The sequence below is a fragment of the Pongo pygmaeus genome, chromosome 4, assembly GCF_028885625.2.
Source record: "Pongo pygmaeus isolate AG05252 chromosome 4, NHGRI_mPonPyg2-v2.0_pri, whole genome shotgun sequence".
Taxonomy (NCBI): domain Eukaryota; kingdom Metazoa; phylum Chordata; class Mammalia; order Primates; family Hominidae; genus Pongo; species Pongo pygmaeus.
The window spans coordinates 152,767,844-152,837,098 of NC_072377.2; the positions used below are offsets into that span (position 1 = coordinate 152,767,844).

General features: G+C 35.2%; 2 protein-coding genes across 2 annotated transcripts; both read left to right on the forward strand.

Moving 5' to 3' along the window:
* The first annotated feature begins 8,578 nt into the window (after positions 1-8,578).
* On the forward strand, positions 8,579-15,970 carry SPINK14 (serine peptidase inhibitor Kazal type 14 (putative)). The gene is made up of 5 exons (XM_054489617.1): positions 8,579-8,600; positions 9,700-9,838; positions 10,979-11,022; positions 14,586-14,722; positions 15,708-15,970. Exons 2-5 carry the CDS (start codon positions 9,772-9,774, stop codon positions 15,751-15,753), a joined length of 294 nt encoding a protein of 97 aa, XP_054345592.1. The 5' UTR covers positions 8,579-8,600; positions 9,700-9,771; the 3' UTR covers positions 15,754-15,970.
* Positions 15,971-42,280: 26,310 nt separating this feature from the next.
* On the forward strand, positions 42,281-53,936 carry LOC129037270 (serine protease inhibitor Kazal-type 6). Its single transcript, XM_063664598.1, has 4 exons — positions 42,281-42,632; positions 45,523-45,545; positions 52,709-52,824; positions 53,704-53,936. Exons 1-4 carry the CDS (start codon positions 42,575-42,577, stop codon positions 53,747-53,749), a joined length of 243 nt encoding a protein of 80 aa, XP_063520668.1. The 5' UTR covers positions 42,281-42,574; the 3' UTR covers positions 53,750-53,936.
* The last annotated feature ends 15,319 nt before the right edge of the window (positions 53,937-69,255 follow it).

The window sequence follows — 69,255 nt, forward strand, 5'->3', positions numbered from 1 at the left end:
TGAAAGAATTTTATGGCAAAACTCGTATACCCACCTCCAAAATTTTGCCATTAATATTTTGCTGTATGTGTTTTACCATATAAATAATTTAATTTTGAAATTTAAAAACAAATCTACCATTTCTCTATCAAACTTATGGTCAATGTAATTTAAAAGTGCTTCAGAAAAGCCAAAGGAGCTATTTAAAAACATGTTCAACTGTTTGTCTTTATGAATCTAAGTGTTCTAAACATGCAGCTGTATTAATTTTCCAGGGCTGTCATAATAAAGTACTACAGACTACATGGCTTAAGCAACAGAAATTTGCTCACAGCTCTGGAAGCTAGAAGTCTGAGATGAAGGTGTCAGCAGGGTTGTCTTAGCTCTGGCTTATAGATGGTGATATTCTTTGTGAGCCTTCTCATGGTTTCTCTTCTTTGCTTGTCTTTATCCCAATTTTTTCTTCTTCTAAGAACACCAGTCATACTGAATCAGGGCCCACCCCAATGACCTAATTTAACCTATTTAACCCTAATTACTTTTTTAAATACCCTATCTCCAAATACTGCCACATTCTGATATATTGGGTATTAGGATCATAACACATGAATTTAAGGGGTATATAATTCCATTCAAAACAAAATTGAGATGTAAAGTGAAACCTGAAGCTGATATTAGACAAAAATGTCAATCATAACTTGTAATTATGTTTTTCCTATTTAATCAAATAAGCCTTGATAGTCATGCTGTTTGATTTTATTGCAAGCGTATGGTATAAGTGAAATAATTCCTAATTGCAGAATACTCTTTTGTGAGCTTTATTAAGAAAGTAGGGATCTTGGCCGGGCACAGTGGCTCATGCCTGTAATCCCAGCACTTTAGGAGGCCAAGGCTGGTGGATCACCTGAGGTCAGGAGTTCCAGACGAGCCTGACCAATGGGGAGGAACCCCGTCTCTACTAAAATTACAAAATTAGCTGGATGTAGTGGTGCATGCCTGTAATCGTAGCTACTCAGAAGGCTGAGGCAGGAGAATTGCTTGAACCCAGGAGGCGGAGGTTGCAGTGAGCCAAGATCACGCCATTGCACTCCAGCCTGGGTAACAAGAGCGAAACTCCATCTCAAAAAAAAAAAAAGAAAGTAGGGATCTTAAAGTTAATAACAAATACTTTCTAAGTCAAAAATAATAAAACAAGCGAAATAAAGATGGGAATTATATGTTGATAAAATAATAAGAAAGATGTGATACCAATAAACGAAGACAATGGTTCTACGTTTTTAGAAAAATCTTTTGAAAAAAAATACTGGGAGCAATTTGTTAAGAGAAAATCAGAGCTTATGTAAATATACTAACTTTTTCCATTTAAAGGTAAATAATTATATACTTATTATGAATTATAAATGTTTTAAATGTATTAAGCTCAATCTATAAATTATAGATTATATATAAATATATAAAACCTCTTAACATTTAGGGACAATCAGGCACTCATGCAGACATATTGAAATATATGGAGATAAGTTTTCTTACCAAAAATAAAAACTCCAAAATCAGATATGATAGAAGATTTTAATATATGTAATTAAATAATTTATTGGGAAGAAGTATATAGCTAGATGGAAAGAAAATAAAACAAAAGTATGGGAGGTAGGTGTTGCCATTTTTATTCTAGCACTGCGGAAGGTCAAGAGCATTCTCTTTCAGGGTGCTGCAACCTTTTATACACTTCAATGATTCATACACCTCTTGTGGATGTATATGCATCAGCTATTACTTTGCAAGGTTGGAATTCTAAACTAGTCGATAGTCCTATTAAGATATGTTAAGAGTAGCCAGGCTCACACCTTTAATTCTAGCACTTTGGGAGGCCGAGGCAGGTGAGTCACCTGAGGTCAGGAGTATGAGAGTCTGGCCAACATGGCGAAACCGCGTCTCTACTAACAATAAAAAAAAAAATAGTTGGGTGTGGTGGCATACACCTGTAGTCCCAGCTACTCAGGAGACTGAGGCAGAAGAATCACTTGAACCCAAGAGGCAGAGGTTGCATTGAGCCAAGATTGTGCCACTGCACTACAGCCTGAGTTACAGAGTGAGACTCCATCTCAAAAAAAAAAAAAAAAAAAAAAAAAGATATGTTAGGAGATTGGTACCCAAGGAAGTAATGAAAAGAAAGGCTGAAATTCAGTTTGAGTTATTGGTATTTTCCACCACTGTTGTCAGATCTTGTACCAGGTTCTATGAATACAGTGATGTCCAGGACAATTTCTGCCTTTGTGGATAGTCTTCTTAGAGGTGAGTAACATAGAGACACAGAAACAGACAGGGAGACTGCCAGAAGATAAGGACATTCAGAAATAGATTTAAGAGAGTAGTGCTGTCAATAGCAGGAGATGGAAATAAAACAAGAAAATAAGGGAATAGAATATCGCCCTTATTCTTCATTTTAGAACCTTGGGAAATGAAAGATTTTTATTTCCGAATTTAAGTCCTCATTAAAATGGTCTTTCAAAAACATTAAAAATGAAACTGATAGAATATTCACTGTAGCGATATTTAGCTCCTTTCTTATTCTGGCAGGCCTGAAAGGGCTCCTTCTGAAAGTTGAAAGAATATAAACTTATTTTCTCCTTAGAAGAGGTGGACAGTTTGCAGATAGTGATTTACTGTCTTCTTCCTTGAAGGTTAAATCTAGGGTAAAAATAAATGTGTTTTCTCCTAGGAAGAGGTGTATAGATTACAGATGGCACATTTTTGTTTCCTTGCTTGTGTTTGAGGCTTTTGAACTTTCTTGATTGTGGTATCAGCCTGTTCTTGCACTGCCATAAATAACTACCTGAAACTGGGCAATACATAAAGAAAAGAAGTTTAATTGGATCACAGTTTCGCAGGCTGTACAGGAAGCATGGCTCTGGAGGCTTCAGGAAACTTAGAATCATGGCAGAAGGTGGGAAAAGAAAGCAGGAGAAGTAAGCACATCTTACGTGGCTGGAAAAGGAGGAAGAGATTGTGGGAGGTGCCACACACTTTTAAACAACCAGATCTCATGAGAACTCACTCACTATCGTAAGAACAGCAGGGAGGAAATCTGCCCCTATGACCCAATCACCTCTCACCAGGTCTCTCGTCCGACATTGAGGATTATAATTCAACACAAGACTTGGGCAAATCCAAATCATATCATTTCACCCCTAGCCCCTCCCAAATTTTATATCCTTCTCACATTGCAAAATACAATCATCCCTTCTCAACAGTCCCCCAATTCTTAACTCATTTCAGCATTAACTCAAAAGTCCACAGTCTAAAGTCTTATCTGAGACAAAGCAAGTTCCTTTCACCTATGAAACTGCAAAATAAATAACAAGTTAGTTACTTTCAAGATACAATGGGGATACAGGAATGGGGTAAATACACCCATTCCAAAAGGGAGAAATCAGCCAAAATAAAGGGGCTGCAGGCCCCATGCAAGTCTCAAACCCATCAGTGCAGTCATCAAATCTTAAAGCTCCAGAATAATCTTGTTTGACTCCATGTCTCACATCCAGTCCACACCAATGCAAGGGATGGGCTCATAAGGCATTGGGGATCTCTGCCCCTGTGGCTTTGCAGGGTACAGCACCCTTGGCTGCTTTCACAGGCCGGTGTTGAGTGCCTGCAGCTTTTGCAGGATCACAGTGCAAGCTGTTGGTGGATTTACAATTCTAGGGTCTGGAGGATGGTATCCCTTTTCTCACAGCTCCACTAGGCAGTGCTCCAGTGGAAACTCTGTGTAGGTGACCCAATCCCACATTTCCCCTTTACTGCCCTAGTAGGGGTTCTTCATATGGGCTCTGCTCCTGCAGCAGACTTCTGCCTGGTCAAAGCCATTCAACAAGTCTCTAGGGAGTTTCAAACTCTCCCTCAACTTCCTGTCTTCTTTTGAGCCCTCCAAAATTGTTCCAACCTCTTCCCATTACCCAGTCCCAAAGCTGCTTCCACAGCTTTAGATGGCCAAAGCTCTGCCCCTTAGACATCCTATAAGATATTGTGGGCAGAATTTGTTGTCTCAAAGTGAAGTGGAGAGAAGCAAGTAACTCTTTGGAAGGGATCATAAATGGGAAGAAAGAAAAATCAGTTCAGACCCAGATGAGTTTTCCATCAAGGCCTACTTTGAGGATTTCTTATTTTCCTTCTCGTTTCTGAAGAAACTTATCTCTAGGTTACAGCTTTTTAACTTTCCCCCTTCTTGATACTTCTCTTTAAATAATTTTATCATATTATTATTATTTTATGAGATATAATTAGATATTATTTATTATATTATGTTTATACTTGTAAGTTTAGTATATATGTATGCATTTCCCTTTCCTTACCTTTTTGGTAAAGAAAATATGTACCCTTGCACATCCAGGGGCAGGAGTTTTAGGGAGAATGAAGGGTTAGGGTGGCTTTCTCTGCTCCACCTCTTGGTTAATCCCAGTGGACAGGGAGTAGCAGCCCATGGTGGTGGTTGGGACCAAGGAGCTGGCCAGCTGGAACCAGCAGGTCACTGGGTAGTTGACGGAGGATCTTGGAATGACACAAAGGGGTACCTAAACAGATAATTTAGGACAGAAAGTAAGGTTAAGAAACAGCATTTTTATTTTATGCTAGAAGAATTGCATATCTGAAAAGTAGAGGAGCTGACACTTGGATTATACAAAGCTAAATATTGGCCCTCTGATACAGTTTGGCTCTCTGTCCCCACCCAAATCTCATCTTGTAGCACCCATAATTCCCACGTGTTGTGGGAGGGACCCAGTGGGAGATGATTGAATCATGGGGGTGAGTCTTTCCCATGTTGTTCTCGTGATAGTGAATGGGTCTCATGAGATCTGATGGTTTTAAAAATGAGAGTTTCTCTGCACAAGCTCTCTTTTTGCCTGCCACCAACCACATAAGATGTGACTTGTTCCTCCTTGCCTTCCACCATGATTGTGAGGCTTCTCCAGCCACGTGGAACTGTGAGTTCTCCATTAAATCCCTTTTCTTTGTAAATTGCCCCAGTCTTGAGTATATCTTTATCAGTAGCGTGAAAATGAACCAACACACCCTCTAAAGGAGTTAGAGGAAAAGTAAAAATAAAACAAAACAAATGTTTTTGTTTTTTGTTTTGTTATTCATGTTATGCAAAGAGAAAACATAAGCAGATCTGTTATTTGGTATGTGAGGTGGTTCTTCTGAAGCAAACATTGTACACGACAAAGTTAAACAGGCAAGAATGATTTTATTTAAGGTTATTGCAGTCAGGAAGAGAGGCCAGAACTCAGCCTGAACTCAAGTCACTGAAACAAAGGAAACGGGAGGGTTTTTAAGGGCTGGGGTGAGCTAATGCCAAGTACTGGAGGATATTAGGGGGAAGCCATAGGACATCCGTGTTTGCTGGTTGGCTTAATCCAAAGTAAAAAAAAGCTTATATCTTTATGATAGGAGGTGTTTGTGCAAATTGGAGCAAGGTGCTTACCACCCTCAAAGGTAGCTCTGTACCATTCCACAGAAACTAGTAGACACAGGCACTATTTGTCTTAATGATTACATTTCAAAGGGATATCCCCCAGGCCACTGAGAAAGACAGTCCTGGGTTGTTAAACTGGCAAGAGGCTTCTAAAAGGATTTACAAGTCAAATGGATATATAAAGAAATTAGAGTTCTACATTCTAAAGTAAATGCTCCACAAAAAAAGGAGGTTAGTGGCTTAGAGTTAAGAAGCTTATCTACAGATCAGTTGAGCCGAGGGGAAGGTTAAAGCCATAAAACCATCTTGGTCAGTCCAAATAACTGGTTATACAAACCCATGGTCAAGACCAGTGCAAAAGAATGTACAAGTCTGGTTAATGCTGTCCTAGGGCTTCCCTAAAATCCTTGAGAAGGGGAAGGCTTAATCCTACAGCCTGGGTGGGACCAATTATTTGCGTGGTATCCAGTGCTTTTTCTGTGAGGGATAAAGCATTGTTGCCACTTGTCAGTACTGTGGTGGAAGTATAATTGGTCATCAGAATGAGGTGGACTATGAAAGTTCTAACCATTGGGCAGTGGAGCTGAGACTTTCTGCAGGAGGACAGTAGTAGAGCCTTAGATCAATCCTGTGACACTAGAAGATTTTGCATCCATGAAAGGTGATAAGAATCTGCTTTGGACAATAGGAGGAGGCATTGGGTTTTGAAGATGTGGGTTTGAGGTGAAATTGGAACACATAAATTGAATTACTTCACAGCTAGGGAGGCTGGAATTCAGTGAGAAAGCCTTAAGCTGTAGCTTTTGGAATTAGACTGGGTGTAATAGATGATGACAAAATCATAGACTAAGGATTCTCTGAGGGAGATATGATCCTTTAATCTTACTTATTGTCTTCTCCCAATATTAGTTCAACTGAAATTTGGGGGAGTTTGGAAGAAGTAAAGATGTTCTAGCCTTAATTATTTCCTGTAGCACTTGGTTTTCCTCTGTATGCTTCAGGATTAAGCGATGTTTATAGACCTCCCTCTGTTATCTTGTTTTTGCATCTATTAAATAGAGCCATGTGGCCATAATATGCAATTCTCTTTATCTTAGAATATTTTGCTTCAGTTTTACATAGTTAAAATATTGGATTTGTGGCATTTTATTGTTTGATTCCTCAATGCTGATATAAATGAGAAACACAGAGGTCATGATTAATACTTAAATGTCACAAGATTCAGAAAACACAAATATTGGAAATTTCCTCCTCAAGTCTGCTTTCCTTGAGTAATTATTTGTTTAATGACTTTTCCTGTAGTGTTTCTAAGCTCCATTAGGGTAAGGATGATGCCAATAGTTTTTACAGCTGTACTTTCAGGGCCCCTCACAATTCTTGACAAATCAGAATCCCGGACTGTAGAAAGCCTATGGGAACTCATCTTATGAGTGATGCTCTGCTAATAAAATTTGCAGCAAAGCAAAGTAAAAAAAATGTAAATTATTTATTCTCAGATGGGAAGTAATTTCACACTTATTATTTTTGAATGCCATAAAATGAGTCCGTGGCTCTGAATTTACAACACTCACATCCATATAGTGGCTGAGAAGAAGCCAAATTAAAATAGCATTTGTTGGTGGCTTATCTGGCTCAGTTTTCAAAGCTGCTTAAGTGTTTGTTCAATTAAACCTCCAAAGAGCACTTGATAGAATGTGTGATTACCGAATAGCACAAATTGGAAAATTCTGTGGTCCAGATAGAAGAAATTACTTTCCAAGTTGACAAAACATTATAAATTGATGTTCTGATTCTGCGTTCAGAATCCTTTCTAAACAACAGGATGCGTCTACCTTTCCAAACCGGGGAACAAATGATTTACTCAGGAAGATAGCAGGTTGTTTTCAAAATATTTCATGTAAGTATGGAGCCCAAAATTACAAGTATGGAGCCCAAAAATTGGATGAAAACCACCACCTCTCTCGTATTCTAGGTGACCTAAGTTCTTTCTGGAAGTTTTCAATGGGTTTATTTACAGGCATTTATTAAAATAAAATATTAAAAGACAAGTTAACTGAGGTAAGTAAAAATCTGCCTATGCTAGCACTATTAATAACAATAAAAATTGGCATCACCCTAATTGAGCAACAATTAAAGAATATTAGTATAATTAAAATCCACATATGTGATGGAATATGACATCAGGCATCTAAATTCATGTTCAATATAACTATATTTAGAGATCAAGAAAATGTAATAGTGCATTTCTAAGTGAAAAAACAATATATATTATAAAAGTTGAATATTGTAGTAAAACATATGTACATGTGTGATTATGTATATATATTTAAACTGGAAGAATATAATTTTATATATATTTAATAGATACCTCTGAGCTGTGAGATTTTACACCTTTTTATTTCATTTGTATATTTTTTGTTTTATGTATTTCTATTTCATTTTGTATGGTTCTTTTTTTTATATTTCTATTTGGCCATTTCTATTTGTATGTTTCTACTTGCTCCGCCTCCCTCCCTTTTTTGTATATTTCTATTTTATAAATTTTGTAAGTGAGCATATATTTTCTTTGTATAAGAAAAATAGCTTTTTACAGAAGGAATGGTAGGGGCCAGAAGTTCAGATAATAGGAGGACCTTAAGCTCTAATAATATATCTTCCCTGTTAAAATGGCAAAGGCTCTGGGTTACTACAGGCACAAGGCTGGATCTACTGCAAATGGTATCCAAGGATCTCATCTGTCACTGCAACTTCCTGTACCAGCCTTCTCTTTATTAGATGTTTCCACACATTTTTTCATTCTGGTCCTAATACTGGTCCTGGTCTTGATACTAATTATTGTTGTGGAACATGTTATATTCTTTCTGGTTGCTCTTTCCTACTGTGGGATGTTTTCTCACACTATTGCCTCTCTTGAATTGCCTGCTAACGGCTACCCTTTCCAGTGATCTGTTCTTACCCGCCTCAGGTCTTCCCCTGCTGAGGTTTGATGCGATCTGAACGATGGATCTCCAGGGCCTGCTCAGTCCAGCACACAATGCCTCAGTGACTTTTCTCTCCTACGCAGCAGTTACTTCGTTTCCTCCTGGGGCCCTAATACATGCTTCTTAAAAGGAGCACATTATATTCCTCTTCCTTTTCTCTTCTTTCTGAGGTGGGTCAGCTGTGACATGAGGGATGGAGAGAGTGGGCCTCTGTGTTTTGCTTTAGTTTTCTGGCTGCAGCTGAACTTGTACTGTTCCTGTTCCATTTCTGGAGGAAGCCAGGGAAAATATCAGGATGAGATGGGGGTGTGTTTAGCAAAACATGGTGTCCCAGATTGTGCCAGGAGTAGGCATGGTAGGCAACCTTGCATAGTGTACAAAGAACTTCCAATCATCCTGACAGCAGAATACTCTGGCTACATTTTAATGTCTTAAGTAACTCCTGCCACATCAGAGCATATCAGCAGAGTTTATATAAATTATCCATTGACATGTGTTGCAGACAGAGATAAAAGCCTAGAGAACATATGGAAGACCAGGCTACTTTTGTAGAATTAGGAATGGAGGAACAGTTAAATGTGGTCCTTGGTCAGGCCCTGGAAACTGCAGTTTCCGTTCTCTGGGGTCAGAAATGTTGCTACAAGGAAAGTCCATCCCGAGGGAGGACTTGCTCACTGACTTTTCCCTTTCTGTGTCTGGATTAAAATAGCTGTGGGACCCCAGTGAGATGGCAGATAATGATTTTTCTTCCTATGAATGTCCTCAAAGAGGACTCTACATCAGAAGATTCAACAACAGAAGATCCTTGGTATAGACAAGTGTGCCTGAATCAGAAATCTTTGTCTTCATCCAAAGAGGTATTCTTTGCTTGATGAGCAAGTACAGATCCACTCCATTTATTGAGAAGTTCATGTTGTCTAGGGACCTCAATAGCCCCATCTTTTTTTGGCATCCCCTCAAAAAATAAATTTAGGTGAAGCTTCAGGTAAGGAGTTGCTTTTTCGTGACATGTAAAATGTTTTCCCACTAAAATAATGCACTTATGCCCATAGAGTAACCTATGATTTACTTCTGAGTATTCAAAGATCTGTTACTGAGCTCTATACTTTTAATCAAGATAGTTATTCAAGATTTAAATTTTTAAACATTTGTTTCTGAAGAAGAATGGAATAGGCTCTCCAAATACATAGTACTGAGGATACAATGGGCAGAGTAGAGATAGCTCTTCATTGTAAAAGTCATCTTAAATCCTGATTGTCTCTACTTTAGTGATTGTATTAGAGGGCAACAACCTGAGACAGTATCTCAGAGCATCATTCCAAGGACACACCAGGAAGAAAAATGGCCAAATCTTTCCTAGTATTCTCACTTTTGTCCTTTATCTTGATACATTTGGTGTTATCTTCTGGTGAGTAATTTAGCTGGTCTTGGCCAGCAGTTGAAATTGATTTGTGGGCTTTTACATCATAATCTGAGAGAGAATGCTTTGAAATTGTTCTTTAACTGGCATGAATATATATATATATGTGTGTGTGTGTGTGTATATATATAAAAATTATCCATTGACATGTGTTGCAGAGTGTATATGTGTATATATATATATATATTTATATATATACTCAGAGTATATGACAAAATGAAGGTCTCTGCCCATTGAGTCAGTATTTTAGACTCTCTCTCTCTCTATATATATATACACACATATACATATACATATATATACACACACACACATATATATACTCTGAGTATACTCAGAGTATATATATGTATACACATACTCAGAGTGTGTATATATATATATATACATACACACACATATATATATATATAGAGAGAGAGAGTCTAAAAGACTGATTCAATGGGCAGAGACCTTTGTTTTGCCATCTTTTGCATGCAGATTATGAGATTTAACTCATGAGGGCAAGGAGGCTTGGGTGACTCACTGAGGTAACATGTAAAAGTGACTAGCAATGTAAGATGCATACATGAGATCACATCTGGAAAATTTAGAGTGTTTGATTTGCTGTGTATTTGACTGGACCATTATCTTTTGTGCCCTCTTATAGAGAAGAAATCATGTAGGGAGTCATAAAGAGGCCTAGCCTCAAGGGCTGCAGAGCTTGCTTTTTCACATATCTACCAAGAATTCCTGAGTATTACCCAGGTGTCTTTCATGCCTAAAAAAATATGAGAATTGGGCCAAAAGATCACTTTAAAGTTACAGCATTGCTTGTTTCTTTCATACATAGATTACCAGCTCTAAATCCTCTCAAGTCCAAGCTAATTAGAAAAATTATTTAGTACACTGGACTGCCAGCCTTTATGAAACAGTGATGCATCTATATAGTCCCCTGCTGATGTCAATTAGGAGTAAAATATTTATTTCACATTTAAAAAAATGAATGAATACATGTATAAATGAAATAATGTTTTCCATTGCTGAAAACTTCCTTGATAATAAATTAGAACTCTTTTATTCTGCCAACAGATTAAGCTATGATTTAACAGGAATTAAATTCTGTAACTATTTTCATGTATTCTCTAGTTTCAGGCCCTAGACACTGGTGGCCACCACATGGAATTATTAAGGTAATGTTCCATTAAATTTCCCCCCAGGACTGACATTATAATATGAGGTCTTTTTTTTTTGGAATTGTTACTGTGGAAACTTAATGCCTCAAGGTCACCCGTAATAGTCTTCAAGGCCTATTTGTATGAGGGTGGTGGATACACTGCTGAAACAGTACCCCAGAGTAGAGATCCAAACTTGGAACCAAGACAACATTCAGTCATACATACACCAGAGAAGCCTCTTTAGTGCCTGAGAAATATTGAAGAGTATTGACAATTGCCAGGAGCATGACAGATTCTTAAGAGCCTATGGACTTGGGCATAACATGGTCCTGGCTCTCAAGGAGCTCACAGTCTGATGGAAAGAATGACTTAAAAGAATGCTCCTAAATGTCTTGAGATGTACAGAGAATGCCTAAGCAAGTTGTGAATGCAGAAGGCAACTTCTGGATATGGATGGAAAAAAATGTAAAGAACAGTAGATATCTGAACAGAGCCTCAAACTATGTTTGCAACTTGGATGAGGGCAAAATGGAGACATCTTTTTCATTTTCGTCTACCTTAATGAGCACTGCATATAATGTGATGTCAATTGATATTAGATAAGTGAGAGAAAAGATGAATGAGGGATTAAGCGTTTCATTTTGATTCACATTTGCATCACTGTATTCCTTCCCTTTAGAAGTATTAGCACCTTAAGCTTTTGTCTAATTCATAAATTTTAAATTTCATTTCTTCTTTGTAAAAAAGTCTGTCATGAGTTGACTGTTGAGAAAGATATTTTGAGGGCAGCTCTACCTTCAAGAGACCCAGGGACCAGAATGTGAAGCTTGTCAGAGGCTACTGCCCCAGAAAAAGGATCTGCAGAATTTTTCCAGGATTTATACCCTGGTCTCATAAAGCTCAGTTCTGGAATTTTCTTCTCCAGAAATTTACCAGCAGGATGAGTCTGCCTCATGCCCATAAATCCATAAACAATAATAAATGCACTCACTTTTACTTATTTTCTTTAAAAAATATTTATTAATCACCTATGCTGTGCCCTAAGATACACTATTGAGGAAAGCAGTTATATTCCTTTTCCTCATGAACCTTGAAGATAACCAAAAAAGGAAGCAACTAACTATGATTTATGGTAAATTTTATAAATACAAGAAATAAAATGGTATGATAGAGAATATCTGTTGAGCGTAGAGATAACTACTATAAACAATGGGTTCAGGCAAGATTTCTCTGTCATGGGGATATCTAAGGTGAGACTTGAAAGATAAAAAGTAGCCACCCAGGTGAAGAGGGGGGAGAAAGACCTTACCTACTTGGGTCACTAATTGAAGCCCTGTGTGACTGGAGCACAGACAGGTAAGAAAAGTGGCAGATGCTACAGTAAGAGCAGCAGGTGGGATTCTCACCTTAAGAATGCATAACTTCCTCCAAAGAGAGAGAGAAAAAAGCAGCTATATTTATAGACAACAATATAAACTATTCTTACTCTTGTCTTTGAAAACTGTATATTCTTTCAGATTCAACTATTTTATATCTCATTTATTCATTTGGCAAATGTTTATATAGCAATGACTAATGCCAATATATGTGCTGGGCACATAATGACTAGCCTAATCAGACTCAAATCTTTCCCTTCTGGGCTTATAGTCCTTTGAGGGTGTGGGATTAGTTAAATAATTAAATAAATGCATTGTTACAAACTGATTAAAAGTATAAAAATAAATAACAGAGAGTTGTGACTGTCTTTTAATAAATAGTTCTCAGAAAGTGGGTTATAACCTGAGCTCTAAAGATAGAATGAGTTTAGGTTGAGAAAAAATATATTTGGTGGGGTGGTTATGACACGTCAGAAGACCTTGAGGTGAGGGAAAGATAAAGAATTTATGAAAAAGGAAAGCAAACTAATGAACTTACTAAAAGGGCAGAAAGCAAGGTAGCATCAGGTAAGGGCGGAAGATTTGGGAGGTTCCAGGTCACATAGGGACTTTTAGCCCATATTAAGAAGTACTTTTTTATAATGTGCAATGAGGTTCAATGAAAGGACCTTAATGAAGGAAATAAAATGATTCAATGGAAGTTTAAAATATGAAACTTCAGGAAATAAGGAATAAAGGAAATGGAGGGATTAGTTGGGTAACGATGGTGGCCTGGCCATGATGGTGGTGTTGAATAAAAAAAGAGGGAGGAGGAATTTCTAAGTTAAAACATGACCCCCTTCTTTCCAAATTCCTAGCCAAAACTTTCTCCTACTTTGTGCATGAGGTATTTTATCTGTACCAATCTTATGACACTTATGGAGCCCCTGAGAACACTAGCCTCAAGCTTCATAATCCCAGAGTCACTACTTCAATTCATCACCAGCACCAGCATTGCCCAGAGAGGAACTTCCCCCTGAAAACAAACATCTCTGAGTCCGGGTCCCTGAGGAGACATGTCCCTTCCTTTGTTTTCGATTTTTTTCTACAGTGTCAGGGCATTAGTCTTAGTGATCTCACCCACTCCTGGGCTCAAGCAATCCTCGCACCCCAGCCTCCCAAAGTGTTGGAATGACAGGCATGAGCCACCACGCCTAGACTATGCTTAGATTTTCCTAATAAAGTTCAAAGGTGACCTACCTGTCTAAGTGGGGTTCTAACTGGATAAATCTTTTCAACTCAATTTCAGGTGAAATGTCCATATGAGAAAGTAAACTTGAGTTGGTACAACGGAACAGTCAACCCCTTCCCTGGCTTATATCAACCCATCTGTGGCACCAATTTTAAAACCTATGATAATCCCTGCATCCTGTGTGTTGATCTTCCTATTACAACTTTGAAATAGGAAATGGCTTGAGGATTTAGAGAGTGAAAAAAAAAAAATAAATATTTTAAATTAAGGCATGTGGATTCTTCCATTATTGATCTTCAGTTTTCTTTGCTGAGCTGTCATAGAAAATCCCTAAGAATCTTTCCAGATCTAATAATTTGGGGCATAAAGAAGATTGCGAGAGAAGCCCCAGATATATCATCTATTTATCCGCTCTTCTTCTTTTTTTTTTTTTTTTTTTAACCATAGCATAGTTGGCCATTGTTCTCCTTAACTGAGAAGGTCCTGACAACCAGGGCATCATATTGTCACCAAATGGGATATATATAGGTTCTAGTTCCATGGCTTTGTGGAGATGGGAAAGTGAGAGCTTTTGTGAGAGCAGAATATTGTCCTGACTATGCTTAGATTTTTTTTTAGGTGGGGTCTTACTGTTTTGCCTAGGCTGGAGTGGAATGGCACCATCATTGCTCACTGCAGTCAAGTGATCCTCCTGCCCCATCCTTCTGAGGAGCTGGGACTGCAGGCATGCACCACCATGCCTGGCTAATTAAAAAAAAAAATTGGAGAGACAGGGTATCGCTCTGTTGCCTAGGCTGATCTTGAACTCCTGGGCTCAAGCAATCCTCCCACCTCAGCCTCCCAAAGTGTTGGAATGACAGGCATGAGCCACCACGCCTAGACTATGCTTAGATTTTCCTAATGAAGGTCAAAGGTGACCTACCTGTCTAAGTGGTATTCTAACTGGATAAATCTTTTCAACTCAATTTCAGGTGAAGTGTCCATATGAGAAAGTAAACTTGAGTTGGTACAATGGAACAGTCAACCCCTGCCCTGGCTTATATCAACCCATCTGCAGCACCAATTTTATAACCTATGATAATCCCTGCATCCTGTGTGTTGAGAGCTTGTGAGTACTATTTGGGGAAAAGAGGGGAACTGTAAATATGGTTGTCCATAGCAATTACCATCTACACTTCCTATCAAGTACATCAACCTTGAAGCCAGGAATTTTCTCCAGTTCACACAGATTATAATCAGCACCCACTCAGAAAAGCACATAGTAATTGAAAGTCCACTGGACTAGAAAGTAGACTCATTGTACCAAATGACATTCCTCAGGTCCATTCTGGTATCTGAGCCCTTACATTCCCATATGCCAATTGATTGACTTCCACTCGAGAAGCTCTCAAATATCCCTTCAGGCTCTGAATTATTTTTTTATTTTAAGAAAAATTGTAGTTTTGCTTTCCCTTAAATATCTTCACCCCCTTATGTGTTTGAAAGTCTGAACTACAATGATGATGTATTTGCAAAGTTTGGATCTTTTAGCTGAGACTGTGTTTAGATTTTTGGATTTATGTGACATAAATCAGTGATTAGATACTGAAATCTTATAACGCAATGCTTTCAGCTTTGATTCCTATATGAGTGTGTGCATTTCACAGAGAGAAAAATTTTCCCCATGGCATCAGATTGGCGGTCTTAGCCCAATCATTTTTTAAATTTTGTGCAAGGAGCAATGACAGGAATGTGCAAAGCTCAGGTCATCCCCACTAATGAGTAATTCAGCCAAAGTGTGAGAGTATTAACAGAATAGTTGAGGATTGATATGCCTCACACATCACAAACTCGGACCTGATTACACAGCTTAATTTCAAAAAGACTGTAGCTTGTCTCATAGTATCTCCAGTGGCATCTTAGAATCACGGAATGATAACTAGGTAAGAAATCCAATAATTTTGTCTTTTGTCATTAGTCAATTCTCTTTATACTCTGGATCTTAGTTTTTCCAAATATAAAACCAGGTTTTAGATAAGATAATTTTAAAAGTTTTTTTTTTAGTTCTGTCATTGTATTACTAAATGAAATGTTTATTCTGATACTTCCTTTAGGAAATCTCATGGAAGAATCAGGTTTTACCATGATGGAAAATGTTAGCTGAGTGGACTTGAACGTGGAAGATATCTTCCTTTTTTTTTCCTCCATGTCTCCAATTTCCCTCTTGCACTTTTTACATCTCCTTGCATTTGTTCTTGATGACAAAGAGCTATCATTACTGAGCTTGTAGCAGACTGTTTAAAGTTCCTTCCATGGACCTCTCCCCTCACTGATTGATTGCCTTCCAGAGTCTCCCTAATAAATAAACTTTTATGAAGTCTGATTTGACTTGGGTCTCAGATCTGTGTCTAAAAATCTCAGAAGTAGAAGAAATTCAGAATTTGAGTCATGGATCAAGGGCAACTATTGGGATTAACCAGCTCTCTAATGCTAAAATCACTGAATTAATCTCCAGATTGTCTTCTGAAGAACATGACAGAAATTTCTTCCATATTCCTTTGGCATTAAAAAAAAAAGTAATGGAACTATATGACATTGTACTCTGCTTGTAGGATTCCTGTTGCCAAACTTCTGCAAACTCATCATTAAACATCCTCCCTTTTGGACTCAGCCTCCAGACAGAGGTATTTACACATGTGCAGCTTTGATCAACAGGGCCCCACATTCTCACCAGATCTATTTTGCCTAGAAAAACACCTACACTGTTGGTATCCATAAATGTCCCATTGGTCATTAGCCTTTTTCTTAAATTCTCTGGACACATTTTAACCTCTAAAACATATAGGGACACCTTTTTCTCTGTTATACTTCATATGTATTTTTTACTTATATATGTACAGCAGACTAATAATATGCACTAATATGCTCTCTTCCCTTCAGAACTTTGCTCCCTAGTGGATTGGGAAAGAGCATCTATTCTGCCTCTCATTACCTTGCAAGGCTGTGGTCAGAGTGTGTACATGTTCTGTTAGATCTTTGATCTTACCTCCCATGCTGATCACATGGTGAATACATGTCTCCAGTGAGAAGGAAACAATCACTCTTCATGTATCAGCTTTAGAATTAATATCTCTGGGAAAAACTAGATATTCTCTAGCTTTATAGCATGCCAATTTCCATTGCTCCAAGTCCTGGGCTATGCAAGAACACCAAGAACTTCGGGGATCCTGGGAGGATTGTTTTCTAACATTATTGCTGTATCTTTGTTGACCAATCTTTTCTTCTGCAATAATTAATTTGCCATTAATGTCATCAAGTGAATTCTCAAAAATCTCAAATAGGCACTATTAATAGCCTTGCATGAGATCTGAGCTCTGTTATCTCTAATCCTCTCTAACGACTCTCTCTTTGTTTTGGGTAGTTTCTTCACACACGAGCACCAATTGTTAATATTCCGATCCCTTTATCCAGCTCTCCTGTGCAGTAGTCCTGCAGACACCAGCCAGTTTAGTCTCTATTTCCTTTCAGCTCTGTATCCTCAACTCATAATTGCTTCATTGAGATTCCTCTTTCCTAGTCCTAGAATCTCTTACAATGCAAAAACCAAGGCCAACTACAGAGTTTATTTATTTTCCATCTGTCCTTCAGTGCCTCGTGTCCTAGTGTCATGTTTACATATTTGTCTGACTATTTTTGTTGTTTCAGGTAGGAGAATATGTCTTATCTGGTTTTTCTTGCATCATATTGTTTGAAAGTAGAAGTTGACTTTATTTTTTATCATGCCATTGTACTTATTTTTTATACTTATTTTTCCTATGATACCGCCTAAAGTCTATACTAGAATACATTGTCGTTATTCTACTTTTTGTAAGAATTCCAACGGACAAGATTTGTGCTCTATAATACTACAAATCTTTTTAGTGGATAAGAAAGCACTGACTTAAACTGTCAATGGGTAACAGTAAAAAGATCAGTAAAAATAATTTTTTTTCTGTCATTTGATAGTAGGCATTCCCAAAGATGTAAAGGAGATTAGCATGCATCTAAATGCAAGATGGCCTCCTTCCAGTGCAACCCCTAAGGATAATTTTCACAGGTCTCTTATGACTGCTAACATAAAAGGAACTTCCCCCTTTTGTGGTCCTAGCTCTGACAGTCACTGCTTGTGTTCTCATTCTTTCTCTCTCTCTCTCCCTCTGCCTTTGGCAGGTGATTTCAAATTTCTCCCTCTGATTCCCTGTATATTTTATCGTTTGGTTATTGATTAGCCCCAGGTTTTAGTCATTGCCATCTTCCACCCACCCTGCTTCCTCTGCATGACAAACCCACTCACATCTGTATTACTCTGTTGCCTATATACGTATAACTCACTTACCCACATCATGAGACTGTACCCATATTCTTAGCATCAGACAGTGGACATCTTTATATATATATATATACACACACACATATATATATATTCAATTTAATGAGTTTGTACATATGCATACAACCTTGAAATCATCGTCACAATCAAGGCAGTAGACATATCTGTCACGTCTAAAAATTTTCCTGTGACTCTTTGTTTTTGTTATTGTTGCTGTTGTTGTTGTTGTAAGAAAAATTAATGAGATCTACCCTCAATATATTTTTAAGTGCACAACACCGTATTGTTAACTATGGGCACTATGTTGTATAGTAGATCTTCAGAACTTATTCTTACATAATCAAAATTTTAAAACCACGAACAATAACTCCCCATTTCTCCCTCCCCCCAGTCCCTGGAAACTATTATTTTATTCTCTGCTTCTATGAATTTGACTATTTTATTTTATTTTATTTTTCATTTTACTTTAAGTTCTGGGATACACATGCAGAATGTGCAGGTTTGTTACATAGGTATACATGTGTCATGGTGGTTTGCTGCACCTATCAACCCATCATCTAGATTTTAAGACCTGCATGCATTAGGTGTTTGTCCTAATGCTCTCCCTCCCCTTGCCTCTCACCCCACAACCACTCCAGTGTGTGTTGTTCCTCTCCCTGTGTCCATATGTTCTCAATGTTCAACTCCCACTTATGAGTGAGAACATGTGGTGCTTGACTTTCTGTTTCTGTGTTAGTTTGCTGAAGATGATGGCTTCCAGCTTCATCCACGTCCCTTCAAATGGCATGATTGAATTCATTTTTATGGCTGCATAGTATTCCATGGTGTATATGTACCACATTTTCTTTATCCAGTCTATCACTGATAGGCATTTGGGTTGGTTCCATGACTTTGCTATTGTAAATAGTGCTGCAGTAAACATATATGTGCATGTGTCTTTATAGTAGAATGATTTATAGTCCTTTGGGTGTATTCCCAGTAATGGGATTCCTGGGTCAAAGGGTATTTCTGGTTCTAGATCCTTGAGGAATCACCATACCATCTTTCACAATGGTTGAACTAATTTACATTCCCACCAAAGTGTAAAAGAGTTTCTATTTCTCCACAGCTTCACCAGTATCTATTGTTTCCTGACTTTTTAATAATCACCATTCTGACTGGCACGAGATGGTATTTCATTGTGGTTTAGAATTGCATTTCTCTAATGATCTGTGCTAATGAACGTTTTTCATGTTTGTTGGCCTCATAAATATCTTCTTTGCGAAGCAGACACTGGACATCTTAATTTCACTGGCTCTTGTGGAATCTTGAAAGTCAATCTATCTAATATGGATCCTATGTTTTTCTAAATTTGCTTTACACGTTTTGATGTAATGAAAATTAATGCTATCACTCTCTCTAAGCTCTTTTTCACTCAAACTCAATTTTAATATACTATAAATATATATTCCTTATATCAGCTTACATATTGATTAAACTCATGAACATTTATTTAATTCCAGTCATCTTGTTTCAATGTTATTTTACTATTAATCTTAACTGTTATCTCAGGTTCCATTCTATTCTTCTGAACAAAATTTTCCATTTAAATATTCTCTATTAAAAATCACTATCCTTGGTTAGTTATAATAGAAATAAACATCTTAGTATGACATACAAGACACTTTATTTCATCTGCAAAAGACACCTTCGAAGCCCAAGTTGAACTATAATGAACTCTTGTAGGACTTGTAGCAAACCCTATTTGCCCATAAGGTGGCAGTAAAGCATTGCTCTTTAAACCAACAACTCTGACTACTTTTGGCCAACTTGTCATATAACAATATGATTTTGGGGAAATAGCTAGATCTCTATGAGCTGCAGATTTCTCATCATCTAACATGGTAATATCCTTCTCCCCAGGAAGATGAAAGCTCCTAACATACTCAGCCTTGACGTTTATTCAGGTGTCACATTGGATGAGAGTATTGGGAAATGTTTCTAACTAATGGAATATTTGTAACCAACGAATGGACTAAATATTACTCTTCTAATCCTATGGAGTTTTTTTTTTATTTCTGATTAGCTTATTTTTACCCTGAGAAAGCTAATTCAGAGAGACAGACTTGTGTAAACTGTTTTCCATGTATTTTCCAAGCAAAAATTTGGAATGAGTTAGATATGGGCCTATGTAGGCTGCCAGAAAGTCATTGTTATTTAAAATAACATGAAAACAACAAGACAAATCTAAGCCACAGTTAATTTTCTTTAATTTAAAATTTATTGATTTATTTTTATTATTTTTTCAACAAATCATAATTGTGTACACTTACTGGGTGTAATGTGATGTTTTGTTATATGTATACAAAGTGGAATGATTAAATCCATCTAATTCACATATCCATCACTTCACTTATTTTTTGTGGTATGACATTGCAAATTTACTTTCTTAGTATTTTTAAATAGGCAACATGTTTTTATTAACTATAGTTATCCTTCTGTGCAGTAGATTTTATAAGCCTATTATTTTGTGTAACTGAAACTTTGTACAATTTGATAAACACCTCCTCATTCCTTCCTCCCCACCCCCACTTCTAGCTTCTGGTAACCAGCATACTACTTTCTACTTCTACTTCTATGAACTTGATCTTTTAACATTCTGCATTTAAGCGTGAGTATGTGGTGAAAGTGGGCATCTCTGTCCTATTCCATGTCTCAGAGGAAAAGCTTTCAGCTTTTCACCATTAAGTATGATGTTAGCTGTGGGCTTGGCATATATGCCATAACTGTGTTTAGGTACATTTCTTCTATGCATAACTGTATTTAGGTACAGTTTTTTCTGTGCCTGGCTTATTTCACTTAACATAATGTTCTCCAATTCTGTACATATTGCTGCAAATGACAGAGTTTCTTTCTTTTTAAAAGATGAATAGTATTCCATTGTATATCACACTTGGAAATATATCACATTTTCTTCATCCATTCATTTGTTGATGGACATATAGATTGTTTACATATTTTTTCTATTGCAAACAATGCTGTAATGAATACAGCATGCAGATACCTCTTCCACGTGTTGACTTAAATTCCTTTGGCTATATACCCAGAGTGGGATTGCTGGATCATATAGTAGTTCCATTTTTAGTTTTTTGAGGACCTCCATCCTGTTTTCCATAATGACTGTACTAATTTACATTCCCAATAAGAGTGTACAAAGGTTCTGTTTTCTTCACCTCCTTGCCAGCACTTCTTATCTTTCATTGTTATAATAGCCATTCTAACAGGTGTGAAGTAATATCTTATTCTGGTTTTAATTTGCATTTCCCTAATTATTAGTGATGTAGAGCATTGAAAAATACGTGTTTGCAATTTGTATGCCTTCTTTTGAGAAATGTCTGTTCAGGTCCTTTGCCAATTTTTAATTGGATTATTTGTTTTCTTGCTATTTAGTTGCTTGAATTCCTTATGTATTTTGGAATACTAACCCTTTGTTAGATGCATGGTTTGTGAATATTTTTTTCCCCACTCTGTGGGTTGTCTCTTTATTTTTTCCTTGGCTGTGCAGAAACTTTCAGATTTGATGCAGTCTCATTTGTATTAATACTTTTGCTTTTGCTGCCTTTGTTTAGAGTTCAGATAAAAAAAATCATTGCTCATACCAATGTTATAAAGCTCTTCCCCTGTTTCGTTCTAGTTTTACGGTTTTAAGACTTACATATAAATCTTTAATTCATTTTGAGTTCATTTTTATATATAGTATAAGAATCCAATTTTATTTTTCATCAGGCAAATATTCCATTTTCCCAGCACCATTTATTGAAGAGACTCTCCTTTTCCTTTCTCCATTGTATGTTTTTAACTTTTATTTCAAAAATCAATTAGATAAAAATGTGAGGGTTTATTTTTGATCTGTCTATTCTGTTCCACTTGTTGATGTATCTGTTTTTATGCCAGTTCCATGCTGTCTTTATGACATGGTGCTGGCATAAAATAGCTTTATAATATATTTTGAAGTCAGGTAGTGTGATGTCTCCAGCTTCATTCTTTTTGCTCGGTATTGCTTTGGCTTTTCACGGTCTTTTGTGGCTCCATACGAGTTTAAGAGTTGTATTCTCTGTTTCTGTATAAAAAGACTGGAATTTTTATATTGAATGTTTAGATCATTCTGGGTGGTATAAACATTTTCACAATATTAATTCTTCCAATCCATGAACACAGGTATTTCTCTATTTTTTTCTTCAATTTCTTTCATCACCGTTTTATAGCTTTCTATATATAAATCTTTCACCTCCTTGATTAAATTTACACCTTGTTTTCTTTTTTCGTTGCTATTGTGGATGGGATTAAAAAATGTTTTTGGATAGTTCATTATTAGTTTATAAATACTAATTTTTGTATGTTGATTTTGTATGCTGCCACTCTACTAAATTTGTTTATCTTTTCTAGTAGTTTTCTTTGTGGCATCTTTAGGGTTTTCTATATATAAGATCATACTGTCCACACACAGAGACTATTTCAGTTTTTCATTTCCAAAATTCTTCATTTAATTTCAACAAATGAAATGATTTTTGTTCTATGATAACTTTGTTTTCATTTTATGTGTGTTTGTGTGTATTATGTGTAAACATTTTTGTGTGTGTGTGGCAATAATAGCTAAAATCTACTAATTTAGCATGAATCCCAATGTAGTAATGGGGAATTTTATTACCCGTAGCTCTCATGTTGTATATTAGATCTCTAGACTTATTTATCCTACATATGGGCTATTTTAAAAAATATTTTGACCTACATCTCTGTATTTTCATACCCTTCCACACCAAACTTACCCCTGATAAACACTGTTTTGTTCTCTATTTCTGTGTATTTGAATTATTTTGAGTTTCACATATAAATGAGATCATGTAATACTTTTATTTTTGGGTCTGGCTTATTTCACTTAGCATAATGTCCTCCAGACTCATTCATTTTGTGACAAATGGCAAGACTTCATTTGTTTTAAGGGCTGACTAATATTCTATATATTCATACGTGTGCCACAGTGATTCTAATCCAGTCATCCATCAATGAACATTTAGGTTCTTCACATATCTTGGCTATTGTGAATAAGGTTGCAATGAACATGAAAGTGCAGATATCTTTACAAGGTCATGATTTCTTCCTTTTTGGGTATATACTCAGAAGAGGGACTGCTGGGTTATATGGTAGTTCTATTTTTAATTTCTTTTGGAACTCCTGTACAGTTTTCCACAATGGCCTATTAATCTACAGTCCCACCAACAATGTTTCAGGGCTCCCTTTTCTCCATACCCTTACCAAAACTTGTTACTTCTTATATTTTTGACTGTATATATATATATATATACATATATGCACAAATACATATATATACACATATATATACACACATATATATATACACACACACATATATATATATACACACACACATATATATATTTGAGATGGGATCTCACCCTGTCACCCAGGCTCCCAGGCTGAAGTGCAGTGCAGTGACACAATCATGGCTCATTGCAGCCTCCACCTCCTTGGGCTCAGGTGATCCTCCCACCTCAGCCTCCCAGGTAGTAGGAACTACAGGCGTGTGCTACCACATCCTGCTAATTTTTGTATATTTTGTAGAGATGGGATCTCGCCATGTTGCCCAGGCTGGCTAGAACCCCTGGGCTCAAGCGATCTGCCCGCCTCAGCCTCCAAAACTGTTAAGATTATAGGCATGAGCCAATGCACATGGCCCCTTTATATATTTTGGATATTAATTTTTTATCAGATATATGGTTTAAAAATAATTTCTCTTAATACGTAGGTTCTTATTCATTTTGTTTATTGTTTCCTTTGCTGTGAAGAAGCTTTTTAGTTTGAGGTAGCCTAATTTGTATCAATTTTTTCTTTTTCCTTTTGGTATGATATCCAAAAAATCATTGCCAAGGCCAACATTAAAGAGCTTTTCCTCTATGTTTTCTTCTAAGAGCTTTGGGGTTTCAGGCCTTATACTTGGAAGGTATTACAATAGATCCCTCAAAAATAGAATGGATAATAAGGGACAATAGAGAAAATAATTTCTTAGAAAATATAGCCTACAAAGATTGAGTCAGAAAAAGTAGAAAGTCTGAAAAGTTCAATAACAAATAAGGAGACTGAAGTGGTAATTAAAACCTCCCAATGAAGAAAAGCTCAGGACAAGATGACTTTGTAGCTAAATTTTACCAAATATTAAAACAGAATTAATACCAATCTTTCTTAAATTCTTCCTAAAATAGAACTAAGGAAATACTCCCAAACTCATTATACGAGTCCTTGTATCACCAGCTCGATACCAAAGTCAAAGATACCACAATAAAAAAAAATGACAAGCGATTCTCTGATGAACATTGATTCAAAAATTCTCAATAAAATATTGTCAAAAGGGATTCAACAACATGGCGTGGTGGCTCAGGCCTGTAATCCCAGCACTTTGGGAGGCCGAGGCTGGAGGATCAAGAGGTCAAGAGATCGAGACCAACGTGGCCAACATGGTGAAACGCCGTCTCTACTAAAACTACAAAAAGTAGCAAGGCACAGTGGCAGGCGCCTGTAATCCCAGCTACTCGGGAGGCTGAGGCAGGAGAATCGCTTGAACACGGGAGGCAGAGTTTGCAGTGAGCCGAGATCGTGCCACTGCACTCCACCTGGCGACAGAGAGAGACTCCGTCTCAAAAAAAAAAAAGAAAAGTACATCATGACCAAGTGGGATTTATCCTTGGCAAGCAAGCCTGGTTTACCATACACAAATCAATCACTGTAATACGTCACATTAACAGAATAGAAGATAAAAACTTCTTTACCATCTCAATTGATGCAGCAAAAGCATTTCACAAAGTTGAACATTATTTATTGATTCAAAGCTCTCTATAGTTTAGATATAGAAGGAAAGTTCCTCCACATACTAAAAACCATCTTTGAGAAAACCACAGCTAACGTTGTAATCAATGGGGAATAACTGAGCTTTTCCTCTAGGATCCAGTACCAGGCAAGGATGCCCACTCTCGTCACTTTGGTTCAAACATATTACAGTACTGGAAATACTACAAAGAGTAATCAGACTAGAACAAAAAAGAAAAAGGCATACAAATCAAAAATTAAAAAAGTAAAGTTATTTCTAATGGCAAATGACAAGATTCTAAATGTAGAAAACCCCAAACACTCCACAAAAAAGCAGTTAGAACAAATCAATGAATTTAGTAAAATTACTAGATACAAAATTGACATACAAAAATTAATTGCATATCTGTACACAAATCATAACCTACATGAAAAATAAATGAAGAGAACAATCCCATTTTCAAAAGCATAAAAAATACTTAGCAAGGTATTTAAGCAAAAATGTGAAAGATTATACACTGTAAACTACAAAACATTGATGAAAAAAAGTGAAGACACAAATAAATAAAAAGATACCCCTTGCTCATGGATTAGAAGAAGAATATTGTTACAATGTTTGTAATACCCAAAACAATATACAGAATTAGCACAATTTCTATAAAAATTCCAATGAAATTCTTCACAGAAATAGAAAAAAAAATCCTAAAATTTTTCTGGAACCACTAAAGTCATCAAATCGTCAAAGTAATTCTGAGAAAGAAAAATAAAGAGGTGTAACACTTTCTTATTTAAAGTTATGTTAAAAGGCTATAGTGATCAAAAGAGTGTGTAGAACTGGCTTAAAAACAGAAACATTTCAATGGAGCCGAATAGGAAGCTGAGAATCAAAAGTCATGAGAGGGAAAGGATAATCTCTTTTGTAGATGGGGCTGGAAAAACTGGATTTCCTCATGAAAAGAATAAGGTTGAACCCTTATCTTAGACCATACACAAAAATCAAATAAAAGTGGGTATATTCAAGATTTTCCACATTTTGTGATCTAATAGACATCCATACTATTTCTGTAAGACCTTTGAAATCAGGCTTCTGCAAACAATGATTTATGATTTCTTCTTACTTAAAAATATTTCTGGTTCAGTATACCTTATATGAAATATTTGGGATGAGAAGTGTTTGGGAATTTGGGTTTAGTTTTTTGGATTTGGGAATATTTTCAGAAAACCCTGTGGTTGAGCATCCCTAATCCAAAAATCTGTTATCTGAAATGCTCCAATGAGCATTTTCTTTTGAGCTCCATGTTGGGGCTCAAAAAGCTCCAGATTTTAGATCATTTTGAATTTCAGATTTTTCATATTATGCATGCTCAACCTGTACTAAAGAAGATTATGCCATTTTAATGACTAGGTAATATAGACATATAAACCTAATATAACTCTGAGGTGAAATATATCCCTTCCAATGTCACATTCATTAAAGAGACATGGAAGAGATGCAGATTCAGTAGAGATCAAAATAAATTTAGTTTTGGATATAATGAATTTTAGGAAAAACTGGAACCATCAAACAAAAAATGTATATACCTTAGAATAATGAAATAACCCTTCTTAACTTTTCTTTTTGAGGAAATTCCTGTATGACTAAAAGTAATAATAAAAGAGTATGTGTGTTGTAGTGGTGGTGGTGGGGGCCTTGCTCAGTTTCTTCAGTTGGCTGAACATTTTCTGGCAATGAGAAAGGGACACATAAGACTATTAAAAAATATAAATATGTCAAAGGTATACTTTTTTGCATAATAATAACTTAGCTTCTATGATTACTCAATCTCCTCCTTCGTCAGTGTTCCAAGGGAAACTATGACTTGTTAGCATTATGACTAAGTGTTAGGAGAGGAAATGCCCATATTGCAAAGTTGCGTCCTAAGCAGTCAAGCAGAAGTTTGTGTCTTTCTTTCTGTGAAACTCTTACAGAATGGCCCTTGACTAAGGGGAGAAGTCATTATACTCTTTCCTGGGAATCTCTACTTCTCCTACCTAAGACATTTATAATTATATGGTTAAGTGACTACTTCTTTTGTCTTCAATATAAGAATGTAAATTCTAGGCAAGATGATATTGTGTCAATTGGGTGCTTTTGGACTGATTCTAGGAAATAGTACTGTCTAATATCTATATTAGCTATAGGTATATTATCTATATCTAATATCATGTGCCAGATATTGCACAATAAGAAGAATCAGCATTCTGATCCAGTTCTTCAGCTCACTTTCTGTACAACTTTGGAGAATTCATTTAATCTTGCTAAGCATCGGTTTACTCGTGGGTAAAATGAGCTTGTACCTAATAAGCACCTCACAGAATTGTGATATTCAAAATGAGACAGCACAGTAAATGCACTTTTTAAAGTGACATACTCATGTAAAGAAGTTGAGGAATAGCTTATTTTATAGAGAAAATGATTTTAAAAATCAGTTTTTCTACTTTGCTTACTTTTCCTCAAGTATTCTTGTGTTCTGCAATATGATCTGAGGTTTGAGTTACAACTCTTGTCCGAGATATTAAAGCTCAAATCTTTAGCCTGTGACAAGTAGAGCACTAAATCTGCTTTTTAAAAACTTTAAATAGTAAAATGACATAATTCAAACAGCAATCATTACAATAAACTTCGTACTATAATGTCTCCTTGTACAAGAAGATGAAAAGGTATTAAAAAACCACATTACAGAAACCAATTTAAAAATTAAAAAAACATACAAAATATGTGAAAAATATAACAATTAAATGAAAAAAGTAAAGTGAAAGTTGTCAATATTAATAGGAAGTAAAGCTGAATACAAGCCAAAGAACATTAAATTTATTTCCTTTAGCATCCTCATTCTCAGATAAGAAAGCTTCCTTTGTGACTGAGAATATAGAAGCAATTCCAAAAGATCTACAACAGGTTCCCACCAGCACATCAGCATCCATACTGTACTCTTCTCTGTTACTGTGGAAGAGGTTTCCATGTCCCTACCAAAGACTAACCCTGAACATTTTCTTTTATTAAAAGAAGGAAGATTGGAAATCAATAATCTCAAGTTACATTGTGAGAAACTGGAAAAAATGAGGAAATCCTAACAAGATAAGCATAAAAAAGAAATCATGAATCACAACGGGGGAAAACAATTAAATAGAAAACAGAAAAGCAGTAGAAACAGATCAATGAAACCAAAAGGTAGTTCTTTGAGATTGATAAAACTGATAAACATCAGTTTTATCAATCTGACAAACATCATAATTATGAAAACTCAAATGTTTTCCCCCTTTAAACAAGTACAAGATGAAGATTTCCACTCTCACTACTTCTTTTCAATATTTTACTGGAGGTTTTAGCCGCACAATAAGATGAGAGAGAGAGAAAAAAAGAAAGGACAGAACAAAACTTTCAGATGGGAAAGTAAGAAATAATACTGCAACTTTCTTTATTTGAAGATGAAATGATGGTCTCTGTAGGAAATGTGATGTAATCCACAAAAAATGATACTAGATCTAACAAATGAGTTTAGCCAGGTTGGAAGATATAATAACAAAATACATTAGAGTATATGGCAAAAAATACAAAATACATTGTACTTCATTTTACAGTTTTATTTTTAATCGACAATGACAATACATGTATTTATAGGGTATAATATGATGTTTACATTATGGAATGATTAAATCAAGCTAATTAACAAACCATCATCTCACATACTTATTTTTTTGTTGTGAAACAAAACATTTAATCTTTTAGAAATTCTGCAATATGCAATGCATTATAAGTTATTATAGTCACTTTTGTGCAATAGCTCACTAAAGCTTATTCCTCCTCTCTTACTGAAACTTTGATCATGTTCCCTTTCCCCACCTAACTGCCTCCACCAGCCTCTTGTAACCACCATTCTACTTTCAAAACAAATTGTATTTCTATAAACTAAGAGCAATTAGAAATTTAAATGAAAATAATTCAAACAGCATCAAAAATATGAAATCTGTTGAGCTTGTAAATGTCCTATACATAAAAATTTTTAAAAAAACATTGTGAGGTAAATTAAAGGAAACAAATAAATAGAAAGCTATGCCTTTTTCATGGGTCAAAAAATCATTTTTGCTAAGTATCAATTCTCCTCCAAATTGATTTATATGTTCATTGCAATACTTACTAAAATTCTAGCAATGTTTTATGCAGAAATTGACAAGATTATTCTAAAATTCATATGGAAATCTAAAAGTCCTAGAATAGTCAAAACAACTTTGAAAAGGAGAACAGCATTAAAACTAACGTTATCATTTTTCAGGACTAATTATAAAGCTATAGATATCAAGACAGTATATCATTGGAGTCAAGATAGAAAAATTGATCAAAAGATCAGAATAGAAGGTCCAAAAACAGATCTATATACATATAAAAATGATTTTATAAAAAGATCTAAAGACAATTCAGTGGAAAAAAATGATTTTCAACAAATGCTGCAGAAACAATTGAATGTACATAGACAAAAACAATGAACGTCAATTATAAAAACATTAATTCAAAATGGATCCCTGAACTAAAATCAAAACCATATAACTTTAAAAATTATGATTTTAGAGTAGGTAAAATTATTAGATATGACACAAAAAACATCATCCATTAAAGAACATTTTGTAAATCAGACTTCAACAGAATGAAAAACTTCTGTTTTTTGAAAAAACTCTAATTGAAAAAAACAAGTTACAGGGTGGAGAAGGTACTTTCAAAGCACATATTTGACAAAGAAGAATTTGTATAATGCTCTTGAAACTTAACCAAACGTAAATGAATGTTATCATGTATAAAAGATTTGAAGTAGACATTTCATCAAAGAATATACATGGATGGAAATAATCTACCATAGCATGGTGGCTACAGTCCAGAAAGGTGCATACCAAGAGGGAGCATCCTGACAGCAGGGGTTCCCAGACAGCCAAGTGCATCCTCTGTGGCTTTGTATAATCTACCCTTCCTTTTGACACAGTCTAGTGACTAACACAATCCTAAGCCTACCCAGATTCAGGGGCATTAACTATAGACCTCACTTCTCAATGAAAGGAGTATAATCAGTTTTGAGACAGTTTTAAAATTGCCACACTGTGATAAATTAAAAGTCAGATCACGTGCTGCCTAAGCCTGTCATTCTATAGGAAAAGATTGGAAAGAGTCAGAGTGAAAGTGTATTTTGGCTTTTATTTTCTTATTTTACATGATAGGATAAGAAAAAGAACTTAGGCAGGTATTTGGAGACTTGTAATTAGAAATTAAAGGAAATGTAGAGAATGCTAAGAAATGTGATGCTATAAAGGAAATTTAAAAGCTGTTTTCTTCTAGACACCCAAAAGTAAGAAATGCTTTTAGTAACAAAAACCATATGTATTTTCTGAGTTTAAAAAAGGTTTTCAGGTTTGTTGCCATGATCATATTAAGACTGTTGACTTCTCACCTAAGCTTATAGTTTCAGATGGCCACAAACTATCTACCATTAAATTTAGAAACAGAGGTAGAAGAATAAAGAAAAAAAAAAAAAAAGGTAAGCTTCAGAATTGTGGCTAGAAAGAACTTAGGACACTTTTAAAATAGTTACTGGTGTATGGAAAAAAATAAAACAAACAGTTAAGGAACCCTTTAAATGTTGAGGGATTTATATTGTCAGATAAACAATAAGCCAAGATTAAAGAACCTATGACCTTCAATAAATTTTCAAGACCCAGAAAATGACCATAAACAAGTAGCCTTTGAAGGTAGTACAGCCCCAAAAAGTAAATGTGGTTTTCTAACTTTATCTCAGTTTGGTTTTTGGTAGAAGTGCAAGAGCCTATCAGAGGGCACAGCCAGAAACGACCAAGAACAACTGACAAGGGCATTATTTTCAATAACAGAATCAGAGTCTTATCAAAGGATATATGCCACTGCCAGACCAGGGGGTCTCTACCCTTCCAAGTAAGCAATTTTTATCAGTGCTATGTGCCAATGACATCTACATGTATCTCATTACACTTTTTTTAAATGAGAGTTTAAATTATGATTATCCTGTTCATATTCCTCTACTGTATAAAAAGCATGGGGGAGGAGTGAGGAGTTGATAGGTCTCCATAAAGAGCTACTATTAGAAACCCTGAACTTTCTGGTGGTTGCAATGACTGGATAAGAGTTTAGTTGGTCTCCTTTGAGGGGCAGGGTATGTCCCACATGTGGACAAAAGGATGTGCACAATTTTTTGTTGGTCACAGGGCCTAATTGTCTACAAAACTCATACTACAAAACTATAATATAGAACATTTCTGGGAATTGGAAGTCTAATAAGAGAATCTATTTCTCTGTCCTTTTTGCATATGGTGTTACTATATGCCTAATTCTCAGCAACAATGAACAAAAATGTTGTATTTCACTTTTAAGCCACCTGTAAAAAATCACAATATTTTATTCTTCTCACCACTTTGATGCAAACGAGCAGGACAAATTTGAGCCATGTGTTGAAAATGGAAGAGCCAGAAATGAAAGGAGACTGGGTATCTTCATCACTGCCTGAAGGCAAACTGCCTATGAATTAGGGACGATCATGGGGACGTTAGGCAATTGAGAAGCAGACTTCTATCCTCTACAAATTATTACACAAAGGGGTTATTTGTTGTATCAGCTGGGATTACCCTAAGTAAAACATTTGTAATAAAAGGCACAGTGCAAAATTTACCTGCATTAGGGTATGGAGACAAGGGAGTTATTGGGTCGTGCTAGCTTTAGAAATTAAATCATGCAGGCATTGATGATTCCACCCAAAGTAGTTATTTTGCTTTTGTTACTTGTTCTAGTGGCTGTAAAAGATACTGGCATGTATCAAGGAAACGCTACCCTTACAGGCAATATTGCATTTTAAGTGATAAATAACTTATTAGTAGGACATATACTCGTGATATGCCACATGCTATATGCCATGAAAGATAAAATGCTATACTTCGTTTTAAGTCAAAAGAAAGAGATTGGCCGGGCGCGGTGGCTCACGCCTGTAATCCCAGCACTTTGGGAGGCTGAGGCCGGTGGGTCACCTCAGGTCAGCCTGGACAACATGGCGAAATCCCGTCTCTAATAAAAATACAAAAAAAAAAAAAAAAAAAAAAATCAGCCAGACACGGTGGTGCGTGCCTGTAGTCCCGCTACTCCAGAGGCTAAGGCAAGAGAATCGCTTGAACCCAGGTGGTGGAGGTTGGCAGTGAGCCAAGATCGCGCCACTGCACTCCAGCCTGAGCGACAGAGCGAGACTCTGTCTCTATTAAATAAAAAAAGAAAAAAGAAAAGGAACAGATTTATTGATTCCTTATTGGATAACTGCAAAACGCATTTGAGAATAGGCTTCATTTTAGATTAGTCAGGAAAATTGAGTTAGATTCTGAGAGGTAGAGGTAGCAAAATGTGCTTTAGCAGAGAAAATATTAATCGGCAAAAGTACTGAAAAGTACTAGTGGTTCAAGTCTCTGATAACTGGAAGGGAAACTGGGAGATGGAGTAAGAAGAGAAGTATGCCATATTGCCGAAGAACTTTGAATCACAAGCTAAAGCTCTTTAATTTTATTGAGCAAGCTTAAACAATGGGAAGGCACACCCAGTTATTTTTCCTTGGGGTGGCTTGTCCAGACCAGAGATGATAGGCTTGGGGGAGAATTTGTGTAGCAGACATAATGGGAATTTTTGAATTTAAATAAAAATATCCAGAGGATTTTTATTCCCAAAGTTGAGGGCAAACCTAATACCAATTTGTTTAAAGTAAATCACCTGATCTGGGCATTACTGCTTCCTTGTGATTTTAAAAGACTTTGGCAAACTTTCCCTCTCATATTTCAGTGTCTTAGCAAACATTTAAGAGGCTTCCTCTGATGCTTATAATTAAACTTCAAAGGGAAGGGGAAAAGCCAGACATGTAGTTGGGATGAAACTATTTCTTTTTTTTCTCTCTCATTGTTACGAATATGCAATTCTACCTTGCTTATTTTCCATTACATTTTCCAGAGGGTAGTATTGACATTTATTATGTTCTGATTTAAGATGCTAGGGAAAGTCAGTATGTTGGCAAGAATTTTTACTACTGTGTGATTTAGACCTAGCTCTCATTTCACATTGGGCCACCGTACTTACTGAAAACACCATGGTGTTGCATGACCTATTTTGTACTTACTGGCCTCTTTTCAGTCTCATTTTCAACCATCTTTACCTGATATCCAGTGCTCTGGCCTGCTGAACTACTTGGTGTTAATGCAATCAACATTCTTCACACACTCATGTCTATTTTCATGGGTGGTAGTTTAATTTTCTTTCTGCATATGTGTCCTCCTCTTCTTCTTCAAGAGCGAGCATTACTATTCTATCTACAAGCAGTCTTATTTTGCCTCAGGACTCTTATTTAGCCTTCAAGATTCATACCTGTGCAACTGTATCTTTTAAATGGGGCTTTCTCTGATGACATTGTGTTAGCAAAAGTAATTGTTTCTTTATTTATGTATTCACAGCTCTTTGGGCACATTCTGTTTTCTACGATGTTATCCCATTATATTTGAATTATATTGTATGTATTCAATTTGCTAAACCGTGAGCTTCTTGAGTACGGGGATAACACAGTGTAAGTACTATATTCAAGCCATGTGCAAATTGGTATGAGAACATAGAAGAATTAAAAACAAACAAACCTTTAGAAACTGTTGAAAAACTGCCACAATCAAAGAATAGCATAGAAAATTAGAAGGCAGTTCACATAAGATAGCAAAAAGACTAACAAATAAAAAAATGGCTAGGCATAGTGGCTGAGGCCTATAATCCCAGCACTTTGGGAGGCCAAGGCTAGAGGACTGCTTGAGGCCAGAAGTTTGAGGCCAGCTTGGGCAACATAGCAAGACCCTGTCTCTATAAAAAGTAAAAGAGCAAATAAAAATTTAAATAAATATTAAAACAGTTTTGTATTTTTTCACTCAAGACATATTGTATAACGTCAGACTCAGCCCAGGAAAATCAGTAGTAGAATTTAAGAGAAGAATGAAAGAAGCACATGTTCTGCTTTAAGATCATTATAATCTCATGCTATAGACTAAGCATGAATCCGTCAGTAAATAATGTAAAAGAGCAACTTAGTATTCACCTCTGTGGAACAAATTTATAAAAGTTCTAAGAAGAGAGAGATAAATGACCACAGAATTATTAATAGAATTTAGCTTGATTCTTTGAACACTTTCCCCATTATCTAACCTGGACCTTTTAAAAAATTTGTTTTTAGGCTGGGCGTGGTGGCTCACGCCTGTAATCCCAGCACTTTGGGAGGCCGAGGTGGGTAGATCACCTGAGGTCAGGAGTTCAAGATCAGCCTGGCCAATGCGGTGAAACCCTGTCTCAACTAAAAATACAAAAAAATTAGCTGGACATGGTGGCTGGTGCCTGTAATCCCAGCTACTCTGGGAGGCTGAGGCAAGAGAATCGCTTGAACCTGGGAAGTGGAGGTTGCAGTGAACTGAGATCACGCCATTGCATGCCTGCCTGGGTGACAAGAGCAAGACTGTCTCAAAAAAAAAAAGTTTTTAATTATGACAAAATGCACATAACTTTGTATTCACTATCTTAATCATTTTTAAGTGTCCAGTTCAACAGTTCAGTGGCATTAAGTGTGTTCATTGTGTGTGCAACTATCACTACCATCCATTTCCTGAACTATTATACTATGTCTTCCTCAACTGAAACTCTAAACCTATTAAACAATAACCTGCATTACCCACTTTCCCCAGGCCCTGGAAACTACCATGATACTTTCTGTCTCCCTAATTTTGAGCATTCTGAGTACTTCATAAAAGTGGAATAATACAAAATTTGTCTTATTGTGACTGGCTTATTTCGCTTAGCATACTGTTCTCAAGATTCATCCATGTTATAGAATATGTAAGAACTTCCTTCCTTTTTACAGCTGAATAATATTGCATTTTTCTCTGCATAAATATGCGTGTGTGTATAGAAACATATATATAATAACAAGTATATATAAATGTGGTATATATACACATTATTTTCACATATTTCTTATCCATTTATCTGTTGAAAGATACTTGAGTTGCTTCTACATTTTAGCTACTGTAAATAATGCTACTATGAATATATATGAACAAATATTTCTTTGAGACTCCTTTTCAAGTATTTTTGGTATATACACAGAAATCCCACCTAAACTCTTTTTTTTTGTTTGTTTGTTTTTGAGATGGTATCTTCCTCTGTTGCCCAGGCTGGAGTGCAGTGGTGCAATCTTGGCTCATTGCAACCTCCGCCTCCTGGACTCAAGGGATTCTCCTGCCTCAGCCTTCCGAGTAGCTGAGATTACAGACGCTTGCCACCATGCCTGGCTAATTTTTTTTTTTTTTTGTATTTTTAGTAGAGGTGGGCTTTCACCATGTTGGCCAGGCTGGTCTCGAACTCCTGACCTCAATCCACCTGCCTCGGGCTCCCAAAGTATTGGGATTACAGGCATGAGCCACTGCGCCCGGTTTTGGATTACCTTGTAACTCTCACTCTCTTTGATCTTTTAAATAATCTTATTTTTAAAATATTCATTTTTAAAATCTAAATTTGGATGCAATCAGTGAGGGTGTGATTCTACGTCAGGAGTCAAAAAGATCTTTATATATTAAAAATGATGACAAGTCAAAATGAACAAGATGAAACTTGATTAATGGCTTTCTATGTATGTCAAGAAAATGAACCACAAAAAGAGAGAAAAACAGAGCTCTGATTTTGTATTTATAGCATGCTTTATATATCATCATTTAGGTTAGTTATAAACATACTGACTGGGACAAGATTCTATTCCTCTTGGTTATATTAATTAATCTATCGGCACTTTTTTGTTCAGTTGTTCAGTCAGGTGTAGTAGTCTACCCATGTATCTTTATCCGTTTACAAAGACAGCACGAGAGCTTATCTAATGCCTTGCTGATATTCAAATCCATCGTATCTGCAGATACCTTATACCATCAGTCTAGTTACACTGTCAACGAAGAAAACAAAGTCACTGTGACCTAGTTTTTTCTAAACCTAGGGATCATGGCATCCTTTTGTCATGTTCTTAAGGCTATGCTAAACCAATCTCCTCCTGAATAATTCTCTGAATTAACATTAAGCTAAACACTAAAACCTAAAAGCAAAGAGATTTGAGGAGACCTACCACAAAACACATGTACAAAATCGAACTTTAATAAATGAATTTAAGAAGAAATATCCAAAAACATAAAAAAGAAAGCAAATTAAGAAGAAAGAGATTTTGAATGAAATATAAACTACTTAATGCTTTATTAATATTCATAATATCTGTTAACTTTCAAAAGTTTTATATTGCAAACTATACTTTGTGATGTAGTTTGATTTCCATTGTAGCAAACGTAATTTAGAGAAATGTAGATTGCTTTGATCCTGGTGAAAAGGGATCTGAAGGGAGGATAAATTGTGGAGCAGAAGTGATGAATAACAGTTTATATGAATTGGACAGAGAGAGAACTGTTACTCGATAATCTACAAATTGGAAAAACTAACTTCCAATTATGTACTTAGTGAAATGTACTCTTGTGCAAGAGCCAGTGAGTATTAGAAATTTTTCCTTTTATCTCATTAGGAAACAGATAAGAATATAGAGATTCCCAAGTGAGACTGCAATTGTGTTAAAATATATCAGTAAGAAATCGAAGAAACAAAAGCAATGATAGAAAACTAGAGATGGGCAAATATCTACATGTTTAAAATAAGGAAGAAGATCAATTTTGGAAAATGTCAGAATAGTTACTAATAATCCCTGATAATCATATAGTGGTAATTATTTTTTAATCATATTCTTTGAATAAATATTTATGCAGTAATTGCTAAATATTAAATGAAAATTTGAAGAATTAAAGATCAATAAGGTACAGATTCTGCTTATAAAGAGCATCTAGACAAATAGAGGAGACACCATATAGGCATAATTTTATAATGTAGAACAGTTTCACAAGAAAAGTAAATACACATATTCTGAGAATTAAGAAGTATTATTAGTGTCAAAGGGCAGGATTCTCAAACTCAAATGCCTCTAAGGGCCAACAATAAGAGGGGCAAAGGAGTGAAATAAGAGCACATTTAAATGAGGCATGTACCACTAAACTCCAGCTGATATTTGCCACAGCAATGAAGTGCCCACATATTTTCAGAAAAATCTTCTGTTTTACTTCTATTTTTCTTTTTTTTTTTTTTTTTTTGAGATAGAGTCTCACTCTGTTACCCAGGCTGGAGTGTAGTGGCACAATCTCAGCTTACTGCAACCTCTGCCTCCCGGGTTTAAGCGATTTTTGTGTCTCAGCCTCCCAAGTAGCTGGGATTACAGGTGTGCACCACCATAGCCAGCTAATTCTTCTGTATTTTTAGTAGAGATGGGTTTTTTTCATGTTGGCCAGGGTGGTCTCAAACTCCTGACCTCAAGTGATCCACTCGCCTCAGCCTCCCAAAGTACTAGGATTACAAGTGTGACCCACCGCACCCGGCCTATTTTTCTTAAATATTCAAATTTAAAAGCTGTAGATTATTTAGAAAGACACTTAAAATCACAGCATAGGCTAAATAAAATTTATTAACAAGCCTGAGTTTGTCTCTATGCTACCAGTTTAGAATGTCTGCCTTGGAGGATAAAGAAATGTTCTGTGAAGAGTAACATAATTTGGACTTTTTATTGTTTGATATATAGAATTGAGAGATATAATGATTAAAGAAAATAACATCCCAGGCAAAGGCAACACTGTAAGTTCAGGTAGGCAAATAGATATGTAATGAAAATAAATGAGAAATGAGGAAGAGCTTATTTTGGAAGAGGTGTAGAGTCTATGATGGGGAAGAGCAGGACATGTGATAATATGAGCATTTAGGAAAGAAGGTGAGGATGACTGGTAGTCCACATAAATTCATTACAAACAAGTCATGTCAAACTTCCTTCATTGTATTTCACAAGGATGAGAAGCTTGGTACCATGCCATACAATATATGAATATTGATTTCAGTAGAATAACTTGGAAATAAGTTGGTGAAATATCTTTGAGCTTGCTTTGTTCAGCACTTTTGCAATGACATAGATGATGATCAAGAAGACATACTTATTAAATTTTCAGTTGATACAAAGGTGGAAAGGATTGCTAAATTGAAGACACAGTCAAGCCTAAGCAATCTTGAGGGACTGAATGCAAAGTTTAGTTAAAAAACTAAAAGTGCTTATAATCAAAGAATGTCAGTGAAATAGGCATATGATGTATGAAAATAACCCAGAAACCTGCTCTTGTTAAGAATACTAAAACTCAGAAAGGTTAATTAACATCTCCCATATCATAGAGATTTGGCAGAAGTAGAATGCACACCCCACATCTGTCTGGACTCAAAGTCTGTGTTCATTCTAATCTATCACAGAACCACAATGTATATTTCTCAGTAGAACTTTAGGTCATTTTTAAATATTGAGTGGAAGATTGAGGTAAATGTTTTCTAAGATGACAATCAAAGAGTCTATGTTTTATTTTTTTCTGCCAAAACATTAATAATAATTGAATCTAATCCATCAAGTGGAATAGATCAAATTTTATATAAGCTAAGATTTGTAAGTGTCAAAAAATAAAATGTTTATGTTTGTTATCTTCATTTCAGTGTAATATCAGAAAATATGTTATTAATTAAAGGTATTTCAATCTCAGTCATTCAACAAAGATTTTCTGAATGGCTATTAATTGCTAAGCATGGTTGAAAGTACAACAGATACCACATTGAAAAAAAAATCGTTCCCACTAAGCACTCACATTTTACAAATTTAGTGTGTCTCTCTGATTCTCACTTTTTATTCCATTTTTTTCACCCCATATATAACATTTGAATCCAGGACAAAGCTTACGTAACTTCATGACATTTGCATGACATTGGCACCTGGTGAGGTATTTCTTACCAGTTGGTCCCTAGATATTGACTTCTATCTCTCCAGGAATTTTTGCAGTGTAATACAACTCCTATGGTCACTGTATCATAGAGGGCCTGGTTCTCCATTACCCCTCTCCCTGTTATCTGTTTCATGTGTTATCATACTCTGCTGAGTTATATGATTCCCCCCATCAAGCTATCAATTGTAATGTCTCTTAACTCAAACTCCCTTGTTCTGAAATAAAAACCCTTCTTGTTCTTGAGCCCTCCCCAGCACTTGACTATCTTGGGGACTATGGATTTCAGCTGCTTTTTCTGATCTTCATTGCAACATGACAGACTCCTGTAAGACTGCTATAAAGTCCAAATACTTGGATATCTTCCTCGATACTGCCAACTCTGTTTTACCCATGATATGTTGAATAATGCTTTAGATGCCTCCAACAGCCAAGGAATTTGAACTAAACCAGGACAATGAAGTCTAAGCTCAAAAACCCCCTTTTTCTTCTCTTCCCGAACCCCTCCTCTTAGTCCTAGGAAACAGTTCTCCTCTTTTCCTAAGTGGTCCAATGGAGGTTCTAAGAAAAACAATCTTCACTCTGAATAAAGATTGGATAGTTGCAAATAAAAAATGCTTGACTTTAGTCTATTGTACAGCTAAGGATGTTAACAAAGACCACTTTATAATTCAATGGCAAGCACTGACTTCCTCGATTAATGCTTTCTTGGATTAAGGTGGTGGCTGTCCTTTTTTTATTTAACAAAAAAAGCCTCTATTTCATGCCCTATGCTAAACGGTGGAAGGGTTCAGGGTTTGAGAGAAAATAGAGTACATAGCTGTCTGAGAAATGACATTTCAAAATAATACATTTTACAATATATATAAGCAATGGTGGGAAAAGGAAAATGTATATGAACAAGTAAAATGTTAAAACACACAGGCACAGGTACATGTTTCTCCTTGGATCAGAGCTAAGCATTCTGAAAGCAATGAAGCTGCGTTTCAATAAATGAAATAATATTATATATATAGTTGGTAGCAAAAAACGATAGAATTAAAATTTACCTTAAATTCCCTTGCATGTGTATTAAATGAAATGCAGATGATTTTATATGCTACCATGAATAGTACTTTTTTAGTAAATGTATAATGTTTATATAATAAATTTTGCATTGAAAATATATTCTTATAGGGTTTGTGTCTTTCCATAAAAATGTATGCATAGCTATATTTTGGAAGACCACTGTACGTATGTTGGGACTGCATTCTAGTATGTCTATATAAGAGCCATGGCTTCTACTGCATTCTCCCACATCTCCCTTTCTTTTATTTTTTCTGTTTCTTTTTTGCTTTTGCCTGATTCAGTATATTGACGTTTACTTATTCTTTAATATTAAGATTTTTTAAACTTTTCCTATTTTTCTCCGGGGAATTAAATAAAACAAAATTCAAACTGCTGTCTTTTACTTGCTATGCAGCCAAACAACTATAATTGTATGCAGTCTGTGAATAATTGCCTTTAATTTATTAACTTCTAGTATTTCACCTTCTTATTTAAAGAGCCAATTAAGTGATTTCCCAGAGAATGTTTCTTACCTTTTCCTTTAGGTAGTATTAAAACAAAACCAAAAACTTTCATATGGCCTCAGAAACCTAAGAAAAAGGATGATTCAATCATTAGGGACCAGATTCTTTCTTAAACTATATATATTTGTGATATAATATTTCCTTCCCTATGTCTATCCAGAGCCAACACTTAATTTGTGCTTTCATGTTCCTAAGCGTTTTTGTGGTAGGTAGCGTAAGTGTTGAGGATAGAGAATTGAAAACATTCTGAAAAAGAGGATAGAATCATTCTAAATAAGAATAATTCTATTAAAAAAAAACCACCTATTAAAAAAGAACTCTTGAAGATCAGAGGAAAGCAGGGAAGGAAAGACTGGAAGATAGGGAGATGGTAATATTTAGGTGATGGTAATATTTAGGTGAACAGTGACTGAGAGTGTAGAGGTGAATATGAGAAGCAAGGACCAAAAATGAAACTCTGGGGAGAGAGGAAGAAGTTTAAACAGGAAGTTTAGAAACATCACCATGAATTTAATGATGGCATATGATTGACTACCACCGTTGTTGTTTTTTTTTTCATTATTATTTGTTTATGCTTTCAAACTTTTGCCACTTTTGGACATAAGATTATTATTAGACTAATTCTGTACATTCTAGTCACAGAAGGAGGGAAAAAAAGGTGGTCAAAGAAGGAAGAAACATAGGAAGTAGAATGGAAAGAGGGAGGAAGGTCACAGCAGTACCTAAAACCATGCTATGCAATGCTTTAGTTTTAGGAACTGATCTTTATATTATCTCATATGAATGAGAAAACATACTTAAAGATCACAAGTGGGTAAATTGTACAACTGTTGTTTTTAAATTTCATGACTTAAGCAATTTCCCGTATATTTTGTTTCTCTAGATATTTTGACTCCTCTTCCCATAAAGGGTTCAAGAAAATTTTAAATACGGTTTTTAAGGTTTTTCAGTAGTGTCTTTGAATACTTTTAACATCTGACCTACATCTTTCTGTAAAGGACTTTAATACTATTTCCTTCATGATATTTTAAATAGCAGTTTATGATTTGAGGTAGACGTTCTTGTTATCACTACAACCATTCTTTTTTGTTGTTGTTTCCTGAAAGAAGGTTATGGCATCTCACTCTTTGATCTATCTTAAAATTCAATTGGCCATGAAAGATAATGTGATTAATCTAACTTTTATACGAAAAGTAAAAGGAAATATATTGCTCATTTCAAAAATTCAATTCAGGCCAGGCACAGTGGTTCACGCCTATAATCCCAACACTTTGGAAGGCCAAGGCAGGAGGATCATGAGGTCAGGAGTTTGAGACCAGCCTGTCCAACATGGTGAAACCCCGTCTCTACTAAGAATAAAAAAATTAGCTGGGCATGGTGGCGGGCACCTGTAGTCCCAGCTACTCAGGAGGCTGAGGCAGGAGAATTGCTTGAACCCTGGAGGCAGAGGCTGCAGTAAGCTGAGATTGCACCACTGCACTCCAGCCTGGGCAACAGAGAAAGACTCCATCTCAAAAAAAAAAAAAAAAAAGAAAATTAAATTCAGTAACTTTAAAAAGCAAATTTTTGTTACAAATTAAAGAAAATAACTGACTCCCCTATTTATTTTGACTCAAAACTGGACAACCACTGGCAAAACTGGACAACCACTGCAATAATGATTTAAAAATTAATTAGCTGATTCCTGCTTAGAAAATGCTTCTTCTACTGCAGTTCTAGCTACAGTGTGGAATATCTATCTCCTTTAGGTACACCTTGGATGATCTGGACTCTAAAAATTCAAGTTACACCCAAGATTCCATTATCCTGTGGTTACTCACTTGGACCACAGACATGTAGGACCTGTCTGAAAGAAATATAAGAATCAAGTGGAACTCAACCAGTGAATCATCGCTATAATATAGTGAAACTTTAGAGAGAAGAGCCGGGAGGATGTATTGGTTGTTAGGAAAATGTAGGCTGCCAGTAGAAAATGACATCCTCTATTAATAAGATCTGAGGTGTGACACACATAATTGTCCTAATTTTTAAGATTGATGGGGAGCATGAAGCATTTTTTTAATGTGTTGGCAGGCCCCAATAAATGCACAAACTGCATAGGACTCATGTGGTCTGAATGTATTTTAGGGCTTTCTGGGAATTGTCTTGACAGAGAACCTGAGCTGGACAAAGCAGCCTCGATCTGAGTGAGCTAACTGACACAATGAAGCTGTCAGGCATCTTTCTGCTCCTCTCTCTGGCTCTTTTCTGCTTTTTAACAGGTAAGTTTTTTCTTAAAATTAAGATCCCATATTTATACTGAACTGGATATGATGAGTAGTTGTTTATCATATTTTAAATCCTAATGATTTTGATGTAAAAGACCAATTCTGAGAGATTATCATAATGATAATAATGATTGTGATGATGACAATGATTATGGTAATAATTATAAAAATTACTGTGATTTGTTGAGCATATACTATATTCTAGGCATGTACCAAAGGATTTTATGTATTGTCTCTGAGACTCATAATAAGGTATTTCTATCTCTGTTCTTCATATAAGAAACTGTGGAACAGAGAAATTGAGAAAATCAGCAAAAGACTTGCAACTAGTAGTTAGAATCTGGAATTTGAATCAGATTCTCTTGCCATCACATTTAATGTTTGTTCCATAAAACTAGATTGGAGGATGGATAATTGCATTAAATATTGGTTTTGCTTTCCAGAACAAAGGAATATTTTCCTCCCCTTAGTTACTATTACAAAGAAATTCAAATAATTAAATTAAGACAATGGGGAAATTGGAAACTCAATGAGAAAAGTCTTTGAAAGTATGTAATTGAAACTTAGAATGCAGAAACATGTTTCTGGTGAGCTAAATAATCTTCGAGAAGGAGAATATCTTTGGACACTTTAGTGAGGTTCAAAGCACAATCATACTTCAAAGTTATGTTTTTTATGACAGAACCATCGGAATGAGCAGGTCCATCATAAGCTATTTATTTCCTTCCTTATTATTCTACTCTTTCACGTTGTAGGGCACAAAGCAAATGCTAGTTTTGAGACCCAAGACCTAGTTTCATCTCTTCTATTAATAGCCTGTGTCACTTAAAGAAATATCATAATTTTCTGAGATATTTTCTCATTTGTAAAATAATAGAAATAAAACTAAGCCCTGGGACCTTCCATATCTTATGTATCATTTTCTGTGACAGTAGCAGATGAATTTTACTACTATGCAAGATTTTAAATGGCTGTACAAGTAAAAAAAAATCAATGAGATTTAGTTGATAGAGAAGCCAATGTTCACTGTAGCTGGTCATAATTACATAAACAAATACACTTAGAAATACAAAAAAAATGGGTAAAGGATTCCTGTGATATTATGGAGTAAGCTTGACTACTAAAGCCAAATAACCTTAATATGTAGTTCAATCAGTTGCTGAGATGGCAGAAAAATATAGATCCGACTATGTAAAGTTTAGCTGCAAAGATAGTCTCAGAAATCAATTGTTATTCCCTTTTCTTCTCTTTACAAAGGTGAATTGATCTTTAACAGGATCTGGTTGACTAATACAGTTTACCAAAGCATGGATGCTTCACAGACATACTAGATAGTATTTGGGAGGTCATAATGCCTAAGGGCCTTAATGTTGAAACAGAGTAAAGTGAATTTTAGCCCTGGCACTTTCATTTTATAGCTTTGTGACCTTTCTGATGTTTATTTCACTCATATCTAAAATAAACATATAAAGGACTGTATTTGTATGGAGAATTAAATGAGAAAAAGGCATGTACAATGCTTAACATAGTGGATGGGGTATAGTGCATGTTTAACAAATGTCTATTAACATTATTGCCATAATAAAGTTTAATAAAAAGTACTAAATTGGACTCCATCATTGTGAATATTAATTCTGTTTTTGCCTTGCCAATTCCTGTGTATGAGACATTAGGCAAATCTCTCTTCTTTTGATGACAGATTTGTACAGCGGAGACTTACTGAAAATTATAATAATAAATTGTCCCTGGCTATAAAAACCACTTCGAGTCATTAAAAAATACAGACCTTCCAGGAACTCTCTGGTTTTATATAATAGAATTTTTAAGTGATTGCCCTAAGAATTTGTCATTTTAATAATCACCCATATTGCTGGTTATAAATCAATGAGGCTGGTAATCACTGCTGAAAAAATGAACAGTAACCTTTTTTCAAATTAAAAAACAACAACTTGTTTTCTCCTTATCTTTATTATTAGAGATTGTGCTTTAAGGAATTTCCAGTTGTTATCCCATAAGTGTTGGCCATCATTGGAGATGGATTCCGCTAATCCACACTCTCTCTCATTGCGGTGCCCTTGGGCTTATGTGTCAGAGGGATTGGGAAAGGAGTCCCATAGGAAAGGCCACAGATCAAAACTCAGCAGCCCATTCTAAGACTGGATTGAGGGATTTTATTATTTAAGTATTTTAAACCACTGAAATAATTAGTCACAAACTAAAATTACACATACAATATTAAGAGAAAGGAAAGGGAGAGAAACAAGACAATATATATGGGATCTTTTCCCTTTTTGGGAATTTAGAGAGATGTAAAAAGAGAAATAAGTGGCAGGAATGAATGAGTTGTTCCTTACCAGTTTACATTTGGCCTAAGTTTTAAAAGTTGAGCAATTTCAAACTCAAAGAACAAACTACAAGCTTAATCTCTTTCCCAACTGCCTGTGGCAAAGGCTTTTGGGAGGAACTGCATGAAATGAACCTTGAAATGTCAAAGGTAGAGGATACTTTCCAATTCAACTTCTCCAAAGTGAGACCAGCGATGATAAGATCATTTCCATAGTAAATTAGTGACTGGGCTAGGACTGTAACATGAATTTCCAGATCCTTAATCCATTTTTTTTTCTACCCCACCCTAACCTCCAACAATTGTTACCTCCTCATGGTTCATGTCTTTATATGACCTTCTTGAGAAGTGAGCAGATAAAAAAAAAAAAAGAAGAAGAAGAAGAAAAGAAAAGAAAACAAAAACAAACAAAAAAACATACCATGACTTTTTAAGAGAGCCAAGTAACAGGAGTAGATATTAGGAATTTCCTAATGTTGAAAATTTCACTTTTGGTACATCAATGAATTACAGTGTTTGAATTTTGTGCTTTTCTTTCAGGTGTCTTCAGTCAGGGAGGACAGGTCAGTGCCTATTTTTATCTCTTCTTTCTGCCTGGGTGGTGCTTGGCTTGATCTTCACTGGTCAAAGAGAAATTTGTCTATGGTTAACAGAGCAAAAACAATGAGCAGGCAAACCTTATTCAGACATCAGCAGAAATTATTATTCTTTAACTAAATTCTTGTCGGTTTAAAAGAACGTAACTACACATTCTCATAATTTTTTAGGGAAGAATAAATATAAATAAAAATAGGATGTATCTGGGATAAAATTCATGCTCTATCATTGATTTCACTGTGTGATCTTGGGGAAGTTACTCAACTTCTCTGAGCTGCAAGTTCCACAACTATAGAAAAGGGATAATATTATTCACTTCATAGAATTGCAATTATATTTAAATTATGTAAACAATGTGAAAGTATTTGGCAAGCCGTTAAAGGCTATATATGTATTAGTTACTGATTAAAAATTAACACCCTCTGCAGAAGTTAGGATATAGGTTATTATTTCTTTTTCAGAAATAAGAACTGAAAGTAGACAAGAAACTAGTTTACTGCTCTCTAATGAGGATACACAGACTGATTCACTCAAATTTTAATAAAATTTGGTTTAAAAACTGGAATGAGCACAAGTTATCTTCATCGTTGGATTTTTTTCCCCCAAATTAGTTCACCAATGTCTTTCTATCCTTTTCATTGTAACTGTCAAAGGACAACACAAGTACTATTTGTTCTGCCAATCCTGTTCCTTTATCCATATTAAGCATTTCTACTTGGTCTTGGCACTAGTTCTTGTTTAGCCTTGGTGTGCCTTGTTATACCTTTGACATGAAAATTTCTAGACACTACTGCTAACTAATTGGAGTTGGAAAAGCCATTGGAAATATTTTCCAACCCTGATATACCCACTGCATTATATAAGACTGTTATTTTTTTAAATTTTAGCATCTCAGAAATTAGGATGCATCTTACAAATGATGCATTTGTGTGTGTGTGTGTGTGTGTACATGCATGTGACTTAGGTGTATGTCTAACACATGCACACATGTGTGTTGGCATTGTCATATGAAACTGTATACCTTAAAGTTGTATTATTATGTTTAAATAAGAATGAAGGTATGGTCTATACTAAACGTGAAAACAAACACACAAGGAAAGGACATAACATCCAGCCAACACATTTCATATCTCATTAGGTAGTAAAATATAGTAAAATCATTACTCATAGAATTAAGAAATACGGAATTTAATCCTAGTTTTCTCATTAACACACATGTTACTTCCCTTCTTTGAAGCTTGATTTCTCAGATTTTTTTTTCTTACAAACAGAAGTTTTATTGCATTTGGTCCACAGACATATTTCACATTATCTCATGGAGCAGGGCCCCTGGGTGGGGGTCCCTGTGTAGTACTTGGCGGGGTGTGCGGCTGGGAGAGATGGAGCAGTATAGCTGGTCAGGCCCAAAAGGGGAGAAGGAAGGCTGGGGGCTCCTTAAAACCTCATGCCTGTAATCCCAGCACTTGGGAAGGCCAAGGTGGGTGGATCACCTGAGGCCAGGAGTTAGAGACCAGCCTGGCTAACATGGTGAAACCCCATCTCTACTAAAAATACGAAAATTAGCCAGGGGTGGTGGAGCACCTGCAGTCCCAGCTACTTGGGAGGCTGAGGCAGGAGAATCCCCTGAGCCCAGGAGGTGGAGGTGCAGTGAGCCAAGATTGTGCCACTGCAGAGTGTTTTCTAAAGTTCATTTAAATTTTACTACTTACTGATTTTATGCTTTAGATGGGCCAAAGTCTTATAGTTTGCTTGCTTCATGATCACCTGGATTGCTTACTAAATATGCAGATCCCCAGGCATCATGCAAGACATTGAATAATAATCAGAAAGGTAGGGAGTTTGAGTCTGCATTTTAAATAATTATCCAGATGACATCTATACATAAGAAAACTGAGTGTTTTTCCCTAGGTAAGAGGATGCAAACTGTATTGGGAAGCATTGGCTCTGGAGTCAGATAATATAGATGAGTGGAGTCCTCATTCATACTTACTTGCTGTATGACTTGAAAAATGTGGTTTCCCTTCTCATTGCCTTTGTTTCCACATCACTAAGATGAAAATTTGAATTCAATGATCTCTGAAGCCCCTTCCTGCCCTAACTGTCTGAATTGTTACCAACCAAGCCTGTTCTGCAAAGGCTGCTGTCTCTTCTCCACTCAAATATAGATGACAGGGAAGCTCCTATACTTTTAAATGGCACTGAGGCTGCCATTTCTCTTTTGCATGCCTGGAGGGAGGGTGGCAGTTTCAATGCCAGCAGAAGACATTGAAACTATCGTTAGGAGCATGCTTGCTCGAGTCTGATCCAGCCAGGACAAAAGGAAATAAGATTTCCTCCAACACTGAAGTCATTCTTCTCATGCCAAGAATTCTCTACATGATGAGACAACTGATGGGAAATTATAGTTAGCAGTCTGAATTATGGACTTCAAAAAATATCACATTAATTTGAAAAGATTATTCAAGCTAAACAAAATCATGTTGCCAGACTTTTGGAAATCATATTCCAGTAAAATTTTCCCTGTAAATGTAAATGACTAATATGCTGACAACTCTTTAATTTACCAAGGAGATAGATTAAATGGCACAATAATAACAATAAGAGTAAAATAAAACTACTATTTATCATCACTAGTGTTTCATTAAGTAATTTATTATATAGCATCAAAATGTTTAAAAGACATATTTTCAAAATAAAGATAGTCCTTTGACTGAATACATTTTGCTTTTTGAATCACTTACTGCATTGTCTTTAATATTTTTATATTTTCCTTTCAGGCTCTGTATTTGGGAACCATATCCTTAAAGAGTTGTTTAGATGAATAGTTCGAATTGAAATGAACAGAACAAGCCTTTTAAAAGCAATGATTGGCAACCATTTTCTGTTACAATACTTTTTGAAATACTTAAGTTTATTTTTGCTTGTATTTTAAGATAAGAATTGGTGAATTTTCATACAATTGGTAAAACAACGCTCCATGATTCTAGTGAGTTTGAAGTTTTTCATTTTTCCTAATTAGCTTAATTTTGCTTAAAATTAATATACTGACAAAATGTATAAATACAATTTGGAAATGTTATCTAGTACCTATAACTTAATTACAAATTGAAAAACTAAAGCCTCAGAAACGAGGTCTAGCTGACTTACATCTACCAACAGCAGTAAAGCTGTGAAGTCAACACTTCAAGACTCCTGACTCCATATGGAGTGAGCTTTCCGTGGCTGCGTACTGCTTTTAATCAGCAATAGAGGGCCATTGTCTAGTGAATGTGAAAGAGCTTTGAGCAGTACAATTTCTTAAGCAAATATAAGGTAGTGATCACTATTCTCACTTAAGCACATAATATGATAAGTACATTAGTTTCAAATAAGATAACTTGTGTCCACATGCAGGAAGAATTTGAAATTAGGAGGAAAATGAGGAACAGACTATGTTAAAATGTCTCACACAGTGAGTTTAGAGGCTGTCTAAAATTAAAGTGGGAAGTATTTGGGCAAAAGTAGCTATTTATCTCACTCAGCTGAAATTAAGGAGATAAAAACTTATTTTATTGGTTCAGACAAGAAATGTTGAGAACTGGTATAGGCAGTAAATTTGGAACTGGCAAAGAAAATGAGGTAAAGCAATGCAGAAGGTAACAGAAGGGAAAATAAACGGCAATGTTTCCATCTGAAGGAGGGTTGGAGAATCTAAAAAGTGCTGCTATCATGAAAAATGGAAAAAACAGAAAAACAGAATACAAAACTAGTTTGGAAGGAAAGAGTTGTATTTTGCACATAAATGTCTTAAGTATGAATGAAATTATTGAGTAAAAGGTTATATATATATATATATATATATATATATTTGACCATTGAGAGTCAGTTTGAGATATTTATAAAAAATATATAAAAAATATTCTGGAATTTTTCAGTACCATATGGGAAAGTATATGTCATTAGGAAGAGAAAACCAAGTATATTAAACTATCTAGGAAATGACCATAATTAATACTCTGGAGGAAAAAAGAAAAGACAGAAAGAGAGAGAAGAAACAGAGAACCAGAGAACCAACATATAATGAAAATGTGGAAAGAGTTTCAAAAAGGTTGGAGTGATCAAGAGTAGCATATGTAATAAGGAAATCATGAAAGTTTTAAAACAACCAATAGATGTATTCTGTATTTTTGAGAGCAGTTTCAGTAGAGTAGAAAGGGGAGGGAAATAAGAGTGAGGGGAAGCCAAGCTTTGTAGCAATTAAGAAAACAGATATGGTAAAGAATGGAAACTATTTAACCACATAGGTATTGTTTGTCAGTAATAGAAAGAAGAGATGCCATTCTATATCCCAAATCCATGTTTGTATGATTACAATTTTTCATTGGTTTTACTTGTAAACCTAAAACTCTAGACTTAGGTATGAATAATCCTGAGTCTTTAGTTGACTTAATGACCATATAAACTCAAATTTCCAGAAGCATTCTGAGCCTTCTCCAACCCCTGGGGCCTACAGAGAGTGGTCCTCTCCTGCCTAGCCACCATGTTAAAATGTCTCACAGAGTGAGTTTAGAGGGCTCTCTAAAATTAAACGAGGAAGTATTTGGGTAAAAGTTGCTATTTCTCTAACCCAGCTGAAGTTAAGGACATAACAGCTTTATTTAAAACACATCACTGAAAGTGTTCACCGATAAATCTTGAACCATCAAAGCTAGAAGAATCCCGAGATACCATTTAATCTCATGGTGTTGACCATTTTCTATGAGTTACAGAGATCTTTCAGAGCTACTGTAGTTAGCATAGACCTGTAATAAGGTTACTTTCTACACTCCTAACCCAGAACTAGTTCAAATATTCTATATTAACTCTCCACAACTTTCATATGAGCACATTTGTTCCTTATAAAAACCTTGGGAATCTGAAAATTAGGCATGACATGTGTTCTTTGTTGTTTCTTGGTTAAGAAAATTGAGGTGCAGGCATAGAGTCCTTTGTTCAAGTTAACACAGACAGTCAATGGCAGAACAGGTTCTAAAACATGATTCTCAGCTTACTTCAGAGATCATTGAAGGCCACTAAAATTTAAGAGTATGATATTTATCTGTTCTATGGAAGTTTGTTCATATGCCACTTGATTAATTTGCTTTCATTTATTGAAATGCTTTGCTCTTCCTAGTCTTCTTCCACAGGGCAGAGGAAGAAAATACTTGGGTGTGGGTTCAGTTGTGCTAGGCTCAACTGAGATAATCCATGTGAAAGTAGCTTGAATATTTTGAAGCAATTGACAAACACAAGGCAGTATCATTTTAGATAGAGATACAGCAAGTTTCCTCTCTCCATATGTAAACGTCACTTCATTCCACACAGATATATTTGGAGGGGTTCAGCTTAACCTATTGCTTATTGTCATTACTCTTGAAATAATGGCTCAAATGTCATTTACACACCAAATATGGACTTAATTGACATTGTGTTGAAAACAATCTTAAAACTCCAGACTACTTTTGAAAAACAGCTATAGTTGAAAGGATATGTTAGTGGCACAGGTGCTACCATTCCTACTATGGAGCCCATAATAATAATTATTAATCAGTCATAACACATATTCTGAACAATAGTGCAACCTTAGAATCATTTTAAACATAGCAACTTAGGCAGCCATTACTAAATGATTGTAGTAAGCACAAAAGTTCAAATTCCACAGACTCTGAAACAGGGTAAGGTAATAAAATGACATTAGATGCACCTATAATCTTAGTGACTTGGAAGGCTGAGGCGGGAAGATGTCTTGAGGGCCAAGAGTTTGAGACTAGCCAGGGCAACATAGGAAGAATCTATCTCTAAAATATACATATATATATTATATATATATATAAAGTATGTATATTTTATATAAAAATATATTAGATATATAAAGTTTATATATTTTATATATTTTATATAAAATATATTTTATATAAAATATATTTTATATATTTATATAAAGTATATATTGTATATATTTATATATTATATTATATATTTTACATATATCAACATAGCAAGACTCTATCTCTAAAGTATACATATTTAGTATATAAATATATATTTATAATATACATAAGTAGATATATTTAGTGTCTATATACTTTAGAGATAGAGTATATATATACTTTAGAGATATACTTTATATATACATATCCTGTATATATTTTAGTTTACGTGTATATAAGTGATATATTTAGTATCTATATACTTTAGAGATAGAGTATATATATACTTTAGAGATATACTTTATATATACATATCCTATATATATTAGTTTATGTGTACATACATAAACACATTAGAATTTTGTTTTCAAGAGCTTATGGATGGATATTGCATCCACAGGGAAAAGTAACAAGCATCATGTGATGTCTGGTGCCCCTTGTAAGGTTCATCCATGTTTTTTGTTTGTTTGTTTGTTTGTTTTTGTTTTTGTTTTTGTTTGACGGCGTCTCAGTCTGTCGCCCAGGCTGGAGTGCAGTGGCGCGATCTGGGCTCACTGCAAGCCCCGTCTCCCAGGTTCATGCCATTCTCCTGCCTCAGCCTCCCGAGGTGCCCACCACCACACCCGGCTAATTTTTTTTTTTTGTATTTTTAGTAGAGACGGCATTTCACCGTGTTAGCTAGGATGGTCTCCATCTCCTGACCTCGTGATCTGCCCGCCTCGGCCTCCCAAAGTGCTGGGATTACAGGCGTGAGCCACCGTGCCCGGCCCATCCATGTTTTGATAGCAATACAGAAGGAGTGCTGTTAGAGCACATTAATATGATGTTTAAAAAGTCATTTCATGACCAAAAACCACTCTCAATTGGAACAGTTCAATGTTGGAGCAAAAAGTTTTACTCATATAGCATTTGACTACATCATTAATTTACTCCTGAATACAATCCGTATTCCTTGTAATGAGTTTCCTGTAACTCAAAGAAAATGTCTCGTCTATTTAATGTATTCTAATTAAGTAGGTAAGTAGAATACATTAGATTAGTAGAGCTATTTTATATTTCAGAATGCTTTATGTCACAACTATTTATATATAGTTTTTAAAGTTTGCTGTCTAAAGCTTCTGTTCTGAAGGATGGTCTCTTAGAATGCACTAATGTCAGTGTCACTCTGCTTACTTTGGTAGGTTGACTGTGGTGAGTTCCAGGACCCCAAGGTCGACTGCACTCGGGAATCTAACCCACACTGTGGCTCTGATGGCCAGACATATGGCAATAAATGTGCCTTCTGTAAGGCCATGGTGTAAGTATTATATTAATCAAAGCTGACCCTTGCAAACACAAACTTCCAGAATAAGACTAAGACACTTTTTTGAGGTATTATAGAAAACACCCATACCTCCCCATAGAGACTGAAGAAACAGGCTTCAGGCAATTTGATTGAAAACAGATGGGTCAAAAGCAACAAAAACATTACATACTAAATTATTTGAAAACATAATCTTAATCACTTTGCTCTGTTATTATTAATTTTGATTGTCTTAGAGAAGTTTTCAAAAACATTCACACATCTTATACATTATAACTTATTATATTTAATAATTTTGATATGTTTTAATGTTTTCATTTGTTTCTAATTAGAACTTGCAGTATCAATACATAATGAACATATGTCTACACTTATATATAACACATCTGACTAATTAATACCAAACTTTTCTCAGGAGAAAGTCAGTGGTGTAATATAAAATTTGAATTAATAGATGCATATTACTGAGAGGGCTTGAATGTGTCACTTGCTCTAAAATGTCAAATGCCTGAATATCTGGTTCAACCTCTTACATATTCTGTCAGAAAAAAACTATAGTCCCTTTGTCGTTATTTCTCCTGGGACCTCTACCTTTTTCAATGGTATACATATTTACTCTTGGAGAATGAGCAATTGGTACCAAAAAGTCTAAGACTTATGAAAACTCTGAGATTTGTTTAAGATTCATACTTTCCACAGCTAGGCCAGATGTAACCTCTGAGTGCATTTAATTAACATCCTCTGAATCATATAAATGGAATTTATAGAATCAAATAATTAAATGGACCGTGCCATTGTTAAACCTGTTTCGAACCTCTATGGTGAGTACTTACGATATTGCACTGAGTATATATTTGTCTTTCTTTTTTGTAGGAAAAGTGGTGGAAAGATTAGCCTAAAGCATACTGGAAAATGCTGAGTTAAAGCCAATGTTTCTTAGTGACTTGCCAGCTCTTGCAGCCTTCTTTTCTCACTTCTGCTTATACTTTTGCTGGTGGATTCCTTTAATTCATAAAGACATACCTACTCTGCCTGGGTCTTGAGGAGTTCAATGTATGTCTGTTTCTCTTGATTCACTTGTCAATAAAGTACATTCTGCAAAAGCATTGACTGTGTTCTTACTTTGAGATCAAGAAAATATATACATACAACAGAGAATAATTGAACTGGGATAAACTTGGATCAAGAAACCTATTTTCCTGGTCTAAGTTAACCAACCAGTCATTGTGAGATCTTAGGAAAATCCCTTCCTTTCTCTTATTCTTAGAATCCCCATGTTTATAATGAAGGATTTTGACAACATGACCATATGTTATGCTTACAGTTACTTAAAATATCTATCATTAATTAGATCACATAATATTCTTTCTTCCCAATTTCATAAAAAGCATATTATATAAAAGTAAAATATTTGTTCTCTACAGGCCATTTTTTTAGGCATCTGGGATGGAAAATTCAGACTATATAATTTCTAAAGACATACAGTATATGGTTTTCTGTAGTAGCAGTATCATAAGGTATACCAGATACAATGTAACAAAATATACAATAAATGGTGAATATTCAATAAAATCAGTCACTTGGCAAATAAAACAGCTGTCGTTAAAAGAAGACTGAAGGTTAAAGCACAGCTCTGTTGATAACAAGCTCAATCTCCATGTAGCTGCCTCAACCCTATGAAAATCCACAGTTTGATACATATATATCTTATTCTGAACATTCACATGGAAGTACTGAGAACTCTTTCTTTGAGTAGTTTCATGTAGTAAAGCATGCTTTTATAAATAACACCTTACTGGGGAAACTCAGACAAAATACATCTCTAGCTGCAATGTAATAATCATCACTCCAGCAACAAATATTTACTGGAATCTACTCTGTGGTGGATTCTATTCTAGGTGACTTGGATACAGCGTGGATGGTAGTGAGACGGGCCAGTGACCTTTCAATATTTAATAAAGTTTAAATTGCAACAGGAAGAAATATATTAAAACAATAAATATAACAATAAATGGCATAATAAGATAGAAGATTATAAGAGCTATTAGAAAAAAATAAGAAGAATATGTTAATATGGATAAAAAATACTTAGGGAAAGGTGGTAACCATTTGCAGTACTAAATCAGTTGGTTCCAGTAGTTTTTATTGGAAGACCCAGAGATGAAGAAATTGGCCAAATACATATATTGGAGAAGAGCAAAAGGAGATGCTAAAAATAGCCATTAAGGTTGTGGAGCATGCCTGTTTTGTTCAAGGTTTAACAAGGCATTGGTGACTGAAGAAGACTGACTAAATGGGCAAATAATAGAAGATGTAAAAGTGGAATGAGCCTGACTCAGGAAAGACTTTGTAGTTATTGTTAATATTTTTTCTTTTACCTTGATGTATGAAATGTGTTTCTAACAATGCATATTAAGATTATATTTCTGATTTTAAAATCTCAAATATATTTTATGCACATAGATGTTACCCCTAATAGTACATAATTAAAGAAGACTGACCTGGCCAGACTGAGAGATGTATCCAATATCTAGATACAGAGCCAGGGAATAGATTAGATTATGCTAGGAAAACTATATGAGCATTCTGTTCCATGGTTAAAGATTATTCCCCTTGATGGATAAAAATGAACACATAGTCTATTATTTGGGTACAGCATTGATAAGAGAGGGTATACTCAAGTCACACAGACCAGAATGTGAATCATGGTTCTGATGTAAGTTATGTGCCTTTGAGCAAGTCATTTAGACTTCTTTGTATCATTGTTTCTTCATCTGAAAAATAGAGATAATAATATTTACCTTTTGGAACCCTCCCCACCAGCCAGACCAGATTTCTACCATCCATCTTCCACACAAAAGTTTCAGTTTCACCAGTTTGTCTTTGCCTATCTGAAATGTCTTTTATGATATCTTCTTCCACACTGCCTAACTCTTCTTTTCTCATACAAATCTGAATCTAATTGCACCATTTATTTTAAGGCTTATGTCAGGGGCTATATCTGAAAATTGTCATAAGCTCTCTCTTGTCTAGTTCTGAGCTATTCTTCGGAAATGAAGGGAAAGTATATAAAAATAAACCACAGAAGACTAGATGACTTACATTTCTTGGAAAGAAGAAGCAAATTACATAAAAAAAGAAGTCAACAGTCAAAATATATGGATTTGGGCTACAGAGATATCCACACTCTCAAATCTCGGTGAACATACACTTAAGATTTATGCATATTGTAGTTTGCTTGTTTTTGACAAACCTGACAAAAACAAGCAATGGGGAAAGGATTCCCTATTTAATAAATGATGTTGGGAAAACAGGCTAGCCATATGCAGAAAGCTGAAACTGGATCCCTTCCTCACAACTTATACAAAAATTAACTCAAGATGGTTTAAAGACTCAAACATAAGACCTAAAACCATAAAAACCCTAGAAGAAAACCTAGGCAATGCCATTCAGGACATAGGCATGGGCAAAGATTTCATGACTAAAACACGAAAAGCAATGACAACAAAAGCCAAAATAGACAAATGGGATCTAATCAAACTAAAGAGCTTCTGCACGGCAAAAGAAACTATCATCAGAGTGAACAGGCGACCTACAGAATGGGAGAAAATTTTTGCAATCTATCCATCTGACAAAGGTCTAATATCCAGAATCTACAAAGAACTTAAACAAACGTACAAGAAAAAAGCAAACAACCCCATCAAAAAGTGGGCGAAGAATATGAACAAACACTTCTCAAAAGAAGACATGTATGCAGCTAACAAACGTGAAAAAAAAAAAAGCTCATCATCATTGGTCATTAGAGAAATGCAAATCAAAACCACAATGACATAATATCTCATGCCAGTTAGAATGGCAATCATTAAAAAGTCAGGAAACAACAGGTGCTGGAGAGGATGTGGAGAAAAAGGAATGCTTTTACACTGCTGGTGGAAGTGTAAATTAGTTCAACCATTGTGGAAGACAGTGTAGCGATTCCTCAAGCATCTAGAACAAGAAATGCCATTTGACTCAGCAATCTCATTACTGGGTATACACCCAAAGAATTATAAATCATTCTACTATAAAGACACATGCACACTTATGTTTACTGAGGCACTGTTCACAATAGCGAAGACTTGGAACCAACCCAAATGCCCATCAACAATAGACTGGATAAAGGAAATGTGGCACATATATGCCATGGAGTACTATGCAGCCATAAAAAGGATGAGTCATATCCTTTGCAGGGACATGGATGAAGCTGGAAATCATCATTTTCAGCAAACTAACACAAGAACAGAAAACCAAACATTGCATGTTCTCACTCGTAAGTGGGATTTAAAAAATGAGAACACATAGACACAGGGAGGGGAACATCATGCACTGGGGCCTGTTGGGGGGTGAAGGGTATAGGGGAGAGACAGCATTAGGAGAAATACCTAATGTAGATGACAGGTTGATGGGTGCAGCAAACCACCATGACACACGTATACCTATGTAACAAACCTGCATGTTATGCACATGTACCCCAGAACTTAAAGTATAATTTTAAAAAATGGCAAAACACACACAGAGAGATTGTGTCAACAGGGTCAGATATTTGCAATTGTTTATGTTCCTCATTTTTGTGATATACAGTACAAAACCTGCTGTTTCACATATGGTTTGTATTCAAACTTCCAAGCATAAAACGATAGTTTATTTGATCTCAACATCCATATTAATTATTATACCTTCAGATGACAATGGCAGCATTGTTAAAATTAAATCATTCCAAATCTTTAACCATTAACTGTCCTTATTCCTCCACTACAATTGATGCCAAGACACTTATTTCTTTTCTCTTCTTACTTGTTTTTGAAGTTAAATTAATGAGAAAAATGATGTGGTGTGTCAATGATTAGGCTTGAGTGAAAGGGGTTCTCTGGAGCCTTCTTGTCTGTCTATGACAATGTGAAGGTTTTTTTAAGCAAAATACACACACACACACACACACACACACACACACACACACACATAGAAAAGTTAAAAAGGGTACAACATGGGAAAAAAAGGTCAGAGAAAAAATAACTAAGATAAACATTGAAATAACTCGTTACTATATGTCAACTAACCCATTCACTGAGTTTAAATTTACTGAATTTAAATTTAAGATACTTAGTATCAATCCCATTTTCTAAACTATATACCACATAATTATGATAAATTGAGTGACATGAATGTAGATGTTGATTGGACAGATTAGTCTTATATATTTGGTGACATCAGAAATAGAAATATTCATAATTCAAGAAAGCCTTAAGCGAATGTTTAAAGAGGGTGACATGTATCAGCCATAATTTCCAGTATGTGCACTATTATGTTAATTTTGTGATGGGACTACTGTTTAATCCTGAGAAGGCCTGTGTTCAAATGGGCTGACTAACTCTCCACTGGACATCTAATGAACTGCTTTTTTCTTTCTCGGACTTTCTTTTTTCTTCTAGCTTTAGCATCTGTGACTTTTTAAAATGTTAATTTCAGTTCTGCAGTTTGAGTAAAGGGAGAGATAGGCGGAACAGATTTCCCCTGATTTAGTTAGAGAAGATTTAGACCTAATAAAAACAGGTACTCTTAATGGCCCAGTTTAGTTTACTGCAGCTACCCTTCAGATTAGATGAGTATACTAAAAGAATCCAAGTAATAAAGCACAGCTATGTGTCTGCTTAGAATCATTCTACATCACTTTGGTTAGTATTGTCACCTTAGCAATAAATTTTCCAATCCATGAGTGGAAGATGTCTTGTGATGTATTTACGTCTTCTCTAGTTTCTATCACAGTGATTTGTAGTTTTCTTTCATAATTGAGATTTTATTGGATGTGTTGAAGGTCAGTACAAAGACATTTCAATTTGCACACAATTCTTAAGATACAAACTGAAAATCTAAAAAGCCATGCATTGTAATTTTTTTAAAAAGTTATTCCAGTGGCTTTCTAACTTAAAATTTGGAGGCAAATTTTCCTTAAGAGGCTATAAAGTCCCAGTATGTTCACATGTTGATAAATTATTACATATATCCCACCAATTCACAGTCTAATACACATACTATGTACTCAAAACTTTAATCTTTCACAGCACATTGACAAAGTTGTTAGGAAAACAGGACTACCATGACCAAAAAGATGTTACAGAGTGTATACAATTCTGACAGGAAGAGCCATATCAAGAGTGGTTTTCTTCAGGAAACAATTCTACGAAAAACAACATGGGAATAGATGTAATTTAAAATGTTGAAGACATTAAATGCAGGACTGTGACTCCATATTGCCATTTAGTGTATGCATTATATTAGAGGATATAAAAACTAACCCACCATCTATGGAATGTTAAGCTGACATCTAAGACAGTCAACTGTCCTCCCATAATTCAATATCCCACACTAGTTTCTGGTTGTACCCAAAATAACTACCAGTGAACCATTTTACCTCTTAAATAAAAAGCACTTACACTTAAATAATGGGAAGGTGGGATTCCCTCCTTCTTAAATATGTTTCTAGAGCTATTAAAAAACTTGCATTTACAAAATAGTTGATTAAAATATTCCTTTGGATTGTACATGTAGAGAGACAAGGACCACTGATAAAACATTGTATATAGTTTTAATCACACCTGGCTTCTTTCTCTCTGGCTTCATTAGAAGCTGGACTCGTCTCGGTTTTAGTTTCTCCATTTTAAGCAGGTAAATATTCTGGTTACATCTTTGGCCTGTTTTCTCTTTGCTCCCGCTTTCTCCTTTTCATTTTTCACTTATTTTGGTCTGAAGATTTATCCTTTCCTGATACCTTTTTCGGCTTTGTTTCTGCTTTTGAAGGAGCAGGTTCACCTGACAACTAGGCAGATCTTGGGCTCTTTCCTCACCGCCCCTTCATTAGGCTGAGCTGACCTTCTTTGGGGCATCTTTGCCTTTGGGAGGACAAGTGCTGGGTGCCTGCAGGCCCCCACGCACCAAAAGCTTTGGTGAAGCTGAGCTGCCCGGCCACTGCCACTCCTCCCGCAGATGAAGGAACTGAGAACCACAGGGACAGTAGAAGAGGATGGAACCGGTAGTTTTCAATTTACAAGGCTTTCACCTCTTTATTAAATTTATTTCTAAGTATTTTAATCTTTTTGACGCTATTGTAAGTGAACTTTTCTTATTTCATTTTTTGGGATTGTTGTTAATGTGGAGAAACACAAGTGATTTTTGTGTGTTGATTTTGTATCTTGCAACTTCGATATTTTTATTAGCTTTAAAAGTTCTTTTATAGAATCTTTAGGGTACTGCATATAAGATCATGTCATCTGCAAACATAAATAATTTAATTTTTTGCTTTCAAATTTGGATGTATTTTATTGCTTTTTCTTACCTAGTTTCTCTGGCTAGAACTTCCAATTCCGTATTGAATAGAAGTAGTAAAAATAGGCATCCTTATCTTTTTCCTCTCTTAAGGTAAAAGCTCTCATTCTTTATCCACCAAGTTTGATGTTAGCTGTGAGTTTGTTATATACGGCCTTTATTAAGTTGAGAAAGCTTCCTTGTATCTCTAGTTTATTGAGTGTTTTTATCGTAAAGTCATGTTGAATTTTGTCAAATATGCTTCAATTGAGATGATCATGAGCTTTTTTTCTCCCTTTTTTTCTACTAATTTAGTGTATTTCATTGGCTGAACTTTATATGGTGAACCATTCTTGCAGCAAAGAATAAATCCCACTTGGTTATGGTATATGATCCTTTTAATATGCTGCTGAATATGGTTTGCTAGTATTTTGTTGAGCAATTTTTGTATCAATATTCATGGAAGTTATTAGTCTGTAGTTTTCTTTTTTGTATACTCTCTTTACCTATCTTTAATATCAGGGTAATACAGGACTCAGAGAGAGAGTTAGACTGTGCTCCTTTTTAATATTTGGGGAAAAATGGTGTTAATTCTTCTTTAAATGTTTGGCAGAATTCAATAGTTAAGTCATCGGATCAAGAATTTTTCTTCAATAGGTGGTTTTGATTACTGATTACATCTTGTAGTTATAGGTTTAGTCAGATTTTCTATTTATTCATAATTAAATTTTGGTAGATTGTGTGTTTCCAGAAACTCATTCATTTTATTTAGTTAATCTAATTTGTTGGCATACAATTGTTTATAGTATTCTCTTAATTTTCAAAAATTTCTGTAAGATTCGTATTAATACATAACTTTTATTTCTGATCTTAGTAATTTGAGAGCTCTCTTTTTCTCTTAGTCAATATATCTAAAGCTTCATCAATTTTGAAAAGCCATGTTTTGGTTTTGTTGATTTTTTCCATTGTTTTTCTAGTCTCTATTTCATGTATCTTTACTTTCATCATTACTTTTTTTCTTTCTTCAGTTAGCTTTGGATATAGATTGCCCTTCTTTGTCTAGTCATTTAAGTTATACAGCTTGGTAATTGATTTGAGTTCATTCTTCTTTTTTTTAATGCACCAACAGATATTTCATAACTACCAATCTTGCTATGAATGCTTGGCTACTAACACACATTTTATAAATAGTTTTATTTTTCCCAAAGAACTAATAAGTTTTACCTTTTATTTTTTATTTATCTCTTTTGGGTAGGGGTATCTTGAGAGTAGGAGTATTCTTAGTCTTTTATTTAGTGTATCCTCCATCTATAAGGCAATGAGTGACAAATACTTAGTGCTAATAAATGGGAGGTGGGATCAAGAACTTAAATTATAACAGAATTTACATTGGAATGTTATTGGAGATTTGTTATATTTAATGGTTAACAACTTTGGCCTGTATAGTAAAGCTTTTTTAAATATTTCCCAGTTTATTATAAACAATATTACAAAGGATACAGATGGAAAGACACATAAGGCAAGGCATGTGAGAAGGGGTGCCATGCTGCCATTCCCTCTCTGAGGTACCACCCTCCAGGAACCAGAACGTGTTCAGCTATTTGGAAGCTCCAAGAATCCTGTCATTTGGGGTTTTTATGGAGGCTTCATTAGATAAGCATGAGTGATGAAATTATTGGTCATTGAGGTATAGTAAAGTTTTTTTAAAAATCAGATGTCTAGAGTCCAGTCTGGTGTAAAGCACCTGGTGATAGGATATTAGAAATTATAAGAAATGTGGTGACCTGTAAACTAAGTGCCCCATTAAGACAAAAACCATAGCAGCAAAGATAGAACAGAAAACATGTGAACTAGGTTCAGTCCATGTATCTCTGCTGCTTTAGAAACTCATGCTTTTCCACTAGGGGAAGGTGTGTTCTAATATTAAAAATTATATATATATATATAAATGTGTGTATATGTATATGTGGATATATATATATGTGGATATATAAACAATTTTAAACACTTGGGGAAATATAATTTGTGAATTAAATTATTAAAAAAGAATACAACCAAGACGACTTTTTAATCTAAAAATCTCTAAAAGGATGAAATGTGAATAGGAAATATATAGCAGTCAGAGATGTGTTGATATTCAGGAATGGAGTAAGGGTACAGGAGTGGATGCCAAAAAACTAGTAGTGAGAAATAAAGAAAATTAACTCTCAACTTGGTTGCTACAAAAGTATATGAGGTCATTTGCTGAGCAACGAAAATGGCAGTAGTAGAGAGAATCTCACAAATCTCAGGTCAGTGTAACAACGACAATTACCTAAATTATTTTATTATATGAATAGTTTGACTTAATAAGCACAGTCCTTAAGTTCTCATTTCACAGGAAACTGTTAGCTCACCCAATAAAATCTAACTCATTCTGTGGCACTGATCTTGTTAGATGAGCAATGCTTTGGAAAGTTTTATAGGCTTAAGCCAACGTCATTAAATACTTTCTTACTGAGTTTTTAAAGACATATCCAGCCCCTCCTATATGTATCATAACTAATTATAGGTTGATTTCTGGGACTTACTGAAAACTTTCTTACTGTTTTATATTCATAAACACATAAGAATCTCATAAACACATCACTGTGTATGAATTCCTTCCCACCCCTCTAAGGACACTAGCTTTTTGTTTCTAAAATCCTAGAATCTGGAAAGAAACTCACTTCAACTTGCTAATAAGCAATGTACATATGTGGTTTGTAGGAAGCAGTTGTACTATTGTGCTTAGATGAGAAATATGACACAGTAGAAATACATTGAGAGTAACAGAAATATGTAGTTTAGTAAGTAGACTGTGTAAAGCAAAAATATGTTAAAGGAGAATATTCACTTTTAAAAATAGATATAGGGGACCACCTGCATTTTTGTTATGTGAGTTTTTGCGTAGTGATAAAGTCTGGGCTTTCAATGTAACCACCACCCCAATAGTGTACATTGTATCCATTAGTTAACTTCTTATACTTTACCTCTCTCACCCTCCCAATTTTCTGAGACTTCAATGTCTATTATTCCACTCCCTATATCCATGTGTACATATTATTTAGCTGTCACTTATAATTGAGAACATGAGAACATGCAGTATTTGACTTTCTGTTCCTGAATGATTTCACTTAAGATAATGGTCTCCAGTTCCTGTTGCTGCAAAATACATGATTTCATTTTTTATGCCTAAGTAGTATTCCATTTTCTTTATGCAGACATACACTTATAGACACTTAGGTTGATGGTTGATTCCATAACTTTGTTATTGTGAATAGTGCTGTGATAAACATATAAGTGCAGGTGTCTTTTTGATATAATGATTTCTTTTTTGTAGATACCTAGTAGCGGGATTGCTGAATTGAATTGTAGTTTTCTTTCTAGTTCTTTGAAAATCTCCATATTCTTTCAACAGAAGTTGTACTAATTTACATTCTTACTAACAGTGTCTAAATATTCCCTTTTCTCTGAGTCCTCATCAACATCTGCTAATTTTTGACTTTTTAACAATAGCCATTCTGGCTGGTGTAAGATGGCCTCTCATTGTGGTTTTATTTTGCATTTCTCTGATTATTAGTGATGTTGTGCTTTTTTAAAATATGCCTTTTTGATCAATTGTATGTGTTCTTTTGGAAAATGTCTATGTTTTTTGTCCACTTTTTGTTCTTTGTTGTTGTTGTTGTTTGTTTGTTTTTCTTGTTGAGTTGTTTGAGTTACTTGTAGATTCTGGATATTAGTCCTTTGTTGAATGAATACTTTGCAAATATTTTATCCCATTCTGTAGGTTTTCTATTCGTTCGCTTGATTATTTCTTTTGCTGTGAAGAAACATTTTAGTTTAATTTAGTCCCATTGATCTACTTTTGTTATTGTTGCATTTGCTTTTGAGGTCTTAGTTATGAACATTTTGCCTAGGACAATGTGCAGAAGAGTTTTTCCTAGGTTTTCTTCTGAAATTTTTATAGTTTCAGGTCTTAAATTTAAGACTTTAATTAATCTTTTTGTTATTTTTTTGTTTATGGTGAGAGATTGGAGTCCAGTTCTTTTTTCTACATATGGCTATGCAGTTTTCCCACCGTTTAATGAATAGGGTGTCCTTTCCCCAGTGTATTTCTTGTTGACTTTATGGCTGTAGGTATGTGACTTTTATTCTGGGTTCTGAATTATTGATGATACTGGTATGAGATGCAATAAGTTAGAGAGGATAAGTTGTGAGATTCAATATTTAATATGTTAGTTGAGGGTACAAGTTCTCACTTATTATTGCATATTTAGACAATAATTTCAAAAATAAACTCCAGTGCCCCACAACCCTTATGCCCTTCAAGTAATTTTTCACAAAGTGGAAGCAATGATATTTGAAATTATTTTTAATCATGATGCTTTTTATATGACTCTCATCACCTTTATAGTAAGAATAAGATAAACCCAAATCTTTAGCATAAAACTCTAGATTTGACCAAGATGCAGTAAGAGAGAGTGGTTTTACCCTCATACCTAAAGCAACTAATAAACTAGACAAAATATACTTAACAATGTTTCTCATACGTTGGACACCAGGCACAGGACATTAATTCTCAAGGGAAGAGATAAATGAAGTGAGAACTAAAACGGCACCAGTTTGCTCCTTGGAGATTTTTCAGGTGAAAGCACAGGAAGGTGAAACCCAAGCAGACCTTAAATCTCCATGAGGTGAAGACAAGCAACTGGAGTTCAGAGGGCAGAATAAGAGAGGCTGGGAGCTCTGCAGAGATACCCTTTCTAGTCTTCAGCTCAATATCGATCATGATGTGTGTGTTAGGAAACTACACGAGGCCAAGAAAAGAACCCCCTGAATCAAGTACAGAGATAATAATCCTTGGAGTTCACACAGGACTGAAAATATTTTGTGGTCCTACCAGCAGAATGAAAAACTTCATAATACACGAGTAGCATGTGGAGTGTTTGGTAGGGCATTGCCTCTGTAGTGTGGGGGTACAAGTGGCCCTAGAATAAAGGCTACTCTGGTTCATCTAACAAAACTTTAAAGCAAGTCTCACACACACACAAACATCATACCTTTTCTAAGTAATTTAATTGCATCCAGCGACAAAGATGAAAAACATTTAAAGAAAATTTTTAAAAATCCAGTGTCCAACAAAGTGAAATTCACAACGTCTGTTTCCAAAGAAGCAGGAAAATACAGCCCGTAATAAGAAAAAATATAAATCAGGTAAACAGACCTAGAAATGAGACAAATAGTATAATTGATGATGAGGACATTAAATCAGCTATTCTATGTGTTCAAGAAGGTAGAAGAAAAATAGAACATATTAAGTAGATTCAAGGAAGATACGTATTTTTAAAAAGTGTATTTTTAAAGATGAGAAAACACAATGCTTGGAGAGGAAAATGTACTATATTGTTATTAAGAACAGATTAGACAATGCAGAAAAAAAGGCTTGTAAGCTTGAAGACACAACATTAGAAATCAACAAAAAGAAAACATAGAAAAAATATTCTGAAGAAAAAAATGAAGAGAGCATTAGTAAGTTGTGGGACTTCATGCAGCTTATAAGAAATGGTAAAATTATGAAAAATGAGAAGAAATAATGGAAATAATCTTGATTTGATAAAAATTATAAACCCATAGATACAAAGATCTTAGTGGATCTCAAGCACAAGAAACGTGAAAGACACATAAAAACCTTTTTTTAAAGTTCCATCTCTGCATTTGAGTCTAACCATTACTTTCATTTCCAAAAAAATATAGTTTCATTCTGTTTTATTTCCATAGCATTCTTTATTCTTAGAATGCTGGTTATCCCTTCAAGTGCTTCAACACCTTCTAATATCTCTGAGGGCCAGGTCTTTTGTGGAGCCTGGTCATGACCATCTCTGCTTGGTCCATTCCTCCACCCTACTTCCAAGTGAATATGGTCTCTTTAGTGGTTCTCTACTTAATTGTGTATAACTTTAATTACATTTTTTTCACCTGTTGCCTATGAGCTTCTCTCACTCGTCTTTAAAATATCAATAATCAGTAGATTCCACCTGGTAAGTGTTTGAGAGAAAAATGAAGAATGTAAGCTCTATGAATATATCTTTGTTGTTACTATATTTTCAGCATCTAATAATACCTAGAATAATCAGTCCTCAATTATTATTTTCAAAGGAAGAAAGGACTTTTCATTGGTTCACATTTGTAAAATCAAATGGTGTCTATGTGCTTCCATGTGCAAAACAAAAGATCCATGAGCTATATCCTAGTGTGTATGCACCTGTGTTTGTATATATATTTGTGTGTAAGTGTAGATTTGATGGTGAGAAAATATACAAATAATTAATGAAATAAAAAAGATAATTTCAGATATTGGAAAGTATTATGATGACAATAAAACACATTGATTTAGGTTGGAGTGTTTTAAATAGTTAGGAAAATCTTTACCGAACCAGTAATATTTGAACTGTTATTTCTGGAAAGAAGAAATGGCCATTTACTTTTCTGAGACAGTAGTTTTCCAGGCAGAGGAAACAGTAAGAACAAGAGTTCTAAGGTAAACAGTGAATGATGGATTTGAGAAAGAGAAAGAACACAAGTGTGTGTGGGATATATATACAAGGACCAAAGTCAACCTGTGAATTACTTGTTAAAATTAACAAGTAAACAAGACCAAGTAACAAGTAAACCAAGTAAAACAAGTAAAACAAGTAAAACAAGTAAACAAGAAACCATCATGCATAGGCTGACTAAAAGCAAGGGCTGAAGGAAACAGCCCCATGATTCACATTCACCTTGAATGTCTAGAGTTTCTAATTCAATGATTCTTGAGAGTGCCCTCTTACTTTGTCCAGTAAATCCCTTGACTTCAAAATTCCTCACATCAGCATTTTTATTTCCCTGGTAGTTGTGACACCAAGCCATATTACTATTAATACTGTGCACGAATTGTGCAAATCATCCAATAGGTTACTGCATGGTAAAAGCTCTCAACCAATGCTCTACTGGAGGCAAGTCTAACATATGCAAATTGGAAGATGATGACTTGATTGTAATTATCACCATGGGCTAAACAGCTGAAATTATGGGTATGTTACCTGTAGTACATTTCATTCTACTTCAACATTGTTTTCTGACTATTGTTCCTGTCTGTTTAAAAAAGGCCTGAAGTTTCTTTGGTTTCTGGTGTCTCTACTCTTTGGGGAAATACATTACATAATTAAGATGAGGGATGTAACTGACTACCAAATTTATAGGTACTTAGATTCATTCATATATCCACTTAAAATACAGCCTGTAGAATGTCAATGGTGAACTCTATTAACACATTTCCTATAAACCATGCAGATCTTATTTACCAAGAAGCCATCAGGTACCCTTCTGCTTTTTATTAGTGTGGCCTGTTTATTCCTCTTTGCAGGTGAATTTTATGGAATTCTGGACCAGACCAGTCAATGACTGAAGCTGTAACATGATTTTTTTTATGATGATGATAAAGATGGTTAATCATAGTGACTACAAATCACACTTTTAATTTAGAAGGAATTTTTATTTATAAATTAGCTCCTTTAATTTTCACTAAAATGCTGTGGAAGACATAGCTTTACCCAATTCGAAAAACAATGTTACATGTCAAAATGAGAAGACCTGCTCTAGGTCAAACAGGCCTCTTAATCTATGAGTCCCAGGATTAGGAGTTATGTTCCCCTTAGTAGACCACAGTTAACAACATATGTTTACAGACAAGCTTCATCTTTAAAAAAATAAATGTATATTGAATCAGAAATTCTCATCTTAAGTCACCTTCAATAAATTATTGTCTAAAGAGCTTCAACTGCTAGAATTTTGCTGAGATCCTCCTATTTTACGAATAGCTGTTGTTATTTTTTACCCTCTGGGTAGGCAAAGTGAAGAGATGATTAGATAGCTAAGTATATAGAGAAAGAAGAGAGAGAGAGAAAGACAGAGAGAGAGAGAGAGAGAGAGAGAGAGATTAAGATTAACTTGCATAACACATAGCTAAAAAAGGACAGAGTCCTTGGGTCATTTGACTCCATTGCTATTGTTATTTCCACCAAGTATAATGACTACTGAAAGAAAAGCCTTGGTCTAACATTTCACTCCAAGACATATGGACATTATCCTCCTTCTTCAATATGTGGTTGTAGTGAGCCTGCTCCAAGCCAGAATTTTGACCTTACTCTCAAATGTGAAGGAGAGTAAAAATGGAAGACAATTCTACAGGTGGGAAAATTTCCATTATTATAAGAAAAATTTAATGTTTCAGTTAAGATAACTGTAGCATCTAAAAAAATTAGTCAAAAAGCCTTCTTAAATGATTTGGAAAATAGGTATGTCAAGAGAGACAGAGCAATCTTACTCCATGCAACCAAGAACACCTTCAACAAATAGACAGTCCCTAAGACCTCAGAGTATGAACTTGATGCTTGATGAGAGTTTACTTTATTACTGCCCGACCTACAAGACACTCAATAACATTTATTATTGATATTGCTATTGTGTTATATCAGCAGTACTAGAGTTAGAAAAAAGCATGGGCAGGACAGATGAGAGCACTGAGTGTTTAAGAAGCAATTGTTTATGCAAAATACAAATGCATCTGTTGTGACCCATTTGTTATTTGGAAATTTACTACATTGAGTTCCATTAATGAGTATCTGCATGTGAAAATAACTTCTATAAAATGTACCTATTTTGATAGAGATATAGTAGAACAAATATAGCAAAATGTTAATTGATTAATCTTGATGATGTGTGCATTGGTGTATTAGTTCATTTTCACGCTGCTTATAAAGATATACCTTAGACTGGGTAATTTATCAAGAAAGAGGTTTAATGGCCTCACAGTTTCATGTGACTGGGGAGGGCTCACAATCATGGCAGAAGGCAAAAGGAATGTCTTACATGGAGGCAGATAAGAGAAGAGAGAATCAAGCAAAAGGGATTTCCCCTTATAAAACCACCAGATCTTGTGAGAATTATTCACCAAACAAGAACAGTATGAGAGAAACCGCCCCCATGATGTAATTATCTCCCACTGGGTCCCTCCAATAACATGTGGGA

What these genes read in the sequence shown, in the direction of transcription:
- LOC129037270 (XM_063664598.1), top strand. Translation starts at nt 42,575, where the DNA reads ATGAAGCTGTCAGGCATCTTTCTGCTCCTCTCTCTGGCTCTTTTCTGC. An exon ending in TCTTTTCTGCTTTTTAACAG is followed by an intron (nt 42,633 to 45,522) that starts GTAAGTTTTTTC and finishes CTTTTCTTTCAG; the next exon opens with GTGTCTTCAGTCAGGGAGGA. An exon ending in TCTTCAGTCAGGGAGGACAG is followed by an intron (nt 45,546 to 52,708) that starts GTCAGTGCCTAT and finishes TTACTTTGGTAG; the next exon opens with GTTGACTGTGGTGAGTTCCA.
- SPINK14 (XM_054489617.1), top strand. Translation starts at nt 9,772, where the DNA reads ATGGCCAAATCTTTCCTAGTATTCTCACTTTTGTCCTTTATCTTGATA. An exon ending in CACCACATGGAATTATTAAG is followed by an intron (nt 11,023 to 14,585) that starts GTAATGTTCCAT and finishes ACTCAATTTCAG; the next exon opens with GTGAAGTGTCCATATGAGAA. An exon ending in ATCCTGTGTGTTGAGAGCTT is followed by an intron (nt 14,723 to 15,707) that starts GTGAGTACTATT and finishes TACTTCCTTTAG; the next exon opens with GAAATCTCATGGAAGAATCA.